Source organism: Ursus americanus, chromosome 24 (genome assembly GCF_024610735.1).
Source record: "Ursus americanus isolate L20-20 chromosome 24, mUrsAme1.1.p, whole genome shotgun sequence".
In the NCBI taxonomy this organism is placed as follows: domain Eukaryota; kingdom Metazoa; phylum Chordata; class Mammalia; order Carnivora; family Ursidae; genus Ursus; species Ursus americanus.
In genome coordinates this window covers 35,432,936-35,505,024 of record NC_142150.1, presented here as the reverse complement: position 1 = coordinate 35,505,024, position 72,089 = coordinate 35,432,936, and the positions used below count along the sequence as shown (strand labels likewise).

The 72,089-nt window shown below is 40.4% G+C and overlaps 5 protein-coding genes and 1 pseudogene across 5 annotated transcripts; 3 read left to right on the top strand and 3 right to left on the bottom strand.

Annotated features, from left to right (window-relative positions):
• Nucleotides 1-18,099: 18,099 nt before the first annotated feature.
• Nucleotides 18,100-19,044, top strand: LOC123785333 (olfactory receptor 5B12-like). The gene has a single exon (XM_045787066.2). The coding sequence runs from the start codon at nt 18,100-18,102 to the stop codon at nt 19,042-19,044; it is 945 nt and encodes a 314-aa protein (XP_045643022.2).
• A 5,241-nt stretch (nt 19,045-24,285) lies between these two features.
• LOC123784980 (olfactory receptor 5B2-like) lies at nt 24,286-24,971 on the top strand (annotated as a pseudogene).
• A 12,333-nt stretch (nt 24,972-37,304) lies between these two features.
• On the top strand, nt 37,305-38,243 carry LOC123785332 (olfactory receptor 5B2-like). The gene has a single exon (XM_045787065.2). The coding sequence runs from the start codon at nt 37,305-37,307 to the stop codon at nt 38,241-38,243; it is 939 nt and encodes a 312-aa protein (XP_045643021.2).
• Nucleotides 38,244-45,527: 7,284 nt separating this feature from the next.
• LOC123785330 (olfactory receptor 5B17-like) lies at nt 45,528-46,475 on the bottom strand. Its single transcript, XM_045787063.2, has one exon. It carries the CDS (start codon nt 46,470-46,472, stop codon nt 45,528-45,530), a length of 945 nt encoding a protein of 314 aa, XP_045643019.2. The 5' UTR covers nt 46,473-46,475.
• Nucleotides 46,476-53,594: 7,119 nt separating this feature from the next.
• On the bottom strand, nt 53,595-54,536 carry LOC123785331 (olfactory receptor 5B3-like). Its single transcript, XM_045787064.2, has one exon. It carries the CDS (start codon nt 54,531-54,533, stop codon nt 53,595-53,597), a length of 939 nt encoding a protein of 312 aa, XP_045643020.2. The 5' UTR covers nt 54,534-54,536.
• Nucleotides 54,537-65,219: 10,683 nt separating this feature from the next.
• Nucleotides 65,220-66,164, bottom strand: LOC123785329 (olfactory receptor 5B3-like). Its single transcript, XM_045787062.2, has one exon. The coding sequence runs from the start codon at nt 66,162-66,164 to the stop codon at nt 65,220-65,222; it is 945 nt and encodes a 314-aa protein (XP_045643018.2).
• Nucleotides 66,165-72,089: the final 5,925 nt, after the last annotated feature.

Here is a 72,089-nt window from a genome sequence, read left to right as displayed (position 1 = left end):
ATCAACAAAACAAAAAATCACCACCGCCTGGCATGACCAGTATGTCCCAGTTTGCCTGGGACTTTCTGCATTTAGCTCTGAGAGTCCCATGTGCCAGAGACTTCGTAGTCCTGGGCAGGTTGGGATGCTTGGTTACTCTATTCCCCATCAAGGAACCAGAAGTTTCTGTAGTATTCCTTTACTTGCCAACTCCGTATTGATCGCTAAGACATTCCAGATGTTCTGATGGTATCTGAAAGGTAAACAGAACAAAATGAGTCCTCACAGGATGCTCAAGTTAATGAAACAGGTTCAGGAAAGTGGGCATATTCCATATGGCTGAAAGCTGGCATGGAATGTTCGGAGTGTAACTCTGAAATGCCTTGCTCTCAGGGGACAGTTTGTAGGAATTTCACGGGTTACACATTTTTTTAAAGATTTTATTTATTTGACAGAGAAACAGCAAGAGAGGGAACACAAGCAGGGGGAGTGGGAGAGGGAGAAGCAGGCTTCCCACTGGGCAGGGAGCCTGACAAGGGGCTCAGAACCAGGACCCTGGGATCATGACCTGAGCCAAAGGGAGACGCTTAATGACTGAGCCACCCAGGCATCCCCGGGTTAGACATTTCTATCTAATAGGGTAATGCTATGGGGAGGTGGGGAGTTAATAGATTTGCATAGGAAAAGATATTTCTATGAGGAGTAAGTTAAACAGCTCTTTACTGCAATAGTTCTCTGCATCTTTAATAGGAGAATGAGCTTTGGACTGTATAGGATGGGGGTATCTTAAGTGTTGTTTCCAACTTTTAAAACTCTGATAGCACAGAATTTTTTATTTTATTTTATTTTATTTTATTTTTTTTAAGGACTATGGAACGATACCACTGTTGCATAGAGCTTTAACAGAAAGAAAATCTAGACGGCATCTGGCGGGACTATAGAAATCTCAGAGGAGGGAGAAAGGCTCCCAACCCCCGCTCCTCATAAATGGTGCAGCCAGGCTCAGTCCTGACAGACTGGGCTGCGGTTCTTAACCTTCTTTTTCAGGAGCCTCCAATCTGATAAACGCGTAAATGCACAGAGGATCAAAGGCCTCCATCCAGAGCCTGAACTTTGCAAGAACATACCGGGAGATGCCATGCCTCCTTAGGAATGGCAAAATCTCGTTCTCTAAAAGAATTTCGAGCTGTCCTATCAGCATGGATGGGGGCAAAAATCCACAAAGACAAATGAATTCCAACACAGGAAAAGAATTCTCAGGTGTCGAGGAGTATAGAAAGTATCGTGGGATTGCACGAAAGCAGCACTCGCACAAAACGATAGTCATCCCTGGATATATGGAGTGCTTGCTGGTATGTGCGTTACCTTAATCAGGAGCTAATTTCTCATAGTAGTTTAGGCTGTAGCTTCCGAGATCGGACTCCCAGTTTCGAATATTATTTTTGCCACTCGCTGGTGATGCAATGCTGGGAAATTATTAGAATCTCTCTTAGCCCTAGAATTCCCATCTATACAGTGGCGATCATAACAGAATCTTTTTCATGAGCCTTGTGGATGTCACATGACCTAATTCTTGCAGCCCCGTGCCAACTCTGGTAAAGCTCAGGAAACATTCCTGAGGAGTGATTATTATTAATATTATTATTAGGAAGGTACTATTATTAATTATCTTTATTTCACAGAAGAAGTGTGACCTGTAGCAGATTAATCCTGTCAACCACACTCACCTCCGAGATAACTATTGTTCATTAGTGAGGAGGAACCGGAAGGTGGTGTCATATTTTTTAAAGTGTATTTTAAGTGGTGCCTCATGTTTTTTTTTTTCTTAGAAGAAATATTTAAATAAAACAAAATAATGTACTTGGGCTTCTTCTAAATTATTTTTAGCCTAATCACCACCTACCTATGTGAATCATATTTGTAAATCACGTATTTATCTATAAGAATCCTATCCGGACTTGTGTGGGTTCTCTCCTTGGTTCGGATGTGCCTTAAGGGGGTTTCTACATTTTTGGGGACACCTAGAGTTGTTTTTAAGAAGACTTACATAAAGGAAGAATGAAGGGGGAGGGTAAACAGAAGGGGGAATGAACCACGAGAGACTGTGGACTCTGGGAAACAAACTGAGGGCCTCAGAGGGGAGGGGGTGGGGGAATGGGATAGGCTGGTGATGGGTAGTAAGGAGGGCACGTATTGCATGGTGCACTGGGTGTTAATACGCAACTAATGAATCATGGAACTTTACATCAAAAACCAGGGATGTACTGTATGGTGACTAACATAACAATAAAGATAAAAGAATATGTATTTATCTCACATCTACTATGTGTAAAATACAGATGCAAACTGAAGGAAACATTTATTGAGTTTTTAATCAAGAAGAACAAAATGCAAAGTAAATGGAATGTTTACAAATAAACGAGTACAAACTAAAAAAAAAGAAGAAGACTTACATAACCTTAAGTTACTCTTTTCTGATTTAAGAGACATTCTTGTATCTCTAGGATCTGATGCTGATGTTATTCTGCACAGACTTCGGCATCCTTGATCTCTCCTCTGTCCAGCGACATGGCAGAAGCAAGAGAGGGAGACACCAAGGCAGGGAGCAAGAGAGGGGGACGGGGAGCTACTAACACTCAACATCCTGGACTACTTTCAGTTGAAAGTGATGAACTGTATGGTGACTGACAGACCATCATAAACAATTTTAAAAAAAAGTGAGATCCTTCCTCCCTACCTTCCTTCTTTCCTTCCTTCTCTTTTCCTTCCTTCCTTCCTTCCTTCCTTCCTTCCTTCCTTCCTTCCTTCCTTCCTTTTTTCATTCTTTCTTTCTCCCTCTCTCCCTCCTTCCTTCCTTCTTTCCTCCCTCCCTCCCTCTCCCTGTCTGTATCTTTCTTTCTTTCTTCCTTCCTTCTTCTTCCTTCCTTCCTTCCTTCCTTCCTTCCTTCCTTCCTTCCTTCCTTCCTTCCTTCATGGTGGTAAGAGCACTAATGTGAGGTTTACCCTCTTCACTTTTTCTGTGCACACTGCTGTATTGTTACCTACAGGCACTGTGTCGTTCAGCACATCTCTAGAACTTTTTCATCTTGTGTAACTGAAACTTTATACTCATTAAGCAGCAACTCTCCATTTCCCACCTCCACTCAGCCTCTGGCAACCTCCATTCTCCTTAGTGTCTATGAGTTTTACTATTTTTGCTACTCTATGTTAGTGGAATCGTGCAGTATTTGTCCTGTGACTGGCTTATTTCACTTAGCATAATGGCCTCCAAGTGCATTCATGCTGTCACATATGACAGGAATCTCACTCTTCTTTAAGACTCAGTAATATCCCATTGTATGTGGAAAGCACATTTCCTTTATCCATTCACCTCTCGATGGACATTTGTGTTGTTTCTATATCTTGACTATTTGTGAACAAGGCAGCAATGAACATGGGAGTACAGATGTCTTTTTGAGATCCTAGTTTCATATCCTCTGGATATATACCCAGAAATGGGATTGTTAGATCATATGGTAGTTCTAATTTTAAGTTCTTTGAAGAAACTCCATACGGTCTTCCAGAGTGGCTGCATCATTTTAGATTCCCAACAGTTTGGTAGGGTTCCAATTTCTCCACATCCTTACCAATACTTGTTATCGATTGTGGTTTTGTGTGTTTTTTGTTGTTGTTTTGGTTTTTTGGTCACCCTACCGTGGGAGGCGAGAGCTCATTGTGGTTTTGATCTGCGTTTCTCTGCGATTAGTAATGTTGCATAAAGCTGGAGGCCATTTGTATGTTTTCTTTGGAGAAATGTCTGTTCAAGTAGTTTGCCTATTTTTTAATCTGGTTACTTTGTTCTTTTGCTGTTGTGTTGCAGGAGATTTTTATATATTTTGATATTAACCTCTTTTTAGAGAGATGTTTTGCAAATATTTTCTCCCATTCCATTGGATGCCTTTTAGTTTTCTTCATTGTTTCCTTTGCTGTGCAACTTTTTAGATTGATGTAGTCTCACGTGTCTATTTTTTGTTTTGTTGCCTATGCTTTTGGTGACAAATCCAAGAAATTGTTTGCAAGACTAATATCAAGAACTTTTCTCTTTATGTTTTCTTTGAGGAGTTTAGAAACAGGATAGAATAGTGTTTGCCAGTGATTGGGAGAAAGGGAAATGGCAAGTTACTTTTCAATAGCAAACAAAGCTGCTTTTCCATAAGTACAAAGTTTCTTTTATGCAAGATGAGTAAGTTCTAGAGATCAGCTATGCAACATAGTACCTATGGTTAGCTCTATGGTATTGTGCACTTCAAAATCTAAAACGAGGGGGGCCCTGGGTGGTTCAGGGGGTTAAGCATCTGACTCTTGATTCCAGCTAGGGTCATGATCTCAGGGTCTTGAGGTCGAGCCCCGTGTTGGGCTCAGTGCGGAGTCCTCTTGAGATTCTTTCTCCCTTCCCCTCTGCCCCTACCCTGCCTAAAAAATAAAATCTAAGAGGAAAGATCTCATGTCAAGTATTCTTAAAATGAAACAAAACAAGAAAACCCACAAAAGAACACATGGACATTTTGGGAAGTGATGAATATATTTGGTGCTTTAGTTGTGGTGATGTTATCATGGGTCTGTGCAATGTCCAAACTCATCAAGATGTATACGTTAAATGTGTACAACATTCGTATCTCAGTTACACCTCAGTGAAGCTTTAAAAAAAGATCAGGGAAGAAATCTCACATTTGTGAAGTATTGCCTCCCACTAGGCATCCTTCTTGGTGCTTTATTTAGCTTTCATAAAATCTTTATAAAATGTATGCTATAATTCCTATTATTTGAATGTGTAAAATAAAATTTAAAGGTACCCAATGACTTCCTAAACTCGCTGTCTGACCTCAAAACTTGTGTTCTTCGAGAAGCATATTCTTCATTTCTTCTGGTCATTTCCAGATGCAGGTGTATGTTTCTTGGCATCGGGGAGCAGTTCAACCCATCTCTCCAACTCTAGCATCTAGCCTGGACGAAGGAGACGGTCAGGAAGTGCTGGGATGAGTATGTGCAGTCACATGCCAGTCCAGACAACTGGACGATATCGGTGTTCAGTTGAAATTCTATGGAGCGTTCCCTTTGCCCGTTGCCCTGATCTATACATGTCTTCCAAGATATGCATTTGTGGCTGCTTCTGTTGACATATTTTTATAGTAGAAATAAACCCTTAATTTAGAAAATGCCTAAGAGGTCAAGAAACTCCACCAGAATTTTCTGTTGGCTTTTTCTTCTTCTGGACTTCGTGGATAAACTTTATGGGAATATCATGCTGTCGGCCTGAGTGGATTTTGTCTTAAGACATTTCTTTTGGGGGGCGCCTGGGTGGCACACCGGTTAAGCGTCTGCCTTCGGCTCAGAGCGTGATCCTGGCATTATGGGATCGAGCCCCACATCAGGCTCCTCCGCTATGAGCCTGCTTCTTCCTCTCCCACTCCCCCTGCTTGTGTTCCCTCTCTCGCTGGCTGTCTCTATCTCTGTTGAATAAATAAATAAAATCTTTTTTTTTAAAAAAAGACATTTCTTTTGGGTCTACTCTCTGATTTATGTTGGGCCGACTTAGTTCCATTGTAGGAGGGGAAGTTGCTGCTTCTCCCTTTCCTGTCATTTGAGTGACACTCTGCAATTCATTCCATCTCTTTTTCTGAGAAAGAAGTACTTTTTACTTGAAGAATTATATTGTGTGGGTGCTCATGTGTTGAGCGTCAAACATGGTTGTATAAAAGTCTGCACTGTATGACTTGTGATGGTAAATATCACCACCGATTGCTTGTCTTTTATACACTGGGCAGTGTGATGACAGTTCAGAGATTAAGCTAATCCAGGAGACTGTGGGTTTGAAGCAGTGTTCAACAAAGGACTCCTCTTTTATTGGGGGGGGGAGGATGTAGGCTCATGAATTTGAGTTAATCATTCTTCTCAGTTCATCACAATCTGTCTTAATTGGTATTTTCAAGCCCCTCTATCCTATTATTTCATCACTTTCCTCCTAAATTTCAACCAATCCCCCCCCTCCATTATCTTTTCTGCAAAGGCTCTAACTCTAATATATTTAGATATATGCTTTGCTTGAAAATGTTTTGGTGTTATTGCATCTGTATATGCTTTAAATATACCATATGCTATGGATCTCACTTTTTCGTAGTTTTAAAAATTGAGATAATTTGGGGCGCCTGGGGGGCACAGCGGTTGAGCGTCTGCCTTCGGCTCAGGGCGTGATCCCGGCATTATGGGATCAAGCCCCACATCAGGCTCCTCCGCTCTGAGCCTGCTTCTTCCTCTCCCACTCCCCCTGCTTGTGTTCCCTCTCTCGCTGGCTGTCTCTATCTCTGTCGAATAAATAAATAAAATCTTTTAAAAAAATTGAGATAATTTGACATACAACGATGTGTAAGTTAAAGGTGCACAGAGTGCTGATTTGATATGTTTTTTTATTGCAATATGATTACAACTGTAGTGTTAGCCATTACCTCTATCAAATCACATAATTATCATTTTCTTTTTGTGATGAAAAAATTTAGACTTAGTCTTTTGGCAACTTTGATGTTCATAATACAGTACCAGAAGAAGAAGGAGAAGGAGGAGAAGAAGAAGGAGAAGAAGACTTTGCAGTTGATTGGGATTGGATTAGAGTACTCCTCACCACCTGTTTGGTCACCTATGTGATATTTCAGCCTCCCTTACAATCAGATTGATAATGTTCTAATTGATGCTTACTTTTGGATTGTGGCAGAGACATGCAGAAACAAGTGCATGCTTGTGATATAATTTTTCTTTCCAGGACAGAGAAATTCCGTTGCAAATATGCCAGGATGTATGGATCGGTCCCAGCTAATGGCATATACATCCCATGCATTTTTACCCACACTCTGCCTTCTTAACCCACAGAAACCACGGAGTCACCAGGTGTAAAAAGGCTGGGTCTCTCTTTACTACTTAGAAATGAACCACTTGGAAAACCACACAGCCTCCGTGTAATTGTAAGAAGGCCAAGAAATAAAATTTCATTTGAAGTTGTGCCATATACATAAAAGGAAAAAAAGATTAGTGTTTGAGGAGAATGAAGTTGGAGTACCAGCTACTCGCCAGCGTTTAGTCCCAGTCAGGTGAGGCGATTTCAGAAGTCAAGGAGCACAATAGACACGAGGACATTTATTGCCAAAGGGAAAGACAGAAAAAAAAATCTCCACCTGACTTACGGGAGTAACATTGTCAGAAGTCTCTGTGACTGGTTGAATGCCCCCAGTCTGCGTTTCTTTTCCTGCTCTCATGTCCACATCGTTTGCTGCCAAGAATGTTGGTAGCCTCTTTTTCTTTATTTTTGAGAACAGACGGGTAGACCAGAGGAGGAATAACAGCTCACACACCCATGACTTTCCTTAGCAAGTTGGTCCCTACAGGCAAGATTTTAATTAAAATATTCAGTCCATGAGGCGTGGAGCTGTGGATATTCTCACAGGAGAGCTTGTTCCCTAAGAGCTCCACGACAGTGTCATCCCCTCCAAGACATCAGTCGCTAGACCCTTAAGTCTCAATCTGGCTTTATTCAGGCTCGCTAGAGTTGGGAACCACCTGGTGCCCAGAGCAACCTCGTTTATTTTATTTCATTTTAAGAAGGTCTCTGGGTCTCGCTGCTAGAGCCCTTTTCCATCACGGTGATACTGTGAGATGTTAGAACGACCTGGGATAGGACTCCCTGATAACAAGGGTCACTTTTTATACAGGTTGAGTGATTATAAACATTTCACATCCTCTGTCATGTTTCATCCCCAAACCACTCTGAAAACCATCAAGGGTGGGTATTACTAATTCCATTAGAAGGATATAGAAAGTGAGGCTGAGTGAGGTGAAGGAATGCATTGTTCTCCTGTCTGAAACAGGAAATCTGGAATTTAGGATTTTTGTGGCTTGACCTGTAGTGCCAAGGAATCCACTCATGGCCAGAAAGGTGTCTGCAAAAAGCTGACATGAGATAATTCAGAAGGTATGAACTTCCAGTTATCAAGCACATAGTACTGAGGATGTAACGTACAGCCTGGTGACTGTAGCTAATACCACTCTCCCGCATATTTGGAAGTCGCTGAGAGAGTAGATTCTAAGAGTCTTCTTCACAAGAAAAAAAAATTTGTAACTACATATAGGGACAGACATTTACTAGACTTCCGGTGGTGATCATTGTGCAATACACACAAATATTGAATCATTTTGGTGTTTGCCTGAAACTAATATAATGTTATATGTCAATTATACCTAAATAATAATAATAATAATAATAATAATAATAATAATAATAATAATAAAAATAGTTCTGGACTCAGCACAAAGAGGGAGTCATAATCTGTATGTCCTGCTGAATCATTATCCAATCTCACCTCATAAGGATGTTGATGATTTTGCTGCTCTGACTGGAGGAGAAAAAATCTGTAGAAAGGGATTGGGATTGCGTCCTCTTAAGGCAGCCTTAGGGAAGGTTGAAGCTTCATTAGCATAACTTAAGGTATAGCGGAAGCCATGTAGTCTTTTTTTTTTAAATTAGAAAATGAGTGTTTTATACGATCAAATAGATTATACCTAAAAAGGAATATACATAATGCATATTAATTTATGAAGCATAAAAAATAACAGTCATGAATCAAGCTGAAGAGCGAGAACATTACCAGGGTACCACGGACAAGGCAGAGGAAAAAAGAGCCAGCGGTCATGAAAGCCCCTGGATTTGTGGAAAACTGTGTGAAGTTAGATTTGGGGCTCAAAAAAGGCCATTTCTAGGAAGTCTGTATGTGGAGTAGTGAATGTGCTCTCTCCCCACCCCCCAGCGTATGTGCAAAATCCTGGGAACATTCTTTCTGTCCCCAAGTTGTAAACACGGATTCTGCTTAAATGGATATTTGGCATAGTTTTTCTGGGCCACAAAAATGAGTAGCAATTGACAGCTCTGACGTATGATCAGGAAGCTTGTTTCTAGCACCTTCTCTTCTTTAGAACCAGGGTGATACGTCTCATCCCTTTACTCATAGGTAGTCTGACACCTCGATGGGCCAGAAGAGGGGATATTTCCTCTCTTTATCATTGGACTGCCAGAACTTTGATTGATTGATTTTAGAGAGAAATTGAGAGACAGAGAGAAAGAGAGCATGCTAATGAGGGAAGGGTAGAGGGGTAATCTCAAGCAGACTCCCCACTCAGGACTCTGGGATCATGACCTGAGCCAAAGGCAGACGCTTAACTGACTGAGCCACCCAGGTGCCCCAGAACTTTTACTTTTAAAAAATCTTTTCCCCAAACATTATTTCAGATTTACTAATGTTTTATTTTAATTTCAATTTTAATGTATTTATTTATTTATTTTTATTATGTTCAGTTAGCCACTGTATAGTTCATCATTAGTTTTTTTTTTAAAAGATTTTATTTATTTATTTGACAGAGATAGAGACAGCCAGCGAGAGAGGGAACACAAGCAGGGGGAGTGGGAGAGGAAGAAGCAGGCTCCCAGCGGAAGAGCCTGATGTGGGGCTCGATCCCAGGACTCTGGGATCACGCCCTGAGCCTAAGGCAGACGCTTAACTGCTGTGCCACCCAGGCGCCCCCATCCTTAGTTTTTGATGTAGCGTTCAGTGATTTGTTAGTTACGTATAACTCTCAGCGCTCATCACAGCACATGCCCTCCTTAATACCCATCACCCAGCTACCCCATTTCCTCACTCCCCTCCCCTCTGAGACCTTCACGTTTATTTCCTGGGGTCCATAGTCTCTCATGGTTCCTCTCCCTCTCTGTTACTAATGTTTTAAAATGTGGCAATTAGCTACACTTGTGTAGAGAAGCTGAATCACTCTGTTGTACTCCTGAAACTAATGCAACACTGCGTGCCAACTACAGTTAAATGTAAACATTTTTCCACAATGCGTATAATTGCTGGCATTTTAACTCAGTTGGAAAAATAAATGCTATCATCGCTTCGTTAAAAAATAAATAAAACAAGGCAATTTGAGGTGGTAAGTTTTTAAATTATTCAGATAGCAGTGGAGCTGCCTTAAAACGAGATTATCTGGCTCCACTTCCAACGTTGTTTTCATAACTCAGTTGTCCAATTTGCTGGCTATTATTAGGTTTTGGTAACAGAAACCAAAATAGCGATGATTTAAATAAAACAGAAGTTTATTTCCTTTTGACATAAAAGAAGTCTGACTTATTCCAATGAATGATGTTGTATAAAAAAGATTTTTTTTCTTTATAGATGTGTTAATCTTAAAACCTGTCCTTTCTGGTTCTACGGTCCATACCAGTTATCCCTGCTGATAGTTTTGGTGTTTGGGGTGAGCATTTTTGTTTCGGTTTGGTTTGCTTACAGATTTTGTCCCTAAAAGGACATGGGAAACAAACTGCCAAGGAAGAGGTCTTACTAACCACACTGCAGTCATCCAGCATTTTTATATTCGGCCAACTTCTTTGACAACTCCCTTTGCCACAACTCCTCACTTCACTCGGGACAATCTTTTCCAAGCTGCTTCTTGTCATCCTTTAGGCATTGGCCAAAATGTGGATTCTCCTGAGAAAACATTCTGACTAATCAATTCTATCTAGATTTTTACTGTTCTCTCCCATATCGGCATCTTGTTCTATTTCTAATTATATGCTTACTTGGGTTTGTTTCATGTTTGTCTTCTCTATTTGACTGAAGAATATGAGACTAAGAACCGTGTTTGTTTTGCATGGATATGTATACCCAGGGGCCACGACGGTGGCTGATTCTCATTTGGGATTAATACACAGTTGAATGAATAGATAATTCTTATCAATGCTGCAAATATTTAAGGTGAATTGGATGATGCAATAATTTCTTGGATCCATTTGGCTTGTTCAATGGCAGAGCCTGTGTCCTTATCCCTCCATATTTCTGTCCAGTTGGTGCCCTCGAGGTAATGACTTCACTTGATTTTTGCATTATCAAACTGAATTAGTACAAGTAATGTAAATATACTCATAATCTCCCTCAATGGGCGAGCTGGATCCCCATAGACATTTTATTTTTAAAATATTTTTTATTTCATAAGTTTGACATGTTGCATTTTGTAAATTTAAGGTATTTAATTGCTGGTTGTGTAAGGTAAGTTTTTGTTGCTCTCCTTGGGGCTTTGTCTCTTGGGGGTTCCACGAATGTGGAACTTCCTCCTGGTTTCCAGCCTTAAACCTAGCAAGCTATGAAAATACATCGAGGAATGCATATCACGAAGTGAAGGAAGCCAATTGGAAAAAGCTACATACAGTCATTCCAGCTGTGTGATCTTCCGGAAAAGACAAAACTATGGAGACTACTGTGCTTTCTAGGAGTTGGGCGGGGGGAGGGGGAGAATCAGTAGATAGAGCACAGAGGAATTTTAAGGCAATGAAAATATACTTCTCAATATTGCTGTGAACCTAAAACTGCCTTAAAAAATAAAATCTGGGGGGGGGGCGCCTGGGTGGCACAGCGGTTAAGCGTTTGCCTTCGGCTCAGGGCGTGATCCCGGCGTTATGGGATCGAGCCCCACATCAGGCTCCTCCTCTATGAGCCTGCTTCTTCCTCTCTCACTTCCCCTGCATGTGTTCCCTCTCTCGCTGGCTGTCTCTACCTCTGTCAAATAAATAAATAAAATCTTTAAAAAAAAAAATCTGGGGCGCCTGGGTGGCACAGCGGTTAAGCGTCTGCCTTCGGCTCAAGGCGTGGTCCTGGCGTTATGGGATGGAGCCCCACATCAGGCTCCTCCTCTATGAGCCTGCTTCTTCCTCTCCCACTCCCTCTGCTTGTGTTCCCTCTCTCGCTGGCTGTCTCTATCTCTGTCGAATAAATAAATAAAATTAAAAAAAAATAAAAAAATAAAAAAATAAAATCTATTAAAAGTTTAAGTCAGAGATACATAAAATGTTCATGTAACATATACATTTCATGAACTTTATATCTACACATAAGGTTATTATATAAACAACATACATATTAATTTATAAGTGTATGTATATTATCTTTCTGTGTATATATATATATACATTTGTATATATACAAAGCCTTATATCTATAAATTATTAAGTACATATAATCTCTCTATATGTGTATATATAGTTTCTATATATGTATATATATAGTCTCTGTGTGTATATATATATATGTACCCAAATAGCGCATTAATATCAAAACTCTCCTGATTTTCATCATGCTTCTTCCCATGAAGTAAGTACTATTTATAATTACATGCTTACTCTACACACAATTGCATAGATGTGGCATTTCATTCTACATGTAGGTATGTATTTCTTAGAGTGTTCATTCCCTCAGTGTCTGTCTTCTCCATTAGACTCAAGCACTGTGGTTGCAAGGATGATGCTTATTTTGCATGGGTCTGTATTCCCATGGCTCATTATTATGGCTGAAATGCATTTGGGATCAATAAATAGTTGAATATATTGATATGTCTTCTCAGTGGTACAAACATTTAAGGTGAGTAAATTCCTGGGGTTTCTTGTTTAATGACAGAGCCCATTATCTCCATCCTTCAATACTTACACAAACTGCAGCCCTGGAGTTCATGGTATGGCCTGATTTCCACATTATCGAAGAGAATGACTATAAATAATGTGACTGTACAGGTGACCTCCCTCAACAAGCAGGGCTGGATCCCCACAGACACTTTAATCACCTCTTCCCTAGTTAGACGAGATACAGAGTTTTGTAGCCCTCATTGGGTATTTGTTCCCCGAGAGTTCCATGATTATGTAACTCCTTTCTGGGTCTCATTACTGAATCTTTCAAGTCCCCACATGACTCCATTTGGCTTCATTTTAGAGGGAGCAGCCCAAGAACCAGACTCCCTCTGGCCATTCATTTATTCACCTGATTTGTTAATAGTTGTCTAGCAGCAACACTGACCTTCCCCCAAACGGATCTTCCTAAGAGCACGCAACCCGGTCCAGGGGGAGACAATCCCAACTAATGGTGACGTTGGCTGTGATGGTGACAATCACCCCTTACAACTAGAAGGCATTTTAGAGATGTTCTCATGTTCTTATCACAGCAGAAGTTTTCAGGGAAGATGGCATTGGGGCTAACTCCTTATTATTCTCATTTTATACATGAAGGTATCAAAGCTCGAAGAGGTTAAGTGGTGTATCTAAGAAGCAAGAGTGGTGGATCCAGAACTAGAATTCTTGTTAGCTGATTCCAAGGCCAATACCAGTCTTGTTTTCTTCAGTTTCTTCCTGCCTCTAGACAACTTTGAACATTTTGGCCAAACACTAAAGAAGAACGTTGCAATAAGGTGTTCACTTTCTTTCACAGCCGGAGTTTCTGATCTGAGATCCATTCACATATGAAGGTGCTGGACTTGACGTTTTATTATTCAGGGAATAAGGTAAACCTATAAATCTACTAGGTCACATCTACTGTCTGCATAACTGTGCCTGGAGAGAGGTGATTAGGGAAGCACATCAAGGAAGTGATTTCTCCTTTGATTTATTGAGAGCTTGGGCTCGAACACTTTGAATATTTCTTGTATCTGTTTCACACAATCAGGGAGTCTATGTCTCAACATTGTAGAGGTCCTATTAGAACATGGTATTAATCATGTTATTTAAAGTATTTCAGTCTGTTTTCTCTTTGAGAGAAGATGATAATATTGGTTATTGGGACTAATTTCAGAGTTGTTAAGAGAATCAAATGTAAAATGTTATTGTATTTTGGCAGGCCATATAATATCTAAGAAGAGAGAGAATGAATGGAGAAGAGTAATGAGGGGAAAAAACAAGGTTAGTAATCAGCTATAAAATCCACCAGAATGGAGATGTGTAAAGTCACACAAGACGTATTGAGATACCACCTTACGCCCGTTAGAATGGCAAAAATTGGCAAGGCAAGAAACAATTGTTGGAGAGGATGTGGAGAAAGGGGATCCCTCCTACATTGTTGGTGGGAATGCAAGTTGGTACAGCCACTGTGGAAAACAGTGTGGAGGTCCCTTAAAAAGTTAAAAATTGAGCTACCCTCTGACCCAGCCATTGCACTACTGGGTGTTTACCCCAAAGACACAGACGTAGTGAAGAGAAGGGCCATATGCACCCCAATGTTCATAGCAGCATTGTCCACAATAGCTAAATCGTGGAAGGAGCTGAGATGCCCTTCAACAGATGACTGGATTAAGAAGTTGTGGTCCATATATACAATGGAATATTACTCAGCTATCAGAAAGAATGATTACCTAACATTTGCTGCAACATGGACGGCACTGGAGGAGATAATGCTAAGTGAAATAAGTCAAGCAGAGAAAGACAATTATCATATGATTTCTCTCATCTATGGAACATAAGAACTAGGATGATCAGTAGGAGAAGAAAGGGATAAAGAAAGGGGGGGTAATCAGAAGGGGGAATGAAGCGTGAGAGACTATGGACTCTGAGAAACAAACTGAGGGCTTCAGAGGGGAGGGGGGTGGGGGAATGGGGTCGGCTGGTGATGGGTAGTAAGGAGGGCACGTATTGCATGTTGCACTGGGTGTTATATGCAACTAATGAATCATGGAACTTTACATCAAAAACCAGGGATGTACTATGGTGACTAACATAATATAAAAAAAATTATTATTAAAAAAAGATGTATTATAGAAATGAGTAAATCTAATCTCAAATTCTAATTCTGCCACTAAAGACTTTTCTGGGTTGGGCACTCGATTTATTAACTCTTCCACGGACTGCCTAATGACTACAGTGTAAATGAGATCAGCCACCATCACACAGTTGTGAGCAAATGGGAAAACAGTGCTCTCTGTTGGGATGGAGAATGAGAACCGTGCATGGAATTCATCAGTTTATATATGTGTCTCAGAGCACTAGGTATCCTGAGGTCAGGGAATGCTTCTTGTTCATCACTGTAAGCCTGGAAGTTAGGCACATACCCCAGTGCACCATACAGACTTCGTTGTGCTTATACAGGGTATGAAGGAGTGAATAGCATCCAGCACTTTATGTGGCTCATTGGTTGGTGTTACTAAGGAGTCATGTTCCTTTTTAATTATATGAGGAGTTTTTGAGGGGTTGAAGTAGGTTGCAAACATTTGTAGATCCATTTCTTGTTATTCAGCCAAGATCCAGAAAAGTAGGTTGTTTGCCCAAAGTTCACACAAACTGGTAAGTATATCTGATTCCCAAGTTTGTGCTTTTTAATTCTCCCCATTGACTTCCGATGATAGATTTAATTATCAATCAATCATCAGCCAGGCATCCGAATGAGTTACTTTGTGCCCAGTTTAGTTTAAATGGTAAAAAATTAAAAGACTATTTCATCATGATAAGGAGCTAAAACTTCAATTCAGAATGACTTGGCTTCAAATCCCAGCTCTGCTACTTTCTTCAGCCACAAGCAAGTAACTAAATGTCAGAAATCTTCAGCTTCCATACCTGCGAAGTGGGGATAATATCTCACATGACGTGTGAGGATTAAGTGAGGTTAAGTAGCACAGCCTCTAACGTGGTGATGGGAACAGAACAAATGCTCAATAAATCATATCTAGAACAGCTTGAGTCATTATTAATCATGACTTCCACTTACACAAAATGATAAATTATGATAAAAATTTTTTAGAGTAACGAAGTGGTGAATTCAACTGATTAGAATGACATAGTTGTGTCTGAAGAGGAAGGAGCTGGGAAGACTTCAGTGAAGTTTGGAACTTGTGTGACTCTTTGAAGAATACATGACATTTTGTATCGGGGCAGAGGACACTTTGTCAGGAAGATTGCATTTTTAGTTTGTACTGAGGACCAACTATATGGTGGTCCATTCCATCAGAAGTTTCCATCTGTGGAGCAAAGAATGATAACAGGTCAACAAATGCCTTGGAGAACCAGTGTAGTTCTTAATTTCTTTCCAACAGATTAAAAGGAGTTTTAACTTTCTTTTTCCTGTAGAAAGATGTTGGATTAAAACCTAAGATAGCAGATGTGGAAAAGAAAGTTGGTAAAAAGTTTTGAAGTGATTCCTAGCACACTGTTGTTGTGTTTCCAGAATTTGGGAAATCTGTACCTATGTTATCAATTCAAGTGAGCGGTTTTTTAAGGAACCAAGAGGGTATCCTCATCACCCTGCTCTATATAAGTGGGCCTCCTACCACTAGTAACAGCAGTGAACTCTGCCTGTCATGACTCTCAACTGTCTAAATTGCCTTCCCAACAGATTCCCTACCTTGAGACCTGTAGGACTAAGCCATTATCATACTGAGTGCTATGTCACTCATCACAAAGCTGAGGATTGTCATCTAAGCCCTCAACTCCTACAAAACAATGTCTGTACATCTCTGCATATCCTCTTCACTGACCTTGGCTCCCACTCCTGCCCAGCTCCTGAAATCATTCCACTGTGCCTTCTGGCATCATCAATAAGACCTAATACATACTTAACTTCTCCTCTGAAAGTCTCTTTGCCTGCTTGGTCTGACTGAATCCGGTGTCGTAGGGCAGTAGTTTTCTCTCCCACATCCCCCTTACCGCTGATTTTCATCATCCTTTCAACCTTGTAAACATTAGAATACTCTGATTTTTGTCTGTCTGTCTGTACTCTTTTCTTTGATGGTGTGCATTTAATATACACGTGTTGAACCTTTAAAAATTGACAGCATAGGGGCGCCTGGGTGGCTCAGTCGTTAAGCGTCTGCCTTCGGCTCAGGGCGTGATCCCGGTGTTCTGGGATCAAGCCCCATGTCAGGCTCCTCTGCTGGAAGCCTGCTTCTTCCTCTCCCACTCCCCCTTCTTGTGTTCCCTCTCTCACTGGCTGTCTCTCTCTGTCAAATAAATAAATAAAATCTTTAAAAAAATAAAAATAAAAATTGACAGCATAGTTCGAATTAATATAATCTAAGGCAGCCAGACCTCTCCTCTAAGCTCTGGATAGCATACCCAATTATTTCTGCAACACTCTACTTGGATGGCCAAAAGGTATCTCAGACTCAATTAAATGATTTATTTCCCCCTTTCCCCAAAGACCTGCTTCTTTTACACTATTTTTTGTATCACTATACAAAACTTGGAGTCAGCATGGACCCCTCTCTTCCTCTCATGTCCCTTTTTCAATATATCAGAAAATTCAGTGAGCTTTACTTTGGAAATACATCCCAAAGTGGATGGAGTTCTCATTATCTCTCTCACTGCCATCTTGATTCAGGCAATCACCATCCTTTACCTAGAATGTTACAATGGCTTCCTAATTTTTCCAGCATCTTCCATCCTTATTCTGTTAAATTCAATAACCAACAGACTATGAGAGTGACCTTTTTTAAATAGGTCAGATTTTTATGTCACTTTTTGGTCTAAATCCTATAATGTTTTCCAATCTCACTCAAAATAGAAGCTTCATAATTTAATGTAGTGTATGGCTCCCCCCTCTCTACCTCTCTCACCTAAACTTTCCTTCCTACTCCAGCCTTATTGGTTTTGTTGCTGTTCCTAGAACAATCTCAATGTGTTCAAACCCTAGTACCATGTATTTGTTGTTGCCTCTGCCTGAAATGCTCTTTCCCCAAATATAGGCTCGCTCCCCTACTTCCTTCATGTGTTTGCTCAAAGGTATCATTTTAGGCTAAGGACATGCTTTGTTTAACTATCTTTTACTAACATATAACACTGTTCTCGATACAATGGACAAGACAAAAAAAAAGGTCAGTTGAAGCAAAATTAACTCATTTTCACATCAATTTTACTAGGCTATTCTAGTCCAATACAAAGAGCAATTTGCAGTTGTTTTGTAAGTTCTGACTTGGGAGTCTGCACTGTTCCAGTTAGCAACAACTCTGGTGACGTTACATAAGTCCTTTCTTTTCTTCTTTTTGCCTTAATTAGGTCTTCTATGAAGTTAAGAGATTGGGATGCATTATCTCCAAATCCTTTTTCTGGCATGTTCTATAGTAATTTAAGATTGCATTTTGTTGTCACAACCATGCTTTAGTTCTACAGCATCCTGGAAACAAGTCCTTGCAATACTGAAATAAGGCACAGAGTGGACATGCTGACTGATTTCAGCGGAGTCCACGCTGTTTATAATTCTAATTCAATTTTCTCACTTCTACAGGGAAGCCACATAATTCCCAACTGACCCCATGGAGAACAGTACAGAGGTGACTGAGTTCATTCTTGTGGGGTTAACCAATGACCCCAAACTGCAGATTCCTCTCTTCTTAACCTTCTCCCTCATCTACCTCATCACTCTGATTGGGAACCTGGGCATGATGGCGCTGATTCTCTTGGACTCTCGTCTCCACACTCCCATGTACTTTTTCCTCAGCAACCTGTCTCTGGTGGACGTTGGTTACTCCACAGCTGTCACTCCCAAGGTCATGGCTGGATTACTTATAGGAGACAAGGTCATCTCCTACAATGCTTGTGTTACCCAGTTCTTTTTCCTTGTAGCCTTTATCACTGTAGAGAGTTTCCTCTTGGCCTCAATGGCCTATGACCGCTATGCAGCAGTGTGCAAACCCCTCCATTACACCAGCACCATGATGACAGGTGTGTGTGCTCGTCTGGTCATGGGCTGCTACGTCTGCGGTTTCCTGAATGCCTCCATCCACACTGGGAATATTTTCAGGCTCTCCTTCTGTAGAGCCAATGTGGTTGATCACTTCTTCTGCGATGCCCCTCCTCTCCTGGCTCTCTCCTGTTCAGACAACTACATCAGTGAGATGGTTATTTTTTTGGTGGTGGGCTTCAATGTCCTCTTTTCTATCTTGGTCATCTTGATCTCCTACCTGCTTATATTTGTCACTATTCTGAGGATGCGCTCATCTGAAGGACACCAGAAAGCCTTTTCCACCTGTGCCTCCCACCTCACTACAGTGTTCATCTTCTATGGGACGGGTACGTTCATGTACTTACAGCCCAGCTCTAGCCATTCCATGGACACAGACAAAATGGCATCCGTGTTCTACACTATGGTCATCCCCATGCTGAACCCTGTGGTCTACAGCCTGAGGAACAAAGAGGTCAAGAGTGCCTTTAAAAAGGCTGTGGAGAAGGCAAAGTCTTCTATAGGATTCGTATTTTAATTGCAAAGAATCTACAATAAGCCACTTTCATCCACCTCAGATCTATGTAGAGAAAATATTTATCTGCCCAGCTCACAAATTTCTAATTTCTTATAGTAATTTTCCCAGATTTTGATTAAGTTTACAAAGTTACATATCTTTGTTTACAAAGTTTACATATCTTTAAAAATATGATACCTAAGAATAATAGGTTAAAAAGAACCTCCCATAAATACATTCTTATCTTAAAAATTCTTCTTAATAAGCATGTTCACCCACACTCTCACATGAATATGCATGCCCACAGGTATGTATAAGCATGGGCCCACACATAGATAATTCATGAGAAACTCATGAAACCCCCACACACACTATAGAAGGAGAAATTAGTTAAGACATACATGAGATAGTAGAATTTGTTGTGATAGTAGAATTTAAAACAATTATTTTGGTGTCAGAGAACACATTCTTAACATACATAAATAGTTGACCCAATGGGAAAAAATATATATATATATACACATCTGGGTTTTTTTTTAGACTTAATTAATTTATTTGACAGAGAAAGAGAGAGAGCACACAAGTAGGGGGAGCGGGAGAGGGAGAGGGAGAAGCAGGCTCCCTGCTGAGCAGGAAACCTGATGCTGGGCTGATGTGGGGCTCAATCCCAGGACCCTGGGATTATGACCTGAGCAACTGACTGAGCCACCCAGGTGCCCCATATGTTTGGTTTTTAAGAATTATTTTTACTTTATCTTTTTGCATATGAAAAAGTAATAGGTTTTATATTTTAAAAAATTGAACTTTATAAAAATATTTCCAAAGTTCCTTGAATGTAGTATTATTGATTCTTTGTATGTTCTTGTTTTTAGTAAAAACATAAGCCATAAGAGACTCTTAAGTATAGGGAACAAATTGAAAGTTGCTGGAGGGGAAGTGGGTGGGGGGATGGGGTAAATAGGTGAAGGGCATTAAGTTGGGCACTTGTGATGAGCACTGGGTGTTGTATGCAAGTGATGAATCACTAAATTCTACCCTGGAAACTAATACTACACTATATGTTAATTAACTTGAATTTAAATAAAATCTTGATGCAAAAAAAAAAAAAACATGTCTTTACATGGGCATTTATTTTCCTATCCAAATTTCCATATTAATGAGCCCCAACTAAAAATAATATGTGTATATGACAGTTAAATAGAGAAAACATATCCCATAATACAGGAAAAAGAAAAAGATGACAAGGCATATTTTTATTCACTTAAATAAAAATGTACAATGTTTAAAGTTTAAGCACCAAGAATTACAATAGTAGTAATAATTTACTCGTATGCAAGGCTATGAATTTGTTAATGTACAATTTGCTAAAATTTTGAGTCTCGCTATTTCAAAAATTCTGAATCTGTATGTATGTCCATTTCTTTCCCCTGATTTGGGGAGTTTTGGCCATTATTTTTTCAAATATTCTTTCTGCCTCTTTCTCTCTCCCCTCTTGAGACTCTCCTTAGGTGTATGTTGGTACGTTTGAAGTATCCCACTGTTCTCTGAGACCATTTATTTTTCTTGATTTAAAAAAAAATTCTGTTTTTCAGGCTGGATGTTCTCAAGTGACCTATCTTAAAGCTTACTGATTTTTTTTTTCTGTCGGCTTTCATCTGCTACTGATCCACTTATTAAACATCATTGGGATGGAAAATAAGCACATAAAAAGATGCTCAACATCATTAGTCATTAGAGAAATGCAAATTAAAACAACAAGGAGATATACTACAAACCTATTAGAATAACTAATGTAAAAAAAAAAGCCCACCTGTAAATATAAAGTACCACCAAGGGTGGGAAGCAATTGGAACTCTCATACGTTGCTGGTGGAAATGCAAAATAGTATGCTATTTTAGAAAATAGGTTGACAGTATCTCATAACCTAGAAATCTCACTCCTAACAACCTACCCAAGTGAAATAAAAGCCCATGTTCACATAAAATCCTGTATGTGAATGTTTATAAGATCTTTATTCGTATTAGTTGAAAACTAGAAAAAACCCAGTTCCGTCAACTGAAGAATGGGTAAATAATCTGAATACACAGACTGCATCTCAAAAATAAAAAGGAACCAATTACAGAACAACTACACAACTCCATGAATTTCAAATGCATGTTGCTAAGGGAGAGAAACATGACTCAAGAGAGAACCTACTGTATGATTCTTTTTTTATGACATTCTTACAAAGCCAAAACCATAGGGACTGAAAACAAATTAGCAGTTGCTAGGAGGTGGAAGGAGGGGTCAATTCCAAAGGGTTGGGGGGGTTAATAAACTGTTCTATATCATCATGTGATGGTGGTTCTATGGCCAATTACTTTTGTACAAACTCTTAGAACAATGCATTGCAAAGTGGGGATATAACTATGTAAATTATATCTTAATTAGAAAAAGGAAAAAAAAAGAGACAAGGAATGCAAATGGGTCAGTGCTCTTACTCAACAGACACTTCAGTTCCCCACTGACAGTTTAATTGCTTCTTCCCTAAATAAGTGAGATGAGGATCTGTGGATATTCTCATGGGGGGCCTGCTCCCCTGAGAACTCTGTGTCCCTATAACTTTCTTTTCTTTTCTTTATTTTTTTAACTTTCTCCCAGTTCCCATTCATTAGCCTTGGAAATCCCAAAATCACTCCATTTGCCATCATTTCAGAGGACGCATCTGCGTAGAGAACCCTTTTGTTCATTTGCTGTTCATCTGGAACTTACTCATTCCTGGTATCCCTGCCGTCTTCCTGCAAACAGGATTTGTTTCCAGGCTGCAACCACAGCCAAAAAAAACCCCACTCTGAGATAAGAATTATACTGATTCAGGTTAAAATGATAATCCCCTTACCAAGTTGGTTTATAGACCTTCCCTGTCTGGTATTCACACACAGAATTCTGTGAGATGTGTGGGAGGTGCAATTGTATTAGTCTCACTTCACATACCAGGAAACTGAGCTTGACAAGGGTAAATGACTCTTCCAGGGGATCATGAAGAATACATGGGAGGCGCAGGACTTGGACCGTCTTCCCAGCTCCACCATAATGATTTTTCCTCCATTCCTCCATGGTTCAGAGACCTTGAAGCCTTGTTACCAGCACCAGAGAGAGAGCATCTTCAATAGGACATAACATTCTATCCTGGTCGAAGTTCTGATCAGAGACACAATTCATGGTTGCCTGTCCCTGTTTGTCAAGAAGCAGGGAAGGTTCTACATATCCTAGACATTTTCAGTGAGAAGTGTATTTCAGGCAAAAACAGTAGGGAAGCTGTGTCTGCTGTGAATTATTTCAGCAAAGTAAGGCATGCGGTGAGTATTTTTCTGAAAGTGAGGCAGAGCTGGTCTTAAATGCCCAAATAAGGAGTTTAGTGATAGTTAGGAAACAACATATTGCTTTCTTAAAGAGGATGAACAGCAACGAGAAGAAACAGAGGATAGATTATGCTCCAATGGAGTAGGTAGTAATTTCATTCTGTTTACTAATTGTAGGTCTGTTATGGAAGGGAAGTTAAGTAGAACAGGGTGAAATGGTATTTCTTTAGACTCCAAGACGATCCTCATGATTCTAAAGCTCCGTACCCTATTTCAACCTTCTTTTCCTCTCTAACCTTACTCATGTTGCTGGCTCACATACGAAAGCTGAAAGGTAGTGGCTACAGGCACAGGCGTATGATCTGTCTGATCTGGATATGAATCCTGAGTTTATTTCTTGTAGGTGTAGAGTAGACTTCTGTGAAGTCACCTAACCTCTCAAATCCTCAATTCCTCGACCACAAAATGTGGGTAATAATATTCCATATCTTACAACATTGTAGGATTCTATAACTTTTGAAGTTATACTTGTCAGTTTATAAGTTTTCCTTATAAAGTCATGAGGATAAAGAAAGAATACACACCTACACCCAGAATGCTCTTATCAGAGGTTATAGAACATAGTATATGCCAAAAACCATCTTACGTTTGTCGAAGGTGAGCAAACGCAGATGTCTTTAGGAACTGGGTATGAAAGAGGAAGTTGTGACGCCCCTCTAGATGGTAGAGAAGAGTGGTTACCAATGAGGGAAAGCTGTGGCATGGGCTTCATTCAGTTCAAATGAGAAAAATCACAGCGTGGAACTCACCTCAAAGGCAGATCTGAAAGCTAGAGTCAAACCCAGGGATATGAGACAACCCTGGGTCTTCATCATCCAGCTTAGGGGGTCAGAGTAATGAGAGTAAGAGTGAGTTCAAAACAGAAGAAAACTGTTTCAACCCAAGGTAAAATATGGATCTCAAGGAAGAAACAGAATGAACGGCTGGTGTGGCCAATGATATGGTGAGAAGAAGGACAGCGTGAGACATACAGGGGGATCAGAAGATCTGAGTTGATGTGGTGTGTGGAGAAAGACAAATCAGAGAGTGAGTCTCTCAGACTTCAAAACTAATCCGTAACCTAGAGATTGGATATGGCTTCCCACCTTTACCCAACCAAGACAGAGACCGCCCTTTCATCCCACTAATAACATTAGAGCCAACACTCATCAGATTTGTAATTATTGTTTTTCATGCATTATTTTATAAACTCTCACAATTGCTCCTTCACGTTACATCTCCATTTCTAGAGATGAACAAACTGAGGCTTAGCGAACCTAGGCTAGGACAGTGTCTCCCAGATAGTAAATGTTAGGGTACCATTTGAGCTCTTGTACTCAGTGCATTACCTTCTCTCCAGAAGTGCCTTTGCCGGCGTCCACGTCTAGAGCTGCAGCTCCCCCACTGCATCCACTACCTCTCTGCTCCTGTCACCCCATTGCAAGCCCCAAATCCAGGAATAGTATCTTGGTCATTCCGGTACTCCTGACAACTAACATTGAGATGGGTCCGATGGATTCAATAGCTTCATTGAACAGAATTAATTCAATTCAATTCAATTCAAATTTCAGTTACTGTCATGGGATTCTGGAATTATTCTGCCTGGGTACACAGCTTGACTCTGACAGTTAATATTTGGGTAAACTTGGACAAATTACACAGCCTTTTTGAGCCTAAGTTCTCTCGCAAAATAAATGAGCATAATGACTCATTGTTTTGTCTTATGTGTGCTTTAGATTTGAAGAACAAATTATTGCCATAAGTGAAACAATCTACAGAGTATTTACACAGTTCCACTTCACTCTACTCTCTCTTCCGTTTAACACTCTGTTCCTTTCCTTCTCATCACTACAGGGCATCCTGTGATTCCCCACTGACATCCATGGAGAATGGCACAGAAGTGGCTGAGTTCATCCTTCTAGGACATACAGATGCTCTAGGACTGCAGGTCTCACTATAACGTTCACCCTCTTCTACCTTTCCACTCTAGTTGGGAATCCGGAGGTGATCGTGTTGATTCTGCTGGACTCCCCCTATGTACTTTTTCTTCAGTAACCTGCCTCTGATGGACTTTTGTTATATACCCAAGGTCATGACAAGACTTCTTATAGGAGACCATTACACCACCACCATGACAGCAAGTGTGTGTGCTTGTCTGGCCGTAGGCTGGGTGTCTGTGATATTCTGAATGCCTCTCTAAGTGTTGGCGATACCTTCAGTCTCTTCTTGTATGTCCAGTGTGGTTCACCACTTTTTTGTGATATTCTGGGAGTCACAGCTCTGTCTTGCTCTGATAAGTATATTAGTGAGTTGGTTCTTATCTATATGACTGGCTTCCTTTTTTTTTTCTTTTTTGCTTTTGTGGTTACCTTTATTTCCTACCTGTTTATATTTATCATGATCTTGAAGATGCACTCAGCTCAGGGGCATCAAAAGGTTTTGTCCACCTGTGCTTCTTACATCACTACAGGGTCCGACTTCTATGGGACAATCCTCTTCATCTTCATGTACTCACAGCCTAGCTCCAAGAATTCCATGGACACACACAAAATGGCACTTATCATATGATTTCCAATTAACACATAAACTCAATGTGAGCAGGAGCTTTATCTGCTTTGTTCATAACTCTACCCTCCATGGCTAAATGGATTTCTGGTTCACAGGAGATTTCAATAACTATTTGTTAAATAAATGAATGAATAAATGAAGCTTTTAGTCTAATCATATCAATATATTGGCTATTTGGAGCATGAATATTTATAATTCATCATTCATAAAATAAACTATCCACATAGAATTGTAGAATATTTCAAGAGTCATGACCAGTGTTCCTTTTTCCTGAAATATTTTTATCTACATTCTCACTCGGTGCTTTTAATCCCCATTTATGGATACAATCATTTTCTGGAAACTACATTATCATTCCTTAGGAATGACATTTCATTGACTAGTAAGTAGCACATCAAATAGATTCTATTTAGTAAATCATAAAAAGATATAAAATACAAAACCCTTTTAAAGTTTAGTATCTCATTTGATTTAGAAAATTACTTTATACACATTGGTTATGCAGTTAATTCCAATGATTCTAAGTATCCGTAGAGAATGGGAACACAATAGTAGTTGTGAATAGTAAACACAATCCACACTCAATATCTCAGCATTAACAGTTTTCATGTGTTTAATTTTGATCCTCAGGAGAGATCAATTCTATAATAAATCTCCCTATAGGAATTTGCATTGTTTCCCTTTCTGCCTCTACACGCTTGGAGGCACTCATACTCACAGTATATGTAAGACTGATCTTGGGGGCACCTGGGTGGCTCAGTCAGTTAAGTGGGTGACTCTTGGTTTCTGCTCAGGTCATGATCTCAAGGTCATGAGATCAAGCCCCAGGTCGGGCTGGGCATGGAGCCCGCTTGAGATTCTCTTTCTCCCTCTCTCTCTGCCCCTCCCCGATTCCTCACTCTAAAAAAAAAAAAAAAAAAAAAAAAGACCGTGCTTGAATGTGCCAGGATGGTCATGCCGACACCAGCATAGGCAGGGTGTTATAATCTAAATGTTCTCTTTTGGCTCTAGATCTATGATGATGGTGATTTATCTTCTGCTGGAATCATTTAAGAAATTACATTTAATAAAAAGTTTTGGAATACTTTTAGGCTTACAGAAAAGGTGCAAAGACAGTATAAGTGTTCCCATATACCCTTTACCCAGTTTACCCTGATGTTATCATCTATATTACCTTGGTACACATGTCAATACAAAGAATCCAACATTCATACGTTGCTATTAACTGAATTCCATACTTATTTGGATTTCACTAGTTTTTCCTCTGAGTCCTTTTTCTGTTCCAGTGTCCTATCCATGATACCACATAAGGAAATAAAAATGGTTATTGTTTTATATCATTGTTTTGGGTGACGTTCTACGAGCAGCAGATAAGTGAAAGAGAAAGTCATGGGGGTAAGGAGACAAAGAAGGTGAACTAGCTACATATAAGAAAAAAATGTGGGGGGCGCCTGGGTGGCTCAGTCGGTTAAGCATCTGCCTTTGGCTCAGGGCGTGATCCCAGGGTCCTGGGATCGAGCCCCACATTGGGCTCGTTGCTCAGCAGGGAGTCTGCTTCTCCCTCTCCCTCTGCCCCCTCAAATTGTGCTCTCTCTCTTGCACTCTATCTTTCAAATAAATAAATAAATAAATAAATAAATAAATAAATAAATAAAATCTTTAAAAAAAAGAAAGAAAGAAAAAAAATTGGATATGGTGACCAATATTGGACCTAGTAGTAGAAATTGAAAACATATCTTCAGGCTATTGAGGGAATTGCATTGGCAAGAAAGCTATGAGCCTTGGCTGGGCATTAAAACACTCTAGAAATTTAAAATTGTGTGTGCAGAAGTAAGCTGTAAAAACTGAATACTCCTCAAAGAGCTCACAATCGCCCACATGCATTTAAGCTGCCTGACACGGCCATCAGCTTCACATAAAAACATTACACGCAGCACGCAATATATCCCCTTCCTGTTCTGGGACACGGCCAGACTCGAATACCCCAGGTCCCTAGCACTGGACAGTCCTTTCTCTTTTGAAATGTCCCAGAACTGTTCATTTGAACCCTGCAACTAACCAAGGCCCATCAAAGGTAACTGAAAACCAATGAGAAACGCTCTTTTTCCAAAAATCCCATCTTAATAAAATGCTTGTCAATTTTATACATCTCCGCGTTTCTTCTTTTTAATCTATAAAACTTACTCTCCTTTATAACATCTTTATAACCCCTGCTAAAACTCAAGAAATAGCAGATGGCATCCCTTGCTGACACAAAATAGAACAAAGCAAAACCCAACAAAGCAAAACCAGCCTGTTAATTTTGTCTCACATTGCCTTTGTTTTTGATACACTTCAGAAATGATCTTAAAGAATAATGGATAAGAAAAAAAAAATCCAACAGGACGAGGGGCCAGGAAAAACAATGGAAAGTGGACTTCTCCTAGAGAAAAACAAGATCTCATAAAGAAATATCTCCACTGCCAAGGTTGGGGGTGGGGGGTTGGGGCTTCATAAGGCTGACTCAGCAAGATTTTAAAGGTGACCGTTGTGTCTCTGTTCTTTACTTTTATGAAAGGAAACTTTTTTTTTTCACTTATAGTCATCCTGTTTCTATGTCATATATTGAGTATGATGTGAGATAAGCTGTTTGGTTTTCGTTTGTTTGCTTTGTTTGTAGGTTTCCAGACCATGAGGAGCCACATTAGGACTGAATGGAGAGAACCATTGAACCCCTTTGGTATCCTGGGCATTGAGCCTCTGTAGTGATTCGCTGGGATTTAAGTTGTCTCCCTAGTGGAAGCAGATAATATGATCTGGGGGGGGAAGGGGGATTAAAATGGATATTTGATGAACATAAATATTACAGTAGAAGACACTTGTTCTTTCTGTGCCAAACTATTTTCTTTTTCCTCTTAAGCACATAGCTATGCTTAATTTCTCAGCCTGTGTACCTTTAGTTGAGGTCGCGGCATTGTCGTCTTGCCAGTGAAAGTGAGTCTAAGTTACACGTGCCACTTGCAAGTCTGGCCCGTGAAACCTCCCAGGTGACCCTCTGCTTACTCTCTCTTCCACTGTCACCTGTTGGATGGAGAATCCAGGTCACATAGAACAACTAACTGAACAGTACAGGAGCAAGGAAAGTCTCTATGGCTAAGCCACTGTGATTTGGGAGTTTCCTTGTATAGAAGCTAGTATGATATACACCAACTAATATAAAGAGATTCCCACAAGACTGTCTGGAGGCTGTTGGCAAGAAGTAGACAGAGAGATGATGAGAAATACTGTCAAATGTCGACAACACAATTCCACAGATATTTAACATTACTCCCCACCTGGCTTCTAAACCTAATTAAAATGAATAGGACGTGCATTTCCCCTACCACACGCACTATAAACGTACATGAGAATGGGGGTGCACACAAGCCTGTGAATAGAAGTCATGCAGAGCCCATCTGTACACATTCACGGAGGAGTAGGAAATTTGTCAAAGAAGTAAATATAGTGCGGCTAATGTTTGATGAAAAAATAAATCAGTTGAGTTATCAGAATATAAACATGTCATATCATAATTCTTTATTTATTTGAAAACCTGTTCTAAGAGTCCCAAATGCAGAAAAAAGTACTCTAGTATTTTTTTTTTAATGAAGGTATGTGTTTAAGTCAGTACGTTTTACGGAAAGCTGTGTTAAGTATAGCGCCTAGTGAATTCCACCTAGACTGAGAAATGGCAGGTTCACATGATAATTTTCAAAAAGATAAAATGACCAGAGTAGAAGAAAAATAAAGAGATAATACAGGGCTTTTCCCATTTATGTGTACATGACTACCTACTCCTCACACGGAGTAAAAATAATGCACTAAGAATAACAAATACACATTTTTTTTCTGTCTGCAAATGCTTTGAAATGGTTATTGTCCCTCATTGACTCCTACTCTAGCTGATCTGCACCATCTATTATGACTCTCCCCATCATGGATTCCGCATCGTTCACACTGACTTCCTTGTTATTCCCTCACAACTCCAAGCGTGCTCCTACCTCAGGACCTTTGCACCTGCTGTTCCCTTTGCTTGGAGTGTTCCCTTGCTTCCTTCAGGACTCTCCCTAAAGGTTACCTGCCCTATAGGTATGACTTCCCGTATAAAATGGTCACTTTGCTCCTCATGGACCTCCTCACCTCAGCCCGCTCTATTTTTCATAATTCTTATTAACACTCATTTATTTTTACCTGTTCACCTGTTCATCTATATCTGCTAACTAGAATGTAAACTCCCTGAGAGCTCCAGTGTCATCGGTTGTGTTCAAAACTCTATTCCCAGTATCTAATAGAGTGTGTGGCTCAGGATTCTTTTGTGAAACGAATGAAGTAACTCTGTCATGAGTCTACTAATGTCAATATGTTGGATCTTTGAGCCACTGATAATTCTATCACGCCTCTAATACATAATCCTTCTTAATATAATTTAGAACATTTCAAGAGACATGGCTGCTTTTCTCCTTTGTGGAGTATTTTTATCTACACTCTCACTCAGCGCTTGGACTCCCAGTTTTAGATGCAAGGATCTTTTGGAGCCCAGGCCATCCAGGGGTCATCTGCAACCATCTCTTATTTTTCCCTTAGGAATTGTCTCTTTAAGTGGCAAGTCACACAATCAAACAAATTCTACTTAGTAAATTGTAAAAAAGGCCTAAAAGAGGAAACTATCAAAATTTAATATCTGACTCAATTTGGAAAATTACTTCATATATGCTGAATGTACAATTAACTTCAGTGATTCTAAACATGTATATTGAATGTAAACATAATCTGCATTCAGTATCCTAGTGTGAGATACAATAATTATCATTTGATTTTGGGTCTCCTGTTAGCTATAATAAAGCTCCCCAAGGGTATTTGCATCTGCGTCTCCTCTATCTCTATACAATCAGAAGCATTCAACATCTCGAGATCTACAAAACTGTGCTTGAATGCCTTAAGGCAGTCATACAGATATTAGTATGATGAATATCCACTTATCTCGCTAGAATCAATACTAGTGGGATACTAGCATGCTTCCCCTTTTGGCTCCGAAGTCTATGGAAATGACTTATGGTGATGTTCCTCTTGCTGGAACCATTATATTACAAATCACTTTAAATATTTTTAAAATTCTAGAATGTTCTAAATTTTCAAAAACTTACAAAGATAGCGTTGTCAGTTCCCATATACCCCTGCCCTACTTTCCCCTATTTCTAATGTGTTTCTTTAACATGGTACCCTTGTCAAAACTAAGAAGCCAACCTCAGCATTGCTGTTCTCTCAACTTTAGATTTTATTTGGATTTTATCATTTTTTTCCCCAGTAAAGCCCTTTTCTCTTCCAGGCTACCATTCAGAAACAACACTGAGTTGAGTTGTCATGGCTCCTTGGTTTCCTATAACGGTGTCTCAGTCTTTCCTTGTCTCTCATGACTTGAGCAGTTTTGAGGGGTACTAGTCAGATATTTTGTAGAATGGCTTTTCATCTGCAGTTGTCTGGGTTTTCTTGGGTCATGGTTAAATAAGGGATATGGGGTTTCTGTCAAGAACAAGAAGTTCCCTTTCCATCGTGTTATGTCAGGGGTACACATTCACAACAGACTTGGTTCTGCGATATTACCTTCAATCACCTGGCCACGCTAGCTTTGCCATGTTGTCCAGCGTGAAGAATGTTCTCCCTTCTTTATACTCTATTTTTTGTAAGTAACTCGCTAAGACTACCTTAGAGTCCAGGCAGCAGGGGACTAAGGTCCACCTCCGGGAGTAGAGGGGAACATATAAATAACTGATTTAGAATTCTTCTGAAGGGATAATCTGTCTCTTTTCACCATTTATTTATTTCTTCAATCATCTGTTTATATCAAGGTGGCATCACATATTTATTGTATACTTTGGGTTATAATAGGATATTATTTATTTGCTCAAATTGTTCCATGTTTGGTCATGGGGTGCTCTTTGAGTTTGTCTCATTTCCTTTCGACATGCCCCCATCTTTTTAGTTTTGAACAAGGCTTTGCGTTGGAGCATTACGGGATGTTCAGACTCATCTTGCGTTGACCCTGCTCCAGCCCTAGAAGCAGTTACTTCTCCAGAGAGCCCTGCTTCCATCCATGAGAGAATACTATTTAGAAAACACGGTCTAGGAGCCGGGTAGGCTCATTGCTACTTGACTGTCACTTCCAGGTGATCTTAGAAGACAAAACTAGGAAATATACATACACACACATATATGTTTATTTCTTAATCTACCCATCTATACCTGTAATAAGCTAAATATTTCTTTTTTTAAAGTTTTCATTTATTCATTTGACAGAGAGATAGACAGAACCAGAGAGCACAAGCAGAGGGAATGGCAGAGGGAGAAGGAGAAGCAGGGAGGCTGATGCGGATCTCGATCCCAGAACCCTGGGATCATGACCTGAGCCAAAGGCAGATGCTTAACCATCTGAGCCACCCAGGTGCCCCAATCTAAATATTTCTGACTTGAATTTGTTCTTTCCAGCCTCCCCCACTTCCTAGGTGTGACCTCTTTTCCTCTAATGGTAGCTCAGTGATAGTTTTTATCATGAATCAATATTGGAGTATGTCAACTGCTTTTTCGGCAGCAAGTGATACGATCACGTTTAATTTTTCTCTATTAGTATATTGATATGGTCGATTACATCAATTGATTTTCAAATGTTGGCTCAGCCTTGTGTACCTGTAATAACTGTCACTTAGTCATTATGTATGATTCTTTTTATACACTGCTGCATTCAGTTTGGTAATACTTTGCTGAGGATTTTTGTATCTATCTTCATGAGAAATGTTTTCTTGCAGCTTTCCTTAGTGGTAAGGCATTTATCTGGTGTTAGGATTCAGGTACTCTCTTTCAGCTTGTTTTTTTTGTCATTTGCTTAGTAAAAGAAACTATTATAATTTGTATTTACATGTTGCTGGGTTTGAAAACCTGAGAAACTGATCCAAATATGCTCCTCCTTCATGGTTTGTTTTTTTTTTTAATTATCTTTCTCAGCCAACAGAGTTGGAATATTCCCCCCCTGGAACAAAGTAGAGACAACACTGATGAGTAAGGAGGGACAAAAGACCATGTCAGCTTTTCCCATATTTAAGATATAAAATCTGTGTTTTAAGATTCTTGATGTTTGCATCTTGTGAGTCTAGTCATGGCCCATTTGGGAATTAAAAGGTGAGACAAGACAAGTCAGGACTTTGAGCAAAAATGGTAGTGGCAATCTGCTTTTCCTGGTTAGATTCCCTCCACTGTCGCCATCCCTGCCCATCACACAGGTGTGGGTGCTAACGTGGGGAGAGAGGTGATCATGGATGTACACAGCAGAAATCAACTTTGGCTCATTTATGCAGAAAAGAATTTATTAGAAGAATAAAGAGGTGCTCAGAAAACCAAATGGAATATTGGATAATTTAGGCTAAGAAAATCGGCATTAAACAAAGAAAGCCAGAACGCAGGAAACACGGGCAAGACAAAACCCCTGGGACTGGTTTAAGACAATTCCTCTGGCATGTCCACCATTTCTGCCTTGGACACTACTATTGACGGCTGCCACTACCACCACTGTTGGACCCTTGCTAAGGTCATACGCCATAACACCTACTGCAAATAAATTCTAACTGTCCTAACTTCTGTATGGTATTCATTGCATCCCTTTGGCCGAGATCCGTTCTTTTGCTGCTTGCTGAGCTGTGAGCATGGTAAGCGTAACAGTAATAATTACCGCTCTCAAATACACCGCATCCTAGTACATTGACCGTGTTCTTAATGTTTACATGTCTTAATTAATTTCATCTTCACAGCAACTTCACAGATAGGTATTATTATAATTCCCATTTTACTTAAAAGGAAATGGAGGCTTAGGGACATTAATTAGCTCTCCCAAGTTCCAGGAGAGTTGGGACAGAACCAGGATCTGCACGCATGCCACCCTCTGGAGTTTTCTCTAGAGGGACGTGTGAACACAGAGCCGTACAGTTTCCTACCACGTTTGTATAGTGGGCTATTATCAAAACTAGGAAGAGTTTGGGTAAAAAGCATCCAGAAAAATGTCCTATCTCAGCTCCTGGTGGCCATGTTAGAGTTTCTTCATAGACGTAGATCTGGAATTTTTCGTTGAGTCCCTGGGTTGTTCAGCTTAGTCTGGAAGTCAGTGGGCAAACCGAAGATGCTACAGATGAATTCTTGTTTTCCTGCTTTGTCAATTTAAGCAGCTCATATTTGAATTCTTTTTTTCTTATTTGAATTCTTCTTAGTTTGTTAATTATTTTTTTTTAAGATTTTATTTATTTATTTGGCAGAGAGAGAGAGACAGCCAGCAAGAGAGGGAACACAAGCAGGAGGAGTGGGAGAGGAAGAAGCAGGCTCCCAGCCAGCGGGGAGCCTGATGTGGGGCTCGATCCCAGGACTCTGGGATCATGCCCTGAGCCGAAGGCAGACGCTTAACGACTGAGCCACCCAGGCGCCCCTAGTTTGCTAATTATTGACCACACCTCAACCCCACTATGGTAGGGTCTTTGGAATTGAGTCACAGTGACTCCTAAGGCCTCCAGGGGATAAATTATTTCTTTTAGAGACAATGGGCACTTTCAGAAATGAATGGAGGCTCTCTCACAAAAAAGTAAGACTTCGCAATTATTTTTTACAATGTTTGGTGAGAGTTTGCTGTGTACCAGGCATTGTTTTAGAAGCATATAAATGTTAATTTATATGCTTCTCATAACAACTGTACAAAGTAGGCACTATCATTGTCTTCATCTTACAAATGAGGGAACTGAAGTGCAGAGGGGTTATATAACCTGTAACTTCCTTCACATGAATTTTAGGCGGTCGTGTGGCTGTGGGACAACACGGTTTCTGTAATGCTCCAGCCTGGTTTTCATGGCCTCTCTCATGATTCTGTCTGATTGTCACTGGGAAAGTTAATGCTGACTCTTCTGAAGATATCTTCACTACCAAGAAGAAATAATCCCAAATCATATACATACATCAATATTATGACTTAACACACTAAGCTGGGTCTCTAATTGCTTCTCTACGTGAATGGGCTCAGAGGCTATGGTTGCTCTCTTGGGTATCTATTCCACTGAGAATTTCATGTATGTATAAATCCCTCTGGTCCCCCTTCATTAGCTTCTAACATCCCAACATGGCTCTATTTGACATCAATCTGGAGGGACCAATCTGTGTGCCACAGGCTCTTTGGTGTTCTTCTTGTGACTCTTCATGTAAAACGTTGTCCATTTCACCAAGTGGCCTTATTTCACAGACATATTAGTCCGAGCCCGCGAAATGAGCAGGGATAAAATCCCAAGCTAAAATGTCGTCCATGGTCGGGATGATGATTCTCTCTTGGGGTGACTCTGCACTTTACAAAGTCCATTCAGAGACTTTCTCCTGTTTTTCCTCATGGCAACATCGCTGTGTGACAGGTTGGAGAATATTTTATAATCCCCATCTAGTAATTACTTTTTCTTTATATCTCCCTGCCTCTAGAGAACTTCAATCTTTGTGACCAGACATTAAGCAAGGAGATCCACGGGACACTATCTTTCTTTTTGAGTGGCCCTAGCAATTTGAAGATCCTAAGTGAAGTTGTGTCAACTTCCTTGAAGGGCAAGGTAAATGTTTAGCTCAGTTCTCTGCTCTGTGTAGATCGTGGTATTAGAAGATATGCTACGTGAAGGGGCAACACCTTCCCATGGATTTTTCAGAATTTACTATCCCAGGTTTTAATATTCTCATGCTCCCAGACTGCTCAGCTAGAGTCCAGATACTATAGCAACCTTTATTGATTAGGAAAAAGGTGATTTTTCTCAAATAATAGAGATGGCATTTTTCTCATCATTTCGCATCCCTGCGCTTAGGAGAGCCCTTAGAAACTGGTGAGCACTCAGGACATGTTCGTTGAGATAATGAGTGAAAAGATGAATAAACGAATACGTGAATGAATGAGTGAATCTCTGAATGAGCTGTTTATTGAGCCTGTTAATGAAGCACATTCTGAGATACCTGGTCCTGTGCTATTAAACCATAGTCTCATGTGTGTCTTAACACAGGCTTTGCAGAGGCCCTCGATCAATGGTTTTAGACTTTTGTGAACAAATAGCAGTAGGACCTGGCTACCCATTATTGCTGATGTTATTGTTGTTTTTTCAAGATCTATTTATTTATTTTGAGAGAGAGTGAGAGAGAGTGAGAGAGAGCGCACATGAGCAGCAGGGGGTGGAGAGAATCTCAAGCAGACTCCGTGCTGAGTGTGGAGCCTGGTGCAGGGCTTGATCTCACGACCCTGAGAGCATGACCTTGAAATCATGACCTGAGCTGAAACCAAGAGGCTGACGCTTAACCGACTGAGCCACCCAGGCCCTCTGCTGATATTGTTGTTAGCATTAAAAAGACCGGGCCTATGGGGCACATTTACTATCAAAATGAAAAGACAAAAGTTTGGCATCTTCAATATTTACTCCTTGGCTCCCACCATCTTTCAGCTCCCATATCTGCATCTCACCTCAGATTTTCTTTTCTTACCTTTTCCAGTGACCCACTGAAGGGCTCAGTTCTTACCACACATGGCCTAAGTGATGGCATGGCTTAGAGCAGACACATGGGAGATGGTGACAAAGACATGAATTCGGGGTATATTTTGAAGGTAGAGACAACAAGATATACTCATGGACCACATATGGAGGGTGAGGGAAAGAGAGCCAGGGCTGAATAATTCTAAGGGATTCTTTGTGGAAGACTTCAGTAGGGTCAACCAGACATGCAGCCTGGACTCTGAGAATTGTGGAGGCTACTTTATGCTATTATACAGTTGGCTGAAATAACTGGTACAACCTTCCGTAGATTCCTTCTGCAGTAATCATGCTGTGAAAGATGGCATCTCAACATTTGTACCTGTTATCATTCCTGATGCTCGGGCCCCAATTTTTTGTTGTTAATATTTTTAAAAATAGTATGTTTGTTTAAACGGATTTGAATTTAAGTTATGAGGTCACTCACCCACATAAATTTCTTAGTAGTGTGGTTCCAATAATTGTGTTGGGTTTCTTTTGTTATTTTTTCAACAACCTTATATACATACTATTAATAATAATATTTCACAATAATAAAATTTATGATTTATTGCACACTATTAGGCAGTATTTTGGGTGATTCAAACATATCACCTCCTTAAATTCTCCAAACAGCCTTGCGGAATACTATTATTATCACCTCTGTTTTAAACTGACGCACAGACAGGCTGTGGCTTGCCCACGGTCACCAGCTAGCAAGTGGAAATGCCAGGATTTGAACGCAGGCAAGTCACCCAGACATCATGGTCTTCACTATCACAATATGCTGCCTCTGGAAATACTTGTGTTGTTTTCAAATCGTCTTTAAAAATTGCTGTAAGAATCTTGTAATGTAGTAAAAGTAAGAAACAATGCCCACTTAATTTTTTCATATGAAGAAATTAAAGCTCAGGAACATTTATGTTGCTTTTCTTTTCTTTTTCTTTTTTTTATAATAATATTTTTTATTATATTATGTTAGTCACCATACAGTACATCCCTGGTTTTTGATGTAAAGTTCCATGATTCATTAGTTGCGTATAACACCCAGTGCACCATGCAATACGTGCCCTCCTTACTACCCATCACCAGCCTATCCCATTCCCCCACCCCCCTCCCCTCTGAAGCCCTCAGTTTGTTTCTCAGAGTCCATAGTCTCTCATGCTTCATTCCCCCTTCTGATTACCCCCTCTTTCTTTATCCCTTTCTTCTCCTACTGATCTTCCTAGTTCTTATGTTCCATAGATGAGTGAAACCATATGATAATTGTCTTTCTCTGCTTGACTTATTTCACTTAGCATTATCTCCTCCAGTGCTGTCCATGTTGCAGCAAATGTTGAGAAATCGTTCTTTTTGATGGCTGAGTAATATTCCATTGTATATATGGGCCACATCTTCTTAATCCAGTCATCTGCTGAAGGGCAGGAACATTTATGTTGCTTTTCTAAGGTGATAGAATGAGGATCACTGAAACCTTCAACCCACATAAAAATAAGCAATAGCCATTTTGAAGATAACTGAGTGGTAATTCAGAATATCTCAGTGGGTTCAGGAACTGACAAGTATGTGCGTACCCTTACACATTGGAAAATGGAGGTTGAAAGATGCCAGTCTCTGGGTTACTGGGAACCCTGTGCTGGTAATGGTGTCATGGTGAGCTCATGTCATTTGGGTGACTTGGGTGAGCTCTGAGTCATTTTCCATGCATAAGTAATTTACCCATTTTACCTTCTGGTTTTGACAGGTGAACCATAATTTTGAAACTATGGAGAACAGCACTGAGGTGAATGAGTTTAGGCTCTTGGGACTGACTGACAGCCCAGAACTGCAAGTCCCTCTTTTCATAACGTTCACCTCCATTTATCTCACTACTCTCATCGGAAATCTTGGGATGATCATGTTGGTTCTGTCAGACTCTCGTCTCCACACTCCCATGTATATTTTCCTCAGTAACCTCTCTCTGGTGGACTGTGCTTACTCCTCGGCTGTTACTCCCAAGGTCATGGCTGGGTTTCTCACAGGGGATAAAGTCATCTCCTATGGTGGATGTGCTGCTCAGATGTTCTTCTTTGTGGCTTTTGCCAGTGTAGACTGTTTCCTGCTAGCTGCCATGGCTTACGATTGGCATGCAGCAGTATGTAAGCCCTTACATTACACCACCGCTGTGACCGCCAGCTTGTGTGCTCAAATGGCAGGAGGCTGCTATGTCTGGGGCTTTGTTGAATCTGCCATCCATACTGGATTCACCTTCTGCCTCTCCTTCTGCCATTCCAATGTGGTCCATCACTTTTTCTGTGATATCCCCCCAATTCTGGCTCTTTCCTGCTCTGATACCAATATAAATGAGATTGTGCTGTTTATCTTAGCAGCTTTCAATGTCTGTTTTGCCCTTATAGTTATCTTGACCTCCTATCTGTTCATCTTCATTGCCATCCTGAGGATGCGCTCAGCGGAGGGAAGGAAGAAAGCCTGCTCCACCTGTGCCTCACACCTCACTGCCGTAACCATCTTCTATGGGACTGTCATGTTCATGTACTTACAACCCAGTTCTAGTCATTCTATGGACAATGACCAAATGGCATCTGTGTTCTATACAATAATAGTCCCCATGTTGAACCCTATTGTCTATAGTCTAAGGAATAAAGAGGTGAATAATGCTTTCAGGAAAGCCACAAAGAAGCTGAAGATTCTGTTCAGCCCATAGATCAATTGGAGAGATTATAAAAGCTGTGTAGTCAATCAGTTATCTATTGTTGTGTAGCAAAATTTCACAATGCCTAAAACAACAGTTTAGTATTTCTCATAATTCCATGGCCGGCAGGGTAGTTCCTTGGCTGCTTTCATATGGGCTCACTCATGAGGTTGCATATCTTCTGCATGGTCAGCTGGGCTGAAAGGTTCACGTTTCTAACTTACGTTTCTACTCATATTTCTAACGGTTGATTCCAGTTATTGTCCACCTCTTCTCCACATGCTCTTTCATCCTTCAGAGGAGGGACCAGCTTTCTTATATAATATTTTCAGTGTGAAAGTAAAGCGGAATGGTTTCTTGAAGTCCAGACTCCTAACTTACACATTTTCTCTACCACATTATACTAATCAATGGGTCAAAGGGTTGGCCCCAATCGAGCATGAAGAAAGATTCCGCCTCTTGAGGAAAACAGCCGTAAAGAATTTGTGCCCATAGTTGATCTACCACAATTAGAAATTAGGTTCAACTGCTGTAACAAAGAAAGCCAAAATGCAGTGGCTTAAATACCACAGCAATTTATTCCCAAACAGTGGCAGCTAATGTAGCAATGTGGAAATGAACTATCTGGACAGCTGGTGTGTCTTGGTCATTCGGGGTCAGATTCAGTCCACCCAACCTCTCTCTGTCATTGTCTAGGGTGTTGAGTGTTGAGTCTAACCTCATCACAACTCTTCTATCTGGAGGAAAGGAGGAAGAGATGAGTTGAAGGAAAAATAATGTCTCTTCAAGAAAGTGATATAGTCACTGTGCACGTGACTTCTGAGTACATTCCATTGGCAAGAATTCAGTCATAAGGCCACAAAAATGACCTGCAAAATCACCTTCAAAATTTAAACTCTGTCTAAAAGACAGTGTGCTTAGCTGAAATATCAATACCCTGGAAGGAAAAAAATAACATTTCTTCGAGGAAAATCAGTATTCCACCACACAATTTGTACCTGCATCTGAACATCTAGTTTTATCTCCAAAACTGGGTCACTAGCTTGTTTTTGCCCTACTAGAACCTCTTTTCCAAAACCTCACATTATTTCTTTCAGATCCCTTCCTCCACCACACTGTCTAAAATAGCTTGTTACCTCTTACCCGCTCTTATCTTCTTCACAGATTTAAATAAATCTCTGAAATTATATTTTATGTATTTTTTTCTTTCCCCCAAATCCTATGTAGTAATATATTCTTCCAAGTTGGCCAGATTGTTTTTAATGTATTTGAAATAAAGGTGATGTGATTTGCTGATGTATTTGATGTAGAGTATGAGAAGAAAATGGTAGCCTTGTTGCCTAAGCAACTAGAAGGATAAAAAGACTACTATGTGAGGTGTGGAAGGTATAATAGCAAGAGGTTTGGGTGCGAAGAGACCATGAATTTCACTTGGAGCATACAAAGCTTGAGATACCTTTCGGATATCACCAGGAAAGGTTTAGCACTGAAATGGAGGTACAAATTTGGAGTTTCACCATGTAGATGGTATATAAGCCACAAGAATGAGAACATAGGTAAGAGAACATAGATAGAGAGAAGTGAAGTATTTCAAGGACTGAGACCTGGACTTACTCAATAAAGTTCATAAAGATGAGTCACCAGCGAAGGTGAGTGGTGTCCTGGAAACCAAGTGACGAGAAATGTGTCAAGAGGGAATGGATGTGTCAGAGCTGCTGGTAGGCTAAGCAATATCAAGACTAAGAGCGAACAATAAGCCATAGTGATATGGAATTGGTGGATGACTTTGAGTAGTTTGGGTTGGATGGTGGGGCCACAAATCTCATTAAATGTATACTCTACAATCTAGTTTATGATTATTCTTTACTTTACATAGTTTCTAAGTATTTTCCCAACCTGCGCAGTAGAGTAAATGTATGTCGTCTTTTCCCAGAGTAGCTAGGGAGATAGGGCTTTGAGACTTTCAACTTTGAGAAGAGAGATGAACAGAGCTTAACAACATGATGGGAAGCCAAGGTTTTAGGAGATGGCTGATAAGAGCTGTTTTGGCAGCAGGTGATGCTTCACGAACCTGAGGGTCAGTTACACAGAACACCTACTTTGTAGCAATCCACCATTCTGGGCTTCATTTCCGCTCCATTTTGTTGGAGTACAAGATCATGGTGTAACTGGTTCTTTGGAAGAATGAAGGAGAGGGAGTGGTTTCTGTCACCCTGGGGAAAAGCAGTGTAGAGTCAGGAAAAGAAGAGCCACAGGAGGTGGTGTGGTGCCCAAAGTGATGGGCAAGTGAGACAAAGGCAGGGATTTGGAACAGGAACTGAGAGACAAAAATAAAGCTTAAAAACACCCGATCCCTACTCAAAGACACCTCAAAACCATATAGGAAGGTACTCAGCCTCCTGTAGCTAGTTGCTATTTAATTTACCAGTTAAAGGAAAGAAAACTGGAGGATTTGGGTTCATTTGGGTTACAACTGAGAGTGCGATGGGCTCTTTGCAGAAAGAGCTGATTGCTGGTTTGGGACAGGAATAGCACAAGAGGAACCTGGAGCATCTTGCAGTCCAGGCAGTAAGGAGGAGCCCAGAAAATAAGAGGCTTGGGTGTATCAAAGGGAAACAAGAGTAAAACTGAAAGTGCTCCCAATGGCCAAAGATGCAACAATTTGAACGATAAAGTAAATAACATGGGACTACATTGTACCCCAAAGCATAAAGCACATGTATGTAAGTCCATGCTGATAAGTAAGAATCTGAGTAAGTAAATAAACAAATCTTTCTTATAGAAAAATTCTAAATAATATATTTAGCCTTCTCCTAGGAAGTGGAATGTAGTCCCTTCCACCTGAGTGTGGCCTGAACTTAGTTTCTAAAATATACAGCATGCAGGGGGGGGGGGAAAGCAGCATTACCTTGAAGCACCTGGCAGACATATCTGGTTTAGGTGATTAAGGTTAAGATCCCCAGAGACAAGTCATGTTGGTAATATGTGTCCCCTGATCAGACATGAGATGAACAGCACTTCTCACTCTCTCTCAACACCTAAACCTCTGTGTAACCATGACCAACAAAATCAGACAACGGTAAACTGAAAGACCTTCTCCCTGAACAGTAGCCCTGAAAGATATTAAGGTAGTGAAAATCCAGGAAAGACCAAGATGCTATCACAGATCAGAGGAATCTAAGGAGACAGGACAATATATTCAGGGTTGGATCCTGGATTAGACCTTGTAAGAGGAAAATAACATTAGTTGAAAAATAATAATCTGCATGAATTCTTGAAGTTTAGAGAATAATAATGTATCAGTGCTGGTTTCTTAGTTTTGACTAGTGCATTAAGATAAAGTAAGATGTTAACGCTAGAGGAAGCTGGGTGAGAGGTATGCAGGACTTGTTTATAATATCTCAGAAAATATTTTGAAAATCTAAAATCATTTTCTTAATTAAAGATACATTACATGGTGCTCACCAGTCCCTCCAACCTCAAGAGAGTTCAGCAGCTCCCCAGGTTTTTGTGGGAGGTACAGGTTTGGCTCTCTTATATGATAATGGCTCCTTTAAAAGGAGCTTTTTTTTTTCCCCTGTGCCCAGGCATGCAGGGCTGATGTGGGCTCAGGTCCCACTGAGGGATAGGCCTGCTGTGGCATCAGGACCCTCCTCCCTTCTGTGCTTTCTGCAGGGAGGAGGAGTGTGAATTTTTGCACTCACCAGCCCTCTGGCCAAGAGTTCTGGCAGCTCCCCTGCTTTGGCAGGGCGCTACAGCTAAAACTTTTATATTCTAGTTGCTCTTTTAAAACCATGTCTATTTTTTATGTCCCAGGGCTAATAAATCTGCTCCTGGTCCTTGAGGCCTATCCTCCCCTACTCCCCACTGCGGTTTGAAGCATTGAGAGTGGAGGCTTCCTTGTTTACCATATGCTCCAATAATTCCACTACTGGTTATTCACCCAAATAAACGAAAATATTATTCAGCCATCAAAAAGAACGATTTCTCAACATTTGCAGCAACATGGACGGGACTGGAGGAGATAATGCTAAGCGAAATAAGTCAAGCAGAGAAAGACAATTATCATATGGTTTCACTCATTTATGGAACATAAGAAATAGCAGGAAGATCGGTAGGAGAAGAAAGGGAAGAAGGAAGGGGGGGTAAACAGAAGGGGGAATGAACCATGAGACACTGTGGACTCTGGGAAACAAACTGAGGGATTCAGAGGGGAGGGGGGTGGGGGAATGGAATAGGCCAGTGATGGGTATTAAGGAGGGCACGTATTGCATGGTGCACTGGGTGTTCTATGCAAATAATGAATCATGGAACACTACATCAAAAACTAAGGATGTACTGTATGGTGACTAACATAACATAATAAAAAATTTAAAAAAAAGAAATCAAACATAAAAGATCACATAACATATGATTCTATTTACATGACCTATCCATAATAGGTGAATCCACAGAGGTTGAAGGCAGACGATTGGTTCCCAGGGGCAGAGGGCCTTAATGGTGCAGGATCTTTGTGAGTGAAAAAATCTTTTGGAATGAAATAGATGGCGACGGTTGCATAACATTGTGAATGTGCCAAATACTAGAGAGTTGCACACTTAATTTTTTTATTTGTTATTGAATTAAATTGAACTCAATTTGAATTGATTTTGTTATGTTAATCTCACATAAATTAAAACAGGAGAGGCAGAGGGAAATTAGACAGGCAAAAGGAAGAGAAAATAACTTGACTTTGTAAAGGCAGAGACTGAACTGATGGGACTAAAACCAGGAATGCGGAAGCCACCTGAAGATGAAATCTACAAGGGACGGAGTCACGCATGCCACTCTGGAGACTGACACTTTTGTTTCATCCCAGTGAAACTGATTTCCAACAACTGGCTTCCAGAACTGTGGGAAAACAAATGTGTGTTGTCTGAAGGCCCCAGAGCGTGCTCATTGGTTACAGCAGCCATAGGAAACGGATATAAAATCTTTACGATCTTTGTTGTGCTCAACTGTGAGTTCTCAATTTCATGTGTGACTGCAGCATAACCTGGCGTGCTCTGTTGTCTGTGTTCTGTTTTTACAAACAGATGTTGAGTTTCTCTGTTTGCTTCCTCTTACCATGCAGCTGTTCATTCCTTAAAATCTTTTACTGAGCCTCAGCTCTGATCTAGGCCCCAGTCTTTGTTAGTGACCAGACCAGAAATTGTACCAGCATGCATAGAACTTTTCTTTTTAAAGATTTTATTTATTTATTTGAGAGAGAGCAAAAGTAAGAGAGATCACAGAGGGAAGGGGAGAAGCAGACTCACCGCTGAGCGGACAGCCCAATGCGGGGCTCGATCCCAGGACCCCAAGATCATGACCTGAACCGAAGGCAGACGTTTCACTGACTGAGCCACCCAGGCAGCCAGGACTTTTATTTTAATGGGGAAAACAAACAAAAGGAATAAACACACAAAAATGAATATACAATATTTCGATCAGCATCATGATGGAAAAGATGATAGAGATAAATATTTGTGAGTTATTCCAGTAACTTTGTTCCTACACAGGATCACATTTCATTAGATACTCTTGAGTTCTACGGACTAGACATTAGGCTGGATTCTGAGAACACACACCTAAGGAAGGTAACATCTTTGGTCTCAAAGGCTTGCAATTCAGTACTACAATTAAACCTACAAAAACAAGACAATATAATCCGTACGTGTTTTAATAGTTCTATGGAGAAGGCTGGCAAATTAGCTGAACGAAAGAAGGGTAAGAAAAGGAACAGAAGGGAAAGGATGCAAATATACTCTGAGCAGCTACTCTGTTTCGGGTACTGTGCTAAGGTCTGGCTCATTCAGAACCGATTTAATGTAAGTCTGTGAGGGAGGCATTAGTTTCCCCATTAGAAACTCAGCACACTCAATAACTTGCCCTGTATCACAAAGTTTGGCTTGGAATGGAGTTCACGTTGAATTTGTCCTCTCCAAAACCTGTGTTAATTTTATTGGGGCTGGCCACTTTGGTTATGATATGGAGGCTGGGTGAGGATTCACAGAGAAAGCATTGTAGAATAATTGTGTTGGAGAAATTTGAGTTTTTCCAGGATATATCCTCCCCACTCCCACAACAACATCCAGATGGTGTAATGAGAAGCTCTCTCTATCTGTTAGGATAAATCATACCAGCTGTCCTACAAGCAAACTCCAGAATGGCAGCGGCATGACCAGTGAGGTTTTTCTTGGTTGCATATGGTTCCATTAGCTGTTCTGAGGGAGCTTATACAGAGATTCAATGGCGCTAGGTTTTTTTCTATTTTGAGGTTTTGTCATCTCTTGTGGTCTGGATTGTCTCCATCCAGCTGGTGACAAAAAGAATGAACAGGACATCACATGGGGAGATTCATGGGCAGACTTGGAAGTAGCATATATGACCTGTACTCACATTCATTCACAAGAACACAAACACATGGTCACAATTAACTACATGAAGGGTGGAGACATAGAGCCTATGTATGTCTCCAGGAGTAAACATAGTTTGGAAAACAACTAACCAGGTTTTTCCATTGTAATGCTTATGATCATCAAATATCCATCTTACACTTCCTCCCATACAGAAAATTTATTATCCACCTCCACCAAGGAGACAACCTAAATTCCAACTAATTAATATAGAAGCATAATGTCCAGTCTATGATCAAGGTTAAATGGTCTTCTCCACCCAGTCCATGCGTGGCTCCTTGTTGCCTAGCAATTATACACTAAAAAGAAAACATAATTCATTCCACATCCAGACCCAATAAATAATGCTGGGCCTGAATAAAGGTAATTGGGGAAAAAAGAGCCTCCATTCAGAACAGTCAGCAAAGGAAGACACACAAGCTTTCAGTTTAGAAATCTATGGAATTGACAATACCAAGGCACCTCAACCTGGTGATGAGATATATTTCTTTAGGAGACCCTGATTTTTCTTTCTGGGGAAAACTCCATTATCCACTGTTTTCCTTACTACCTGGTCCAATCTCTTTAATGTTTTTTTTTTTTCCTTACCCATTATTTTTTCTCACCATTACTGAAGTACATCAAGGAAAAACTATGTTGAACACAATAGTAACAAAGAAGGTTTAGTCATAAACTGCTTTGATTTTAAAAATTATCATATTTTTTCTGGGTTTTAGATGCTTGGACCTATTACAAATTAAAGAAATAAGTAACATTTGGGTGAATTATATGTGTTAATACCCTATATGGCCGTGAACATTGAGTTATGGCATGGAATAGATCTGAGTGGGATGAAATAACTTTTGTGGGTTCTAGATCACTAGAAGACTACACCTAGAGAATATTTTGCCTTCTCAACAACCTTTTTGATGGCATTCCTGACCTCTTTGTTCCTCAGGCTGTAGACCATAGGGTTCAGCATGGGGATGACCATAGTATAGAACACAGATGCAATTTTGTCTGTGTCCATGGAATGACTAGAACTTGGCTGTAAGTACATGACAATGACTGTCCCATAAAATATGGAAACTGCAACAAGGTGAAAAGCACAGGTAGATAAAGCCTTCTGGTATCCCTCACCTGACTGTATCTTCAAAACGGTGATAAATATGAACACGTAGGAAATCAAGATTATAAGAAGTGCAAAAAAGATATTAAAGCTTGAAATAAGCACAAGAATCAGCTCATTAATGTCTTTATCCAAGCAAGCCAGGGTCATGACTGCTGGAATATCACAGAAAAAGTGATGGACTACATTGGACATACAGAAAGAGAGACTGAATGTGTTTCCAATGTCAAAAGCAGCAGTTAGAAAACCAAAGACATAAGAGCCTATGGCCAGACGAGCACACACACCTGTCGTCATGGTCGTGGTGTAATGAAGGGGTTTGCACACTGCTGCGTAGCGGTCATAGGCCATTGAAGCTAAGAGGTAACTTTCCACAGTGGCAAAGAATACAAAAAAGAACATCTGGGCAGCACATGCATTGTAGGAGATGACCTTGTCTCCTATAAGTAATCCGGCCATGACCTTGGGAGTGACTGTTGAGGAGTAACCAAAGTCCACCAGAGACAGGTTACTGAGGAAGAAGTACATGGGGGTGTGCAGACGGGAGTCCAGCAGGATCAGCACGATCATCCCCAGGTTCCCGAGCAGCGTGATCAGGAAGATGAGGGTGAACATTAGAAAGAGAGGACCCTGCAGTTCCAGGGCAGTGGCTAGTCCCAGCAGGATGAATTCTTTCACCTCTGTGTTATTCTTCATGGATGGGATTTGCATATCACAAGATGCTCTGCTGCAAAGAAAAGGAACACACTGATGAATGGAAACCGGTTGCCCAGAAATGGAAATGTACAAGCATTATTTTATTAGAGCACCAGTTTGCTCTTTAATGTACTCCATTTCTGAAGCATGCGATGGCGACACAATTTAGTGACAACTTATCTCTACAGGAATAAGCTTTTGGATGGGAAGTGTCCTTACAGATCATCTTCCCAACTTCTAGATTTTGCATATGAGTAACTGAGTCGCAGGAAAGGCTAACGAGTTGTCCAATTTCACATGCCTGGAATGAATCCATCTCCTATATCATATCTTTTAAGTCTAATAGATTACACTTCTGCAGTGCTCTCGGGCCAGGTGCTCTATATGCATATATTCATTTAATTCTCTCATCAGTCCTATCAGATTGATTAGCTATTCCTCCCCTATAGTTACCTAGTAATTTGGCAACTGAGAGATCAAGTAATTTATTTAAGTTTGGTTACATATTAATGGACAAAGTCGAGCTTTAGACCAGATCGAAAGTGCTCCCAACCTAAGTGTTGTGAATGAATTTGAATTGACGTTAATTTCACTCAGTTTACACTTACTTGTCTCTATTGTACTTAATGCATGGCTTAGCATAGTTGCATAATTCACAAATAAATGCATGATAGATGCAGTGGGCTAAATGCAGCGTTAGAGGCTTGTGCAGTCAGCAAAGCCAATTCTGAACAGAAGGTACAGCGCTGGATTTAAGGCTTGGACTCTGAGAAGCACGTGTGTGCAATCACATATCACCCCTACCGTTTACAACTGGGAGACTTTGGTCCTAACTTCTCTAAGTCTCTATCCACCAGCAAAATGAAGGTGCTGTTGGAACCTACCTCAAAGGATTATTGTAAGAATTTAAAGACACAGTGTATAAAAAGAGTTAGCACGATGAGGGTGCCAAGCACAATCCAGAGGAGTACGAGCTATAATATCATCAGCATAGAGCAGTGGTCTCTACGTTGTTGTAGGAAAGTCAGGTGGCAGATGTAGGGGGCTGGGTTTTAAGTCTGTTGGCCTTGACCTTTGATTTGCCTTTTCCTACATGCTGTCTATACAGATATTTTGTTTTCCCCCTATTTCTCACTCTGTGCTCATGGCTGAGTCAATCATTTTGTGTGAGAAGCCAGGGATCTTCAGGTTTTCCTTTTCTTAATTTCTTTCTTGAGATCCACGGTTTACCTTTCCTCTCTATCCTACACTCATTCTTACTGTCATTCCTCACAACACTGAGCTGGATCACGGACACTGAAGGCTGAAAATTCATGGCATGGGGGCTGATACTACTCTGCAGATCCGTTCATGAGAAAGCACAAATCTTTGCATTTTTAATTGAAGCTTTGTGAAAGACACGCCTTCTTCGGTAACCGCTGTTCTCTACCATCTTCCTCCTGGCTCCTGAACACACTCTCTTACACGTCTTCCCCTTAACGTGTTTGTGTTTGTCAACACCTCATCCACATAATGTGTTGTTATGATATCACACCTGTGTCAGTTGCTGTGTTCTCTGATGACTAATAGCTCTCCCGAGCTTAAAATTCCTGCTTATGTGTAGTTGGTCTCATAGATCAAGAGAAAAATAATATGGATAATAGATGATACTGGAGATGATGATAACGATCATGGTCCTGATGATAGATAAATAGATACAGCAGGAGAGGAAGGTTTATAAATCGGGTATGTGCACACACTCACACACCTGTACATATAACTAATTTACTGCTAAGAACATGAGGACTCATAGGACCGATGAGATTTCTTAAAATTCTTCACCTAGTACTAGATATTTAAGATACAGACGCATGTCTAACTGATCTTAATGCTTGTGGCTTAAATCATTGAAGTGTCAGATTTTCTAGATGAACAGGTAATAACGGGGTAGGTTGTAGGGAAATAATAGTGAAAAATATGTAAGGATCTTGGTAGCTCCCTGATGCACTTTCTGGAAAGGAAAGAAGTGTCGTTTCACCCTGTTTGGTTAGCTATCCCTTCAGTGACAAAACACACAGTAAACAGGAGGAATTCAGCACCAACCCAATCAGAGTACCATCTATCACAGGCTTTTCTTAACCTCTTAAGAAAAGCAGCAGGGAATTTCAGAACTACTCCTCTGCGCTTCACTGATTACAATGTTTTGCCCTGACTCCTGTACTTATGCCAATATTCAGAAGTAGTGTTCACACAACCAGATAGGAGCTCAAACCTCACAGAAGATGTAGACACCCCACTGCTCCTGCATCAGTTACATTTCACTGCAAGTGGAGATTGAATCTAGAAGCTTACCTGGCTCTTGAAAAGAAAGGAGAGACAGTGCTGAATTGTGAGTCTGCAATCAGAAATTCAGCCCTAGAAGAATGTTATAAATAACGTAGGAGAAATTCTGTCTCATGTTCTGGTCAAGACGTTCCGAGTTCCCTGAAGCGTGAAGACATGGAGGAGGGATCATTAACACGGGGCTTCCTAGGAAACCTGCGGTTTAAGTAGTGCACCTACCATGGATTTTTCGACGTACTCAGAAAATGATTTACCTTCTGCTGATCTCAGTCTCCTTATTTATGAGAAAGAGATAATAAAATTATCTGTCCCACAGACTTTCCAGAATTGTATCTGCGACTAGCAAACGAGGGCAAATGCACAAAGACCTTAGTAAGGGCTTAACTTTTCAGCATGAATCAGTTTAATTTTTATTTCAGGGCGTCCTCCCTGCCTGTCATTGCGGACTCACTGCAAATACCCAGTTGGGGCAGAAGCTGGTGTCTATAGCAAGTTTAGCTCCCAGTTCAATAAATGTTGACCAAATGGGCTCTGTCAGAGTCTGGTCCTTTTAAATAACCTCCTGGAATCATGATGGAATTTCAGTGTGTAATGAACAAGAACAAGGAGAAAATTGTACGGGCATGGAACTCTTGGGGGAAAAGACCCCTGTGAGGGCAAACACCTCTCCTCATCACAATTATATAAGGCAGAAGCAATTAAAGTGTATGCAGGGGGATAATTTGGTATGTTGTGTAGCACATATGATATTTGCAGTCTTGCTCTCATCTCTCTCCCCTCCCCCATTTAAAAAATTAAGGTGACTTTTGGGGCAACTGGGTGGGTCAGTCTGTTAAGCGCCTGACTTCAGCTCGGTCATGATCTCAGGGTCCTGGGATCCATCAGCCTTGGGCTCCTTGCTCAGCTTGGGGTCTGCTTCTCCCTCTCCCTCCGCCACTCCCCCCTTGTGTTCACTGTCTCTCTCTCTTTTTCTCTCTCTCAAATAAATAAATAAATAAAATCTTTTAAAAAATTAGGGTGACTTTTACATACATCGAGTGGTTTTGTTTAGTTTACATTCACTGTTATCTTTGCTATTCGAAATGCATCTTTTTTATTCAAGTATAGTTGACACACCATGTTAATTAGTTTCAGGTGTGCAACATACTGATTCAACAATTGTATATGTTATGCTATGTTCAACACGAGTGTAGCTACCATCTGTCACCACACAACACTATTACACTATCACCGACTATGTTCCCTATATTGTACCTTTTAGCTCTATTTCATTCATTTATTTATTTAATTTTTTAATTATGTTCAGTCTATTTCTGAAAATTACTTTTGTTTTATACCCTCTAGATCCATCCATGTGGTCGCAAGTGGCAAGATTTTATTTTTTTATGGTTGAGTAATATTTCGTTTCTGTACAGATATATACAACTTCTTCTTTATCCATTCATCCATCAGTGGACACTGGGGCTGCTTTCATAATTTGGCTATTGTAAATAATGCTGCAATAAGCACAGGAGTGCATACATCCTTTTGCATTATTGTTTTTGTAATTTCTGGTAAATACCCAGTAGTGGAATTACTGGATCATATAGTAATTTTGTTTTTAATTTCTTGAGGAGCCTTCATGCCATTTTCCACAGTGATTGCACCAATTTACATTTCCATCAACAGTGCACGAAGGTTCCTTTTTCTCCACATCCCTGCTAACACTTGTGGTTTCTTGCCTTTTTGATTTTAACCATTCTGACAGATGTGAGGCGCTACCTCATTGTGGTTTTGATGTGCATTTCCCTGGTGATGAGTGATGTTGAGCGTCTTTTCATGTGTCTGTATCCCTTCTTTGGAGAAGTAAGTCTTGAAGTTGAGTAGTGTTGGTCTTGCAACTTTGTTCCTCTCTTTACACATTGTGCTAGCTATTCTGGGTGTTTACCTCTCCACATAAACTTTAGAATCAGTTTGTCCAGATCCACAAAATTGTCTTTCTCTGCTTGACTTATTTCACTTACTATAATCTCCTCCAGTCCCGTCCATGTTGCTGCAAATGTTGGGTAATCATTCTTTCTGATAGCTCAGTAATATTCCATTGTATATATGGACCACATCTTCTTTTTTTTTTTTTTTTAAAGATTTTATTTATTTATGTGACAGAGAGACAGCCAGCGAGAGAGGGAACACAACCAGGGGGAGGGGAGAGGAAGAATCAGCCTCCTAGTGGAGGAGCCTGATGTGGGGCTCGATCCCAGAACGCCGGGATCACGCCCTGAGCCGGAGGCAGACGCTTAACGACTGCGCTACCCAGGCGCCCCCTGGACCACATCTTCTTAATCCAGTCATCTGTTGAAGGGCAACTCCGCTCCTTCCACAATTTAGCTATTGTGGACAATGCTGCTATGAACATTGGGGTGCATATGGCCCTTCTCTTCACTACGTTTGTATCTTTGCAGTAAATACCCAGTAGTGCAATTGCTGGATAATAGGGTAGCTTTATTTTTAACTTTTTGAGGGACCTCCACACTGTTTTCCAGAGTGGCTGTACCAACTTGCATTCCCACCAACAGTGTAAGAGGGATCCCCTTTCTCCACATCCTCTCCAACATTTTTTGTTTCTTGTCTGGTCAATTTTTGCCATTCTAACTGGCGTAAAGTGGTATCTCAATGTGGTTTTGATTAGAATTTCCCTGATGACTAATGATTTTGAACATTTTTTCATGTATCTGTTAGCCATCTGTATGTCTTCACTGGAAAAGTGTTTGTTCATAGCTTCTGCCCATTTTTTAATTTGATTATTTGTTTAACGTGTATTGAGTTTGAGAAGTTCTTTGTAGATCTTGGATACTAGTCTTTTATCTCAAGTTTCACTTGCAAATATCTTCTCCCATTCTGTGGGCTGCTTCTTAGTCTTTTTTTTACTGTTTCCTTGGCTGTGCAGGGGCTTTTTATCTTGATAAAGTCCCACAAGTTCATTTTTTCTTTTGTTTCTCTTGCCTTTGGAGCTGTGTCATGAAAAAAGTTGCTGTGGCTTATGTCAAAGAGGTTACAGCCTATGTTCTCCTCTATGATTTTGATGGATTCCTGTCTCCCATCGAGGTCTTTCATCCATTTGGAGTTTATATTTGTGTATGGTGTGAGAGAGTGGTCAAGTTTCATTCTTTTGCATATAGCTGTCCAATATTTCATATGTATGAAGTAATTTCCAAATATCAGAAGCTAACCCTTAAATCATCCATATTTAGTGTCCTTTTTATGATTTACTAACTAGCATTTATTTGATGTGTTACTTGCCATTTAATGAGACATCACTGCTAAGTGAAAATTATGAGATTATTTCAGATGATTCACTTGATTAGGGGATCCAAGAAATTATTGTGTCCAAATATTGGAGTGCAAGTGCTTGGTGAAAATGTAGATAAAAATATTTCAACAAAGCAGAAAATCAACTGTGCTTCTTGAAATACACTGTGCATCTATCTAGAAAGTTTATGTTGTGGATGATATTCTAAAACCATTAGTGCTTAAAGATTCATCATATTGATACATTTTGACTCAAAGCTTAATTATTTTATTCATTCATTTATTGAGAATCTACTATGAAACAGGCACCAATTTAGGTACTAAAGATTGTGTTGTAAACAAAACAAATAAAGCCATTGTATTCACAGAGTTTAAATTCTAGTTGGGGGACATGGATCATAAACAAAAAAACAAATAAATAGACAAGAGATGAGAGTTTATAAGGATACGAAGAATAACACAGAGTGAAAGAACGGTATTCATGGTGAGTAAAGGGGGACTATTTTATAAAGGTGGTCAGGAAAACATTCTGTAATAGAGTAACATTTGAGCAATGACCTTAAAGGAGTAAAGGAACATTCTACACAGAGAAAAGCAAGTACAAATGCCCTGATCAGGAACATGCTTGAAGTTGTCAGATTGTGAAGAAATATTTAGAAAATCATGTGAATGAAGTAGGGTAAAAGAATGAAGAGGTAAAAAAAATAATTTAAATCAACAAAAGAAACATGAAATATCAGCATTAATCATTCCAAACATTTCCAGAAGCAAGATGTACATTACTGGTTTTCAGTGAATTTTTAAGTAGTATGAGAATTGCTAATAATATCTGAAGAAATTGAAAAATACTTTTACCCTTTTTCTGTTTTCTCATATCCTGGCTGTTTTTTACCTTATGAAATTGTAATATGAGCATGTTAGTTCTATGTAATGACTCAGTTAAGAGAGAAATATTAATTCACTTAAGATGCTATATGTATGTCTCTCCCAGGAAAATGAGCCTCCAAAATTAGATCCTTTCATTTAATAGTATATTATTTTCATTCTGAAGTTAGGACTCTTACAACAGAATTCAACTAAAGGGGTGAAAAATATTGGACATAAATTTCTATCTAATACATAACTAAACATTTAAATTATTATTATTAAAAACCAGCAACATTCCATTTATTTCTGAGAAATTTCCTACTCCAGTGTGTGTGTATCCTCATGGGCACACACAGGCACTTCTGTTCATGGCCTCATGTGTGCCCCCATTTTATGTGTCTCTGCGTTGATGTGGTAGAAAAGAATGCATGTAGAAGAAGTGAATAAACCCATATCCTGAGTAAAATTTGGACAATTAAGCCCAAGACATCTTAGCCATTCTTGTTCAGGTTTATATTTCTACACATAATGTTTGCTTTTTTTCAGGACAAGAGACTTCTGGATAAGTTAGCATACCACTTCGGGAGCTTAATTTCACTATGACCTTATTGTAACTAGATTAGTGCACACTGTACAATGTTAAAATCAGAATCCTAGAGACAATTTTGACTCTAAAACAGTCTTCATGAATGCATTCTTGACCTCCTTGTTCCTCAGGCTGTAGACCACAGGGTTCAGCATGGGGATGACCATAGCATAGAACACGGATGCCATTTTGTCTGTGTCCATGGAATGGTTGGAGCTGGGCTGTAAATACATGAAGATGAGTGTCCCATAGAAGATGGACACTGCAGTGAGGTGGGAGGCACAGGTGGACAAAGCCTTCTGATATCCCTCAGCTGAGTGCATCTGCAGGATGGTGATAAATATGAATATGTAGGAAATCAAGATAATCAGGAGAGCAAAACAGATGTTGAAACTCACTACATAAATAAGAACCAGCTCACTGACATGTCTATCAGAGCAGGAAAGAACCATGACTGCTGGAATATCACAGAAAAAGTGATGGATTACGTTGTTCATACAGAAAGAGAGACTAAATGTGTCTCCAATATGGATGGAGGCATTCAGGAAACCACAGATGTAGGAGCCCACGGCCAGACAAGCACACACACTTGTCGTCATGGTGCTGGTGTAATGGAGGGGTTTGCACACTGCTACATAGCGGTCATAGGCCATCGAGGCCAAGAGATAATTTTCTACAGTGGCGAAGGCCACAAAAAAGAACATCTGAGCAGCACATGCATTGTAGGAGATGACCTTGTCTCCTATAAGTAATCCAGCCATGACCTTGGGAGTGACAGCTGTGGAGTAACCGAAGTCCACCAGAGACAGGTTACTGAGGAAGAAGTACATGGGCGTGTGGAGACGGGAGTCCAGCAGGATCAGCACGGTGATCCCCAAATTCCCAACCAGAGTAATGAGGTAGATGAGGGTGAACATCGTGAAGAGGGGAAGCTGCAGTTCCGGGTCAGTGGTTAGTCCCAGCAGGATGAACTGTGCCACTTCCGTCCTGTTATCCATCAACATGAGAACCACAAATGCTCTGTGGCTACAAGAAGGGAGAAATGGGTGATAAACAAAAAAATTTATATTAACAAGTGTACCTACAGTATGTGTTATTTCATTAGAGCAATAACTTGTATTTCAAGATTCTCCAGATAACACATTAGTTTGACATCAAAAGTTAGTGTAAAAGTGATATATGTATATTATGGACTGTTGACTCTGAAATGTGGAGCATCTCCTCAATTCTAAAATTTCATAAATTTGTAAACTGAGATGTAGAAAATTAACTAACTTGATCAGGATGGCTTGTCCAGAATGAATACATCTGGCAGGTCACTTTTCCCAAGCCTAGTAAAAGCAGGTACTTGCCAGGGACTGCTGTAGACACTGGGGGTATACAGACAGTCCCCAACCTACGATGACTTGACTTCATGATTTTTCAACTTTACAATGCTGCAAAAGTGACACACATGCAGTAGAAACCATACCTCAAATTTTGAATTTGGATCCTTTTCCAGGCTAGCGATAGCGGATACAATCCTCTCTCCCGGTGCCGGGCAGGGCAGTGAGCCACAGCTCCAGGTCAGCCAGGTGATCACGAGGGTCAACGACTGATACATTTACAACCATCCCGTACCAGCTCAGCCATCCTGTGTTTCACTTTCAGTAGTGTGTTCAACAAATTCCTGAGATATTCCGTACTTTATTATCAAGTTGGCTGTGTGTGAGATGATTGTTGCCCAACCGTACAGAAATGTTAAGTGCTGGAAGCATGCGTAAGGTAGGAGAGGCTCAGCTATGTTGTTTAGTAGGTCAGATGTGATACATGAATTTTCCTCTTATGATATTTTCAATGTACAGTGGGTTTGTTGGGACATAACCCCATTGTAAGTACAAGAACATCTGTATATTCATCACATCCTCTCAAGAACATTATGAGTTTGATTTGTTATTATGTTAATTTAAATTATGATGCACAGAGGGGTGCCTGGCTGGCTCAGTCGGTAGAGCCTGCAGCCCTTGCTCTTGGGATTGCGAGTTCTAGCCCCATGCTGGGTGTAGAGATTACTTAAAACCTTTAACAAAAAAAGCTGGGAGAAAAATAAACCATGATGAAAAATTTTTTATATTTCAAATGAGTATTAATTGACAAGCCACGCTTGGGGCCAAGCCAACCTTTGAACCCACACTGAGTGGTTCCTAAGGTGATAGTCTAAACTGTATTTGAATCAAATTGAATTTAACTCTGTACAATCGTTCATTGTCTCCATTGGCCAAAATTCACTGTTTGAGTTTCCAGTGAAGTATCCAAGAGATATACGCATCGTAGATGTGGTGGGATCTGGAGCAGGAGGGGCCCGGAGAGCCAGCAGAGGCAATCTGAGGAAGACACAGAATCGGCTGTTGTATGAGGTGCATAGCAGCCCTGCTACCATTTACTAACAGGGAGTCATTAATCCTACCTAACGTACCCGAACCTCCGATCACCATCTGCAGAAAAATAAGACAGTAACAAGACCTAAAGTAGAGCATTGTTATGAGAATTAAATAAGGTAATGCTTAAAAAAACCATAAACTCTGGGGGATTAGCACAGTCTGATGAGCTAAATGCTATTGTTAGGGTGGGATGATCGTCTTTATGTTGCCTTGGGGAAGATAGTTGACGCCCTGTAGGGCTTCAGGTGTGTGTGAGGTATGAAGTCCTGAAGAATCTCTTGAATTTGCCTTTCACACACACGAGGGCCTTGGAGGGTTTCTGTGATCTCCAGGATTTCTCAGCCTGTTTTCACTTCACCCACGCAATCAGCTGCCCCAACATGTCCATGCAAGCCTTCTTTTGCTTAAAATCTTCCATGAATCTATACCTTAGCTTGGATGACATCCTCCCCTGGGTAACTCACTCTTTCTCTCATGACTGCCATCTCGCAGCAGAATCAGAGATCAAGGGTTGACAGTTCCTCGCCCGTGGGCTCTCTTCAGCCTGCACATGTTTTGGTGGCAGGCGCTGTGTTAGAAAATATTTCATTTGAATCTGTCCTTCCTTAGAACAGTACTGTAAATCTGCTCAGTTGCACTTGAAGCCTTGGAAGGGTGTCCCCGGTCTGCTGACTACTAACATGTTCCTCCTACGCTTTGGCAACTTCCCTGTACAAGCCTACCCTTGACGACGTTGTTTGCCAACCTTAACACGCATGTCCAGTTGGAGCCTAGTCTATGTTCTATAAGCAATAAGATATGTCAATGTGTGTGCACACGGTAGGTAGTATTGTTACTCCTTCTTCGCCGTTGTGGAGCATGAGGACTTGAGAAGTTACATGACGCTCTAAAATTACACAGCGAGCCTGGGAAGGAGTCAAGATTCAAGAGGTAAATCCACTTTCTGTGTAATCAAAAGACTCTGCTTTTGGCCATTCACTGTCACCCTGTGTGGATGTGCTGGTGACAATAATCCTGAGATTGTAGGGAAAAGCTGAAAATGCCATTTGGATCTTGTTAATCCATATTAGAGATTTTGTAGTTGAAGATTATCTCACTCTTGCAGCTTTTTGTTTGTTCTGCTGGTTTGTTTATGTCCAATGAGAGGCCCGCTTTTTGTAAACAGGATGAAATCATCTCTTGGTCAATTAGAGAATCATCTGTGGTTATTTTCTTCATATCTTAGGGAAGTAGAAAAATGTTCCATAAGTATCAGTGAACTCCCTTCTGATGGAAATGTTTACAGTTATACCCTAGTCTCACCTCAGTATTTTGGAAAAACTTGGAAAATATCTATTTCTGTCCTCAAAGAACTCAAAGTTGGCAGAGCTGTCCCACCACTTCTGCATGGACTACACTTCTTGTTAAAAACGTTTACAGAATATGGATGCTTACCTGTCTGCTGGGAGAGCAGGAAGAGCCAGTTCTGAGTAGTGGGTCTGAATCAGAATCCCAGCTGCAGAATAATGCATAAAGACTACTCTTAGGACACGGTCCTGAGGCTCTAAGGTCTCTAAGGCAGGGGAAAATGGAAGAAGGGACATTGACATGGTTCCATTTCTGTATCTACCATGCATTCCTTCTGTGTCCTTATCGGGACCCCTTACCTCCTCCTTACTTGTAAAATGAAGATAAGTTTACCTCTTACATCATTCACAGACTTGTGTCTGTAAATAAGAAGCAAGGGAGGGTCTGTAAAACATCTCCATAGAAGGTATCATTTTTAAGTCAACGAGTGTAACTTTTATCTTGGGTGTTTCCCCTGAATATGGTTGGGGGCTCATAGCAAATCCTGGGGTAAGGCCTCTGTGCACTAGCAAGTATTAACATTTAAATGAAAAAATGATCACAGAGTGGGCTCAGCATGTAGACTGGTGTCTCTCTACAATGGTGGCATGTGGAGTCATATTGGGATTTCAATGGCTAGTGCATGGGGACGTGCAGAGAATTATAGAGACACAGAGCTCTCTGGGAATTTCCCCTGGGAGAACATTTCCAACACCTCATCCCACTTTCCCAGGACGAAGGCAATTAAGCTGCCTGTGGGGGCCATGCACGTTATTTCATTAACATACGTGTTTTTGTATTACTCATTATTTCTTGTGATTTTTGTCAGTTTATAATTAAGTATAATTTCCATACAGTAGTATCCACAATCCCAGTGGACAGTTGTAAGATTTTGTCAATTAATGTCCAATAAGCACTATCACCTAAAAACCTTCATACAGACCTCTTCTGAGAAACCCATTCTCCCACCCAGTGCCCCAAACAACCAATACACTGTTTTGTCCAAATAAATTTGCCTTTCCTACAGTGTCCTTAACTGCAATCCTAGAATATGTACTCTTTGAGTCTGTCATCTTTCACTTAGCATCTGAGGCCCATCCATATTGTTTCCTGTGTCAGGGTGGAGTATTTTTCCTGCGGAGTAGTAATTCACTCTACGGTCGTTACCGACTGTTTATCCTGTTCTCAGCTGAAGAACATTTGTATTGATTCCGGTGTTTGGTGATTACAGATAAAGCTGATCTAAACATTTGCCTAAAGACTGTTTCCTGGTTGCCACGATGGCTTATGCTCAGCATGCGGTTGTGTAAGCCCTTACATTACACCACCACTCTGACCACCAGCAAATGTGTGCAGGAATGGCAATGGGCTGCTGTGTCTGGGCTTTGTGAAATCCGTCATCTGCACTGGATTTACCTTCTCCTCTCCTTCTGCCATTCTAACGTGGCTCCTCACTTTTTCTGGGATAATCCCCCAATCCTGGCTCTTTCCTGCTCTGATGTCTACATAAAGGAGATTGGGCTCTTTATCTCCGTAGATTTCAGTGTCTGTTTTGCCCTTATAGTTATCTTGAGCTCTTATCTGTTCATCTTCGTTGCATCCTAAGTACGTGCTCAGCACAGGGACAGTTACTCTGCTGATGTCACCTGGCTCACTCATGAGGTTGCACACCTTCTGCATGGTCAGCTGGGCTGAAAGCTTCAAGATGGACTTACATTTCTAACTGTTGATTCAGGTTACTCTCTACCTCTTGTCTACAAGGTCTTTCATCCTCCAGAGAATGGACCAGATTTCTTACATGATATTTGCAGTATGAAAGTACAATTTAATGGTTTCGTGAAGTCTAGACTCTTAGCTCTCACAACATTTTTTCTGCCATGTTATACGAATCAATGATGTCCAAGGGCTGGCCCAGATTTGAGTATGAATCAAGCATGAAGAGTACTCCACCTCTTGAGGAAAACAGCTGCGGAGAATTCGTACCCATAGTTAGTCTAACACAATTAGAAATCAGGTTAAACTGCTCTAACCACGAAAAACAAAATTCAGTGGCTTAAATAAGACAGCAATTTATTCTCAAACAGTGGAAGTTAATGAACTTCTGTAAGAACTATCTGTACGGCTGGTGTGTCTTGGTCATTCTGGGGCCAGGTTCAGGCCCCATGGTCTCTCTCTCCCATCTCCTAGAGTGTTGAAAGTCTGTCCTCATCATAACTATTCTATCTGGAGGAGAGGAGAAAGAGTGAGTGAAGGATAAATAATTTCTTTTCAAGAAAATGATACGGTAGCTGTATGCAATACTTCTGAGTGCATTCCATTGGCAAGAACTCAGTCTGAAGGCCACAAAAAACAATTGGATAAACCAAGTTCAGAATTTTATCTCTAGCTGAAAGGCAATGTGCTTAGATGAAATCACAATACTCTGGAAAAAAAATTATGTTTTCTGAGGAAATCCAGGTTACTCCCACACAGTTAGTAACAATCTGAGCTTCTGAAACCTGTAACTTTCTCAATATAAGGTCAGAGAGATGAGTAGCCAGTGAAGATAAGTGGTGTCTAAGAGACCAAGTGATGAGAAATGCATCAAGAGGGAATGGATGTGTCAGAGGTGCTGGTAGGTTAAGCAATATCAAGACTAAGAACTGGCAATAAGCCATAATGGTAGGAAGTTGGTGGATGACTTTGAGTAGTTTGGGTTGGATGGTCAGGCACAAATCTCATTAAATATATACTCTACAGTCTAGTTCATGATTATTCTTTGTTTTACATAGTTTCTAAGTATTTTCCCAAACTGCACGGTAGAGTAAATGTATGTCGTCTTTTCCCAGAGTAGCTAGGGAGAGAGGGCTTTGAGATTTTCAACTTTGAGAAGAGAGATGAACAGAGCTTAACAACATGATGGGAAGCCAAGGTTTTAGGAGATGGCTGATAAGAGCTGTTTTGGCAGCAGGTGATGCTTCATGAACCTGAGGGTCAGTTACACAGAACACCTACTTTGTAGCAATCCACCATTCTGGGCTTCACTTCTGCTCCATTTTGTCGGAGTACAAGATCATGGTGTAACTGGTTCTTTGGCAGAATGAAGGAGAGGGAGTGGTTTCTGTCACCCTGGGGAAAAGCAGTGTAGAGTCAGGAAAAGAAGAGGCACAGGAGGTGGTGTGGTGCTTGAAGTCATGGACAGGTGAGACAAAAGCAGGGATTTGGAACAGGAACAGAGAGACAAAAAGAAAACTTATACACACATGATCCCTACTCAAAGCCACCTCAAAACCGTTTAGGAAGGTACTCAGCCTCCTGTAGCAGTTGCTATTTAATTTACCAGTTAAAGGAAAGAAGACTGGAGGATTTGGGTTCATATGAGTTACAACTGAGAGTGAGATGGGCTCTTTGAAGAAAGAGCTGAATATCAGGTTGGGACAGGAATGGCACAAGACGAACCTGGAGCATCTTGCAGTCCAGGCAGTAAGGAGGAGCCCAGAAAACAAGAGGCTTGGGTGTATCAAAGGGAAACAAGAGTAAAACTGAAAGTGCTTCCAATGGCCAAAGATGCAACAATTTGAACAATAAAGTAAATAACATAGGACTACATTGTACCCCAAAGCATAAAGCACATATATGTAAGTCCATGCTGATAAGTAGAAAGAAACTAAGTAAGTAAATAAACAAATCTTTCTTATAAAAAAATTCTAAATAATATGTTTAGCCTCCCCTAGGAGGTGGAGTGTAGTCCCTTCCAACTGAGTGTGGCCTGAACTTAGTGTGATGTTTCTAAAGTGTACAGCACGCAGGGGAAAAATGGTAGCATTACACTGAAGCACCTGGCAAACATACCTGTTTTAGGTGATAAAGGTGAAGATCCCGTCACAAGTCATGTTGGTAATATGTGTCCCCAGATCAGACATGATGAGAATGGCTCTTGTTATTTTTCTGAAAAGCTATTAAGGTGGTGAAAATCCGGGAAGGACTGAGACACTGTCACAGATCAGAGGAGACTAAGGAGACAGGACAATACATTCAGGGCTGGATACTAGATCAGACCCTGTAAGATGAAATGACATTAGTTGAAAAATAATAATCTGCATGAATTCTTGAAGTTTAGAGAATAGTAATGTATCAATCCTGGTTTCTTAGTTTTGACTAGTGTATTATGATAAAGTAAGATGTTAACACTAGGGGAAGCTGAGTGAGAGGTATGTGGGACTTGTCTATAATATCTCAGCAAATATTCTGATAATCTAAAATCATTTTCAAATTTAAAGATATATTTAAAGTAATTATTAAAAAATGTCTCCAGAAGAGAAATCATTTTCATAGACTTCAGAGCAGATATTTGTGTTTGTATCACACAGACCCCACCAGTGTCAGCATGACCCTCTTAGGACATTCAAGAACAGGTTTGCAAATCTTGAGAAGTTGAATGCTTTTGAAATCATAGACATGGGAGCACCTGGGTGGCTCAGTGTGTTAAGTGCCAGACTCTTGGTTTTGGCTCTGGTCAAAATATCAGGAGGGTGAAATTGAGCCTGGCATAGGGCTCTGTGCTCAGCGAAGAGTCTGCTTGGGATTCTCTCTCTCTGTCCTTCTGCCCCTCCCCCTGAGCTCTCTCAATAAATAAATAAATAAATAAATAAATAAATAAATAAAATCTTTAAAATAATAAAAAAACAGAATAAATAAAATAAATTAAAACCATGGATATAGGAAAAAGAAGATGGGTAAAAATTCCTTTGGATAACTTTATCATAAAATTGAGCTCAGCTGGAAGTCAGATAAAATACACAATGGTTGTATATTATATTAGCATATTGAGGTAGGTTATGTTTATTGTTGTAAAGTGTTGTCATACCTACATTTTGTATGGATGTTTAGAGTCACTGGAGTTGATTGAATAACCATTATTTATGAAGGACTTTTGCAAATTGAATCATTTAGGAAACTTTCTGCAGTCTCAAATCTTTTTTGATTATTTATTATGATATGTTAGTCACCATACAGTACATCATTAGCTTTTGATGAAGTGTCTTGTGTTTTTACAATTTACTAAATAAAATGTATTTCATGTGTTATTTTTCATTTAATGAGAAATTCCTAACAGAAAAGAATTAAGATGGTTTGATATGATTCATGTGATAGCATGACTTCCGAAAGTTATTTGTACGAAAGCAGGAAATGAAAATAGCGAGTGAGAGAATATAGAAAGTAAAGAGCCACATCTCCTAAAATGCTCTCAAATTCTTTTTTAAAGGATTGCCTAATGGGTAATCAACTATAATTATCAGTAGTTCAAATATATTGACTTCTGGATTCAAAGTTTAATTTATCTATTCATTAATTTAACAACTGTTTATTGAGAGATTAGTATGAACCATGGTGTAACTTCTGTTCGGGGATAAAGTTGTTAATAAAGAAGACAAAGTCACTCTTCTTGTGTTGTGTATGTGTTAGGTAGACAGGTAAATGAATAACAAGCTAACGAACAAGTAAACAGAAATACTTGAGTACTGATCAGGACTACGAAGAATAAAGCAAGTTGGGAACAGTGTCCATGGGGGGCGGGGAGACTGTGATATGGTAACACTTCAGCGAAGACCTGAGGGACGTGAGGGAGCTTTCTGGGCGCTGGCAACAGCAAGTACAAAGACCCTGAGGCAGGAGGGAGCTTGGATCGTCCAGGAACAGCAGGGCGCTCAGAGTGAGTGAAGTGCAAGGAGCAAGCAGGAGAGCAGTTGGACGTGGTGTAGCTCATCGGAAACCAGTGTCTCTGAATGAGGAGCACTAGCCGTCTCACAGTGTTCCCAGAGAGAAAAATAGCTCACGTGATCATTACTCCATGCCCTTATTTTTTCACAAATTATAAGAAAGGACAATTATAAACAGAAAACTTAGAAAATTCCTTTATTATATACGGATCAACTTTCTTTCTTCTGGCCTTCTTTCTTTGAAAATTGCTCCGTGATAAATCTGTTTCTAACAAATACCGAAGACAGAATATTAATCCCTTTAAAATAGAAGATCGGTAGGAGAAGAAAGGGATAAAGAAAGGGGGGGTAATCAGAAGAGGGAACGAAGCATGAGAGACTATGGACTCTGAGAAACAAACTGAGGGCTTCAGAGGGGAGGGGGGTGGGGGAATGGGATAGGCTGGTGATGGGTGGTGGGGAGGACACGTATTGCATGGTGCACTGGGTGTTACACGCAAATAATGAATCATGGAACATTACATCAAAAACCAGGGATGTACTGTATGGTGACTAACATAATATAATAAAATTTTTTAAAAAAAATAAATAAAATAGTGTATGTTGTAGCTCTGAATAAAATGTGCCACAAAAGGCATATATCTTTATTTAAAAACTTATGTCATGTATTTGGGCATCTGGGTGGCTCAGTTGGTTAAGTGTCCAACTCTTAATTTCTGTTCAGGTCATGATCTCAAGGTTGTGACATCAAGCCCTCATTAGGCTGTGAGCAAGCAGACTCCATGCCCAGCCCACCGCCTAATGCAGGGCTTGATCTCACAACCCCTGAGATCATGACCTGAGCAGAAATTAAGATTCGGACACTTAACCAACTGAGCCACCCAAGATTCCTGAATCTGGGAAACAAACTGAGGGTTTTAGAAGGGAGGGGGGTAGGGGGATGGGTTAACCCGGTGATGGGTATTAAAGAGGGCATGTATTGCATGGAGCACGGGGTGTTATATGCAAACAATGAATCATGGAACACTACATCAAAAACTAAGGTTGTACTGTATGGTTACTAACGTATCACAAAAAAGAAAAAAGATTCTCTCTCTCCCTCTCTCTCTCTCCTCTGTCCCTCCCCCTGCTCTCTCTCTCTCTCAAAAAAATCATTATGTCATGTTTTACTTCATTTGGGACTTTTTTCCTCCATCTTAAATCATTTTTTTCTTATTCAAGTATAATTAACATACAGTGTTGTATTAGTTTCAAGTGTACAATATATTGATTCAACAATTTTATACATTTTTCAGTGCTTATCAAGATACTGTACTCTTAATCCCCATTTTGGACTCTTGTAAATTTTTCAACTATGGAAATAAATAATGTCGGACATAAATTTATATTCTAATATTTAAATGTTATTTTAACTTTTTTATTAAGAATTAGTCACACTACATTCAACTCCTTTAACTAATTTCCCCCTCCTGTGTGTGTGCACATATAGGATTCTTACACATGCTTCTATTCATGGATTTGTGTGTGCCATGGTTTACATGGAGGCTTGCATTGCCACATGGTAGAAAAAATAATGGATATATAATTAATAAAGATTACTACAAGCAGGGCCCCCAAATTCTTAAGATTCCTCTTGGCCATCCCTCTTCAGATGTCACATATTTGGACATACATTTTCTCTTCTAGATGATAAATTTATTTCATTTTATTTTTTAAGATTTTATTTATTTATTTGACAGAGAGAGACAGCCAGCGAGAGAGGGAACACAAGCAGGGGGAGTGGGAGAGGAAGAAGCAGGCGTCCCGCTGAGCAGGTAGCCCGATGTGGGGCTCGATCCCAGGACTCGAGGATCATGCCCTGAGCCGAAGGCAGATGCTTAACGACTGAGCCACCCAGGCACCCCAAGATGATAGATTTTTTTTTAAGATTTTATTTATTTATTTGACAGAGATAGAGACAGCCAGCGAGAGAGGGAACACAAGCAGGGGGAGTGAGAGAGGAAGAAGCAGGCTCATAGCAGAGGAGCCTGATGTGGGGCTCGATCCCATAATGCCGGGATCACGCCCTGAGCCAAAGGCAGACGCTCAACCGCTGTGCCACCCAGGCGCCCCAAGATGATAGATTTTTGAACAAGAAATGGCATCACCTCAGTAATTTAGGTGCAGTGTGAGCATTAAAATGGTTATTGCATGTTAGAGACCTGACAGCAATGACACAGGTCACTGTGGATCCTACACTTTAAGAGGCAAAGCCTAGAGACAATTTTGCCTTCTCAACCACCTTCTTGAATGCAGTTTTAACCTCTTTGTTCCTCAGGCTGTAGACCAGGGGGTTCAGCATGGGGATGACCATAGTGTAGAACACGGATGCGATTTTGTCTGTGTCCATGGAGTGGCTGGAGCTGGGCTGCACATACATGAAGATGACTGTCCCATAGAAGATGGACACTGCAGTGAGGTGGGAGGCACAGGTGGACAAAGCCTTCTGATATCCCTCAGCTGAGTGCATCGTCAGGATGGTGATAAAAATGAACAGGTAGGAAATCAAGATAATGAGGAGAGCAAAAAAGATGTTGAAACTTGCTACAACAACAAGAACCAGCTCACTGACATGTCTATCAGAGCAAGAGAGAACCATGACTGCTGGAACATCACAGAAAAAGTGATGGACCAGACTGGACATGCAGAAAGACAGACTGAACGTGTCCCGAATGTGGATGGAGGCATTCAGGAAACCATAGATGTAGGAGCCTATGGTCAGACAGGCACATACAGTTGTTGTCATGGTCGTGGTGTAGTGGAGGGGTTTGCACACTGCTGCAAAACGGTCATAAGCCATTGAGGCCAAGAGGAAATTTTCCACGGTGGCCAAGGCTACAAAAAAGAACATCTGAGCAGCACATGCATTGTAGGAGATGACCTTGTCTCCCACAAGGAGCCCAGCCATCACTTTGGGAGTGACAGCCGTAGAGTAACAAAAGTCCACCAGAGACAGATTACTGAGGAAAAAGTACATGGGCGTGTGGAGATGGGAGTCCAAGAGAATCAAGACAATCATTCCCATGTTTCCAACCAGAGTGATGAGGTAAATGAGAGTGAACATGATAAAGAGGGGGATCTGCAGCTCTGGGGCATCGGTTAGTCCCAGCAGGATGAACTCAGTCACTTCCGTGTTGTTTCCCATGGGTGTTGTTGGGGAATCACAGGAAGCCCTGTAGGGATAAGAAGTAAAGAAATAGAATAAAAAACAAACAGGTAATCTAAGTGAAATTGAAAGAGATACATAGAAAGATGATAGACACATAGATAGATGTGCATGGTTTCGTTATACCAATAATGCTTACTTCATATTACTCAGATCTCAAGTGTGAGCTTGACACAAAATTTAATGCATGAATTATCTATATAGTTATACATTGCTAAAACTGAAGGATCTTCATGGATCATGTCCCACTTTCTAAATTTTGTAAATTTGTAAACTGAGATGTGGAAAAAAGAATGTCTTGATCAAGATTGCTTGTCTATACCTTGGCTAACTGAATTTAAAGTAAAAAAAAAAGTAAAAAAAAAAGATGTCATGTCTGGAATCAAATATATCTGTCATTTCAGTTCCATGGGTCATTAAACGTTTATACTTGTATGTTGCTCTAGACAGAAACTATTTTAGACACTATGCATATATTCATTCTTTTTTTTAAACAACCCTATGAGATTGACTGGTTACTACCCCCATTTAATTTATGAAGCACAGAGATTAAGTCATGTATTTATGTTTACAACATTATACTGCTAAAGCCAAGTTTTGTACCCAAGCGAGTTTCTTCAGTCCACTGGTCTTAACTCAGGTAAAATTGAACTTAACTCAATTTGCAATTACTCATTGTCTCCATTGTCCCAAAATCAGCGTTCGGGGCTTTATACTTGGGTAACGGAGGCATACAAGCAGAGTAGATGTAGTGGGGTAACTGGAGCAGTAGGGGCATATACAATCAGCAGAGGCAATTCAGAGAACAAGGCACAGCTTCGGGTGTAGAGCTTGGGCTCTGGGAAGAGGGGCACATCAGCCCTATCCCTGACTACCGAAGGGTTGTTGGTTCCAACCTCAGTACCTGGACCTGATTTTCTCCATATACAAAATGAAGATTGTCATGAGATCTACCTCAAGGTATTGTTGAGGGAAATAAAGACATCATGCCTTATAAACAATGGGAACAATGGGAAATTCAAATCAAAACCACATTGAGATACCACCTTACACCAGTTAGAATGGCAAAAATTGACAAGGCAAGAAACAACAAATGTTGGAGAGGATGTGGAGAAAGGGGATCCCTCTTACACTGTTGGTGGGAATGCAAGTTGGTACAGCCACTCTGGAAAACAGTGTGGAAGTCCCTTAAAAAGTTAAAAAGTGAGCTACCCTATGACCCAGCCATTGCACTACTGGGTATTTACCCCAAAGATACAGACGTAGTGAAGAGAAGGGCCATATGCACCCCAATGTTCATATCAGCATTGTCCACAATAGCTAAATCGTGGAAGGAGCCGAGATGCTCTTCAACAGACGAATGGATTAAGAAGATGTGGTCCATATGTACAATGGAATATTACTCAGCCATCAGAAAGAATGATGACACAACATTTGCAGCAACATGGACGGGACTGGAGGAGATTATGCTAAGTGAAATAAGTCAAGCAGAGAAAGACAATTATCATATGGTTTCACTCATTTATGGAACATAAGAAATAAGATCAGTAGGAGAAGGAAGGGAAGAATGAAGGGGGGGTAAACAGAAGGGGGAATGAACCATGAGAGACTATGGACTCTGAGAAACAAACTGAAGTCTTCAGAGGGGAGGGGGGTGCGGAATGGGATAGGCTGGTGATGGGTATTAAGGAGGGCACGTATTGCATGGTGCACTGGGTGTTATACGCAAATAATGAATCATGGAACTTTACATCAAAAACTGGGGATGTACTGTATGGTGACTAACATAACATAATAAAAAATTATTATAAAAAATTTAAAAAAAACAATGAGCAAAATGCTGGGTGGTTAGCATGGCCTAACATATATGGTAGCTGTAGTATTATTTATTGGATGGAATGATAGCCCTTGTGTTTGTTTGAGAACGGTGGGTTGTAACATGTAGGGATTCGGGGCAGTGGGGCAGGGGGGGATCAGTTCTGAAACCTTTGAGCCTCTCTTTGATTTCCTTGTTCTGACACACTTGGTCCACTGATGATTTTGTCCCTTCCAGTATTCCTCAGTCTGTCCGTCCTCTGCCAGCTCGAGCAGCTGTTGTAGCCATTCCAAATGAGCCATTCTTTAGTGTAATTTCTTTCTTAAAATCCATATTGTAGCACGAGTCAAAGAATGTCCTTTCTGAAACTCATTCTTCCTCTCCTTACTATCATCCAGGATCAAGGGCTGAAAGGTCCTGGTCTGTTGGCTGTCTTTGGCCGGCAGGTCTGTTTTGGTGGTGAGCTCCACATTTAAAACTTTTTTTATGTGATATGTTCTTGCGGAGGAACAGTGTCTTAAATCTTTTTAATTTGAGTTTGAAGCCTTTAGGAAGACATCTCTCTTCTGCTAATCATCCTCTCCCACTGTCCTCCCGCTTCTGCACATCTTCCTTCCAGAAGCCCAGGGTCCAAAGTCATTGGGTTTGTCAGCCTCTGACAATCGTAACCACTCTTAGAAAGTGGCGTGTTCTACAAACAGCAAGAGCTACATGCATATATGTTTTCTTTATGCATGTCTGTACATATATATATTTATGTGTGTGTGTATGTGAACACATATCATTTCATTTAAATTCAGGGTAATATTGTGAGGTATGTAGAATTATCACTTCCACATTACCATTAAGAGAACTGAGGATCTGAGGAATTAGTAAAGCTCTACAACTACTCGGCTCCGATGAGGAAGAGTCAAGATTCAAACGCAGCCATGACCAAATCAAAAGCCTGTGCTTTTAGTGACCTTATCATTGGCCTTCGCAGATGTGCCAGCAAGAATAATAAGGAGGACACTATGCAGGAAAGATTACAGTGGAGTACAGATCTGGTTAATCTAACACTTCTGTAGTTTATAGAATGTTTATTTCACTCTCTTCTGTTTTTCTTAACCTCCAGTGAGAGGAGAGAGAGAGCAGATAAGAGGAATTTAAAACTTACCGAATAAGAGCATCACCTATCTTTTTTTGTTTGGCTCATCCTTCTAAAGACAGCAGCATGAATACATTCCATAAATATCACTAAACTCCCCATTGATGGAAGTTTTGATATTTAAATCCCAGGCTCAGCTCACTACTTTAGAAATAATGTTCAAATCATCTATTTCTGTGCTCAAATAATTCATAGTAGATAGAGTAGCCCCACGGATTTCGCATGAATTATACTTCTCAGTAAAAATACATTTGCAGCGACATGTATGGAACTAGAGGGTATTACGCTAAGCGGAATACATCAGTCAGAGAAGGACAAATGCCATATGATTTTAGTCATATGTAGAATTTAAGAAACAAAACAGATGAACATAGGGGAAGGGAAGGAAAAATAAAAGAAGATAAAAACAGAGAGGAAGGCAAACCATAAGAGACAATTAACTCTAGGGAACAGGCTGAGGGTTGTTGGAGGGGAGGTGGGTGGAGGTATGGGGTAACTGGGTGATGGGCAATAAGGAGGGCACTTGATGTAATGAGCACTGGGTGTTATATGCAACTGATGAACCACTAAATTCTACCCCTGAAACTAACAATACAGTATATGTTAACTAAATTGAATTTAAATAAAGAAATATACATATGTATATATGTATACATAGACCGACATACATATCCATACACACATATCCATATATATCCATATATATACATATACATACATATGTATGTATACGTATAAATATACATATGTATATATATATGTCAGTCTATGTATACATATATACATACACACACACACACACACACACACACATATGGATTATAGAAGCTTACCTTACTGCTGGAAAAGAAGGGACAGGAAATCCGGAATAGTGAGTCTGAAATCAAACTTTTCACCATGGAATAATGCATATATACTGTTAGAGACATTCTCTACCAGGTACTAGTCAAAATATTCCAAGACCTCTAAAGCAGGTAAAGATGGAGGAAAGACTCCAACAGGGAGTCATAAACCTGATCCATGTCCTCAATCCACCATTGATTCTTACCAGGCTTTTGGAGGAGTCACCTGTTCTCTCCTGATTTGGAAGATAAAGAATAAAATGACCTCTCCTACATCATTCACAGAATTGGGTCTGTGATAAGCCAAGGACGGAAGCTCAATAAAACACCTCGCTGAGGGGTTATCCCTTTAAAGTCAAGCAATACAACGTTCATGTTGAGATGTTTTCCCTGCCCATGACCACAGGCTTGAAGCAAATTCTCAGGTCCAAGGTCAGGGAGGAAGGTCTGCGTGTACTAGCAACTATTCACACTCAGATGAATACATGATGGTCAAAGGGGCGCATGAATACATGGTCTGGTCCCTCTACAAATGATGTCATGCTGAGTCATGTTGGGATTTCAGGGCCTAACTCATGAAATCAGGAGGGAGTCATGTAGGCACGGAGATCTCTGTGCCTGTCCCCCAGGAGGGCATCCGGAGCTCTCATCCAGCTTCTCAGGGAGAAGCAATTAAGCAGCCTGTGGGGCCCTAGCTGCATTTGATTAAGGTGCACGCATGTTTTCATATCACTTGTTATTTCTATTTTTTCCCACTTTCTAATTAAAGTAGAATACAAACAATAACATCCCCAGTTTCTATTGTATAAATGTCGAGTTTGGTCCCATTTACAAGGTCATGTAACCGCTAGCACAATCGCGATACAGAGGAGTTCCATCACCTAAACCAAACCCCAGCTTCTTTGCAATCAGTCCCTTCTCCCACCTGCAGTCCCTGGCAACCACTAAACTGCTTTTGTCCGTGTAATTTTGCCTTTGCAAGAATGCCCTGTAAGTTGAATCCCAGTGTGTGCAGACTCTGGATTCCTTCACCGAGCACGTTCTGTCTGAGGTTCACCCATATCGTTACCTGTACTAATTCCCTAAGATTGCCATTAAAAAGTACCCCAAACAGGTGGCTTAAACGACAGAGATTTATTGTCTTACATTTCTGGCCCTAGGAGTCTGTGGTCAATGTGTCGATGGGGCTGGTTCTGCTGGTGGCTTGTGATTTCTGAAAGGGAGAATTTGTTTCACATCTGTCTCTGAGCATCTGGACGATGCGTTGGCGTTCTTTGGCATTCCTTGGTCTGCTACATCTTCCTGACTTCTATCTTCGTCTCTACATGGTGTTCTCCCCTTATGCCTGTGTCTGTCTACATTTCTCTTTTTAAAGGGACATGAGTCCTATTAGAGGTGTGGCCCACTCTAACACCAGTACGACCTCATTTTAAGTAATTAAATTTGCAACAATTCTGTTTTTAGATAAAATCACATTGTGAAGTACGGTGGGTTAGGACAATAACAAATGAGACATTGAACTGGACTTTGGACTTCTCATAAGAGCATTTTGTTACTTATAGTGTTAAGTCTGGCTTTCTGTATAGGAACGTGGATTTGGACTTTCTATTCCTCCATCCTGCTTCTCTCACTCTCTGGTCCTTTATTATATGTTTAATAACTTGGCAGGACTGATTCTGCAAAGCATGTTTCCCCTGTAGTATGCAAGCTCTGATGTCCCGGCTCTAATTTTTTTCTTTCATTATCTTTTAGCTTGCCTTCCCGGGGATTGCTCTTGGGTCCGAATGAACCATTTACACATCAAAAATTATTCTTAAATCCCCTTAACCAAAGAGACACCAATTTTCACATTTTTACCATTGGATGTTTGTATGAGTTGGATACTGCTTTCACAGTTCAGGGACATTATAATTTTGCCCTACCTTTAGCCAAGGACTCGTGCCTCAGAAAATTTCCTTCCTATGCCTCCCGAGACGGTGTGGCCCTGGGAATGCACAACATCTTCCAGACCAACAGGGAGAAGCATGACTTTATGTTTAAGACTACTTATTTAGAGTCATGCATAGGTTAGAGTAACTCATTCTTTAGCCAGTGTTTGG

What these genes read in the sequence shown, in the direction of transcription:
- LOC123785333 (XM_045787066.2), top strand. Translation starts at nt 18,100, where the DNA reads ATGGAGAACAGTACAGAGGTGACTGAGTTCATTCTTGTGGGGTTAACC.
- LOC123785332 (XM_045787065.2), top strand. Translation starts at nt 37,305, where the DNA reads ATGGAGAACAGCACTGAGGTGAATGAGTTTAGGCTCTTGGGACTGACT.
- LOC123785330 (XM_045787063.2), bottom strand. Translation starts at nt 46,472, where the DNA reads ATGAAGAATAACACAGAGGTGAAAGAATTCATCCTGCTGGGACTAGCC.
- LOC123785331 (XM_045787064.2), bottom strand. Translation starts at nt 54,533, where the DNA reads ATGGATAACAGGACGGAAGTGGCACAGTTCATCCTGCTGGGACTAACC.
- LOC123785329 (XM_045787062.2), bottom strand. Translation starts at nt 66,164, where the DNA reads ATGGGAAACAACACGGAAGTGACTGAGTTCATCCTGCTGGGACTAACC.